This window comes from Impatiens glandulifera, chromosome 9, assembly GCF_907164915.1.
Source record: "Impatiens glandulifera chromosome 9, dImpGla2.1, whole genome shotgun sequence".
NCBI classification, from domain to species: Eukaryota; Viridiplantae; Streptophyta; class Magnoliopsida; order Ericales; family Balsaminaceae; genus Impatiens; species Impatiens glandulifera.
This window is the reverse complement of record NC_061870.1, coordinates 2,306,696-2,378,784: the sequence shown is the minus strand read 5'-3', so window position 1 is coordinate 2,378,784 and position 72,089 is coordinate 2,306,696. Positions and strand designations below refer to the sequence as shown.

Sequence of the window (72,089 nt, the reverse complement as noted above, 5' to 3'; positions counted from 1 at the left end):
TTACCGGTTGAACTGTCTCTTCATTTTCTAAGGATAGTTCAGCCGGTTCATACACTGTGGTTTCGCATAACTTATCAGCGATACCACTTGACTTTACGGTTTTAGGTTCTATCGGAGTCGGTATGTATGCAGATATGTTTCAGAACTCAGCGACCATTTCGTTGAGTGCAGAAATCAAATCTTTCTTAGTAAACTCATAAGAAGAGAAATCGAATACCTCTTCGTCGTTTGCCATAAATCATGTTACTTTTTCTTCACCATCCTCGTTGTCGGAGTGTGCCCATTCGATTCCTCCGTCGGATGCAATTAGTGCCTTCTGTATTTCCTTTCCTTCGTCGGCTTGCTGATCATCGTTTCTCCGGTAATCGTTCTGTTGGTTGTCATTTCTCTGATAGTTGTTCCCTTGGTAGTTGTTACTCTAGTACCGGTTGCCTTGGTAGTTGTTGCCTTGATAGTTGCCTTCCGGTTTTCTGTCGTCTCTTCTCGGTTTCCTACACTCTGACCTGAAATGTCCAAAACCATCACAGTTATAACATCGTTTATTGGATTTATCTACATAATTATAGCTAAAGTTGTTGTTAGATGGTGGTTGGTTCTTCTTCATGAATCTCCCAAATTTCTGAGCTAGCATCGCCATCACATCTTCACTGATCTGATTAGCGTTCTTGACTGGAGCCGGAACGGTTGATACTTGGACCGCCGGTTCTACCGATGTAACCAAAGCTCTGGTTGCGGTTGACGTGGATGCTTCATCTTCGATCCGAGACTTAATCTCGAACTCGTAAGCTTTTAGATCCTCAAACACGTCATGCAACTTCATTTGTCCGAGGTTGCTTGATTCCCTCATCACCATGGTTTTGATATCCCATGTGCTCAGCAGTGATCTTAAGGCTTTAATGATTACTTCTCAGTTGTCGTATTTCTTTCCGAGGGTCTGAAGCTCGTTGACCACACTGGTGAACCGGTTGCTAAATTCTTTCATGTTTTCCCCCGGTTTCATCCTGATGTTCTCATATTTTTGTGTAGCCACCAAGATTTTGTTCTCCTTTGTTCTTTCGTTTCCTTCATGAATCTGAATGATCGTTTCCTAGGCTTCCTTTGCATTATCACATGTTAATATCTTGTTTAAGGTATTATCATCTATAGCCTTATAGATGTGCCTCATGCAATGGTTGTCCAGGTTACTTCGTCTTCGATCTTCAGTTGTCCATGCGTCTAACTCCTTGTTGATCTTGATTGTCCCTTCCTTCAGGACTCTTCTCATTTCATCATCTAGCGTGATCAGATGTAAATACATCTGTTTCTTCCAGCTGCTAAATGCTTCACTGTTTAGCATTGGTGGCTTGTCGCTGTGGGTCATGCTTCCCATCTTTTTCGGTTGCTTGAGTGCTAAGAACCTCGCTCAGATACCACTTGTTAGGATCGGGGACGCCCTTGGAGGACTGGGGTGTTTCCGGTTTCTGGAAGGGTAGCCGCTTACAACACACAACACACAATTTGGTGATAGTCCGGTTAGAGACTAAAACATTTCTCAGCACTACACAAACTGTCACAGACTCTTGAACTGGGTTCAAGGGCGAAAATGTTTGTTTCAGTTTGAAGCAACGTATGCGACCTTGATGAAATTTATGATGAGTCGGTTTTAAGGATATGAATGGACCGATTTTATGTTTGAGAAGTAAGATTATGTTTTGGTTTAGATTAGATTTAGTGAGCGGAGAATAAACAGGAAATAAGTAAAAGACATGAGACAGAATGTTTTTTGGATGTTCGGAGCAAACCCTCCTACGTCACCCCTTCTTCTCAGGTTATGAGAAGGATCTCCACTAACTTTCAATGTTACAACTTTTACACTGCCGGTCAAGCCTAACTCGCTACTCGCCGGTTACACCAACTCACTCTTGATGTAATACAATAACACAACACAAATAAAACTTGCAGTAAATGACACAACGGTTTTGGATCGCGCGTGAGATTTCTTCATCTCTCTAAGATATTTGTAACTTGTTATTAATGAGGTCGCTTCGTATTCCTTTTATAGTAAAGATGATCCCAACGGTCACTTTCTTCTCTCACCGTGGGATTGGTTAATTCAGAGTCACGCCGGTGCAGAGAGGTTGCTTGCACGTTTCACCTTCCTAACACTTGGCAAGCATGCAGATACTCCTCAGGTAAAGATGACGTAACCGGTTTGCAGATTTGAACACGTGTCAGGCATGCACCTTCCGGCTGTCTGAGTCGAATCAGCAAATCATCATTGTTTTTATCGCATGCTTCTGATCGGATCTTATCTTCTTTTATTTCTTCAAGACACGTCTATTTCGTCACACTACGTCATCTTTATAACTTTAAGTTTCCGGTTGACTCTTTCATAGTATAATTCGGCTGGGATGTTGACTTTTCTTTGCTAGCCGTTCTGTTGAGAATGTTGAGACTGATTCCTCTTGATCTTGACTTGATCATCTGGAACTGGATTACTTTGATATGTTCTTCATCCGGTTTGTGAAGCTCCAGCCGGTTTATACAATTCGATCTGTTCCTGCACATAGAAGTTAATAGTTGTTTAGTTTTCTGGCCGGTTCCAAAAATTAACTTTACTTAATTTTTCTATCAATTTCTCCTTTTTTGATTATTTAGAATAAATATTCAAAACTCGTAATGTATGGCCGGTTTGAAAATTAACTTACTTAATTTTTCTATCAATTTCTCCCTTTTTGATTATTTAGAATAAATATTCAAAACTCGTAATGTATGGCCGGTTTGAAAATTAACTTACTTAATTTTTCTATCAAAAACTAAGTAAAATCTACAAATCGGTGCAAACAGACACTTTGAGTATCTGCGGAAGATGATACCAAAGGAACAGACTGTAACATTGCCATATTCATACAAGTCTGAGGATACTCTGCAGGTTGCAGAAGACCGCCTGAAGAGATCTTTCCATTCCGGGATAAGTCAGAGGCGCAACCTTCCAGGTGCAGGTAACTGCCAAGCCGACAGTTGCTACATTAAGTAAAAGACAAACCCAACCATTGACCTACGCACTGGAAGCCTAAACTGCCAGGTCTAAAACACTGAACCTCTGCTTATCCAATCAGATTCAAGTTGAAGAAATGTGACCGTTGGCACATTTTACCTATAAAAGAAGGAGCTGAAGAGGAGTAAATGCAGTTCTAGTAGTTACAAGTTATAAGAGACAACATTTAAGAATTCCAACAACCCAAGCTACAAGTTGTGTTTATCTCTCTAAGATTAAAGAGCTTAAGTGTGCAATTGAAGTGAGATTACAATTTCGGTGAGAATTGTACGAGTGTTTATCGAGCAGCAAATAATTCTCGATCGGATATTGTGTTTGTGTATTCCTTAGTAAATATCTTTCTCACGGTTTCGAGAGGAAGGGGTGACGTAGGAGTTTTATCTCCGAACATCCATAAAAACCTGTCTTGTTCTTTACTTTCTGCCGGCTCTACATTCTAACCGACTTATACAAACCGAATCATCGCCGTAACTGAATCCCATTACTTAAACCGATTTACTGAATCCCAAACCGACCCACTTTACTCCAAACCGACTTTACCCAAATCCGGTTTTATTCATCCCGTGTGCGTGCTGCTTCAACCTGAAACAAACCACTTCCGCACTTAAACTCGATTCAAGGGTTTGTGACAGTTTGTGTAGTATTGAAACTCCGGTGTTAATCATTAACCGGATTAAACATCAACGGTTGAGTGAAAGGTGTAAACCGGCCAGACCCCGGTTCCCCATCCGCGACCTAGATCCTAACAATTGGTATCAGAGCCAGGTAGTTTCAATACTCAAGCAAACATGACTCTAGATAAGCCTCCAATGCTAGAAGGTGATGATTTCGTCAACTGGAAAGTACGCATGCACCTGCACTTAATCACTATGGATGATGAGATGCCGTTCATCCTGTCTGAAGGACCGATAAAGATTGATAAAGATAGGGAGGATTGGACAAAGGATGATAGGAGAAGAAACAATCTAGACAACCATGCCAGAAACCACATCATCAACAGTTTGGACAGGAATACCTTTTGTAAAGTCAGAGATTGCAAAACCGCAAAGGAAATATGGGAAATAGTGATTCAACTCCATGAGGGAAATGAAAGAACCAAGGAAAACAAGTTAATGGTGGCTACCCAGAAATTTGAAAACATTAAGATGAAACCGGGAGAAACAATGAGGGAGTACAGTGACCAGTTTACAGATGTGATAAACGAGTTATCAACTCTTGGAAAGAAGTATGATAACAAGGAAACTATCATGAAAGCATTAAGATCTCTTCCAAGTGCATGGGATATAAAGACAATGGTGATGAAGGAATCAAACTGTCTAAGAAAGATGAAGCTACATGATGTATTCGAAGATCTTAAAACATATGAGTTTGAGATGAGATCTAGGATCGAAGATGAAGTATCAGCCTCAACCTCTACTAAAGCCTTAGTCACATCCATGGAACCGGGAGTCAAAACCGCTGAACAGTTCACCGAGGATGCCATGGAAATGCTTGCACAGAAGTTTGGCAGATTCATGAAGAGAAGTCAACCGACAAACAACAACAACTACAACTACGGTGATAAATCTAATGTTAGATGTTATAATTGCAATTGTTTGGGACATTTCAGGTGGGAATGCAGAAAACCAAGACGGGATGACCAGAAACCGGATGATAAGAACCAAAGAAACAACTATCCACAAACCGGTGAAGGAAGTGAAGTTCAGAAAGCACTGATAGCCGATGATGGAGGAAGCTTATGGGCTCACAGTGACAGCGATGATGAACTCACTTGTCTCATGGAAAACGAGGAACAGGTATTTGACTCTCCTTGTGAAGAATTTACTAAAGATGAGTTATTTAATGCACTAAACGACATGGTAGTAGAATATAAGAACATGTTAACCTTAATACCAACCCAACTCAACTTTAGAACCGACCCCATAGCACCAGCCCTGTTCGAACCTAACAACAATAATTTTCAACCTGATGAAATCCTAGAAATCGAGGCAGCACCTGAACTATCCTCTAAGACCGAACAGATCAAGGAGTCAGTTCAAGAGTTGACCGAAGAGGAAGATGCCCGAACCCGGTATCAAATAGCCGCATGGAAAAGATCCAGTGAAATGGTAAATCAGTTATCTAAGTATAAAAGACATCCCAAATGAAAATTTGGTCTTGGATACAAAAACAACAGATCCAACAACCGAAACCATTCAGACAAGATGAAGCTCATAAAAGATAATCTTCCCTTTGTAAGATTTGTCAAGAGCTCTTCAACCGACGATGAGGAACAAAGTGCCTCAAAACCGGAAGAAGAAATAACCTATGTAAGTCCAACCGATTCTGAAAAATGGCTTCATCATGAGAGAAGGAAAGCCAACTGGCCCAAAGGTAAGCAAGCCGATCCACGACCACATAGTATAAACCAAACGCCACCACCAAATAAGGAACTCCTAGGACAACAGAAAGATGTCAAATCGAGTACAGGAAAACTAGTCAGAACCATAACCGGGAAAGTTGTCCGACTTATTAAAGTCTAGATACCGAAGGGACTAATCACTTGTGGACCCAAGTAAATGTGGGTACCAAATAGTTGTAAATATGTATATTTTGCAGGATATAAAGAAACGACTAGGAAACTCTGAGTGGTATTTGGACAGTGGTTGCTCCAGACACATGATTGGAAACAACAACCTTCTAACCGATATCAAGATAAAAACCGGTGCTATGATTATTTTCGGTGACAACTCAAGAGGTAGAACTGTGGGCAAGGGTAAGATTGTCCATGGTAATTAAACAATTGATAATGTGCTTTTAGTTGAAAATCTACACTTTAACCTGCTAAGGATTAGTCAGATGTGTGATGCTGGATATACCGTAGAATTTATCAAACATGCATGCTTAGTTAAAAACTCTCAGGGTAACATATTACTAACCGGAAATAGGTTAGGAAACATATACAAGGTAGACTGGAAAAGTGAAGTAGAGCATCATGTATGCATGGTAGCTAAAACCGACCAAACCTGGCTATGGCATAAAAGGCTAAACCATCTAAACCTCAAAACCTTAAACTATATCCGCAGTAAAAAGCTAGTCGAAGGAATTCCTGATATAGTATTTAACAAGGATAAGGTGTGTTCAGCATGTCAAATGGGTAAACAAACTAAGTCAACCTTTAAGAGTAAAGGACACATTCAGTCTAACCGATGCTTAGATCTTCTTCACATGGATTTATTTGGACCGATTAAGGTCACCAGCCTAGGTGGTATGCTTTACACTATGGTAGTTATTGATTATTATTTTAGGTATACATGGGTAATATTTTTGGCGTCCAAACGAGAAACCGCATCAAATTTAATTACATTGCTTAAACGTTTGCAAAATGAAAAATCAACACGCATAAATAGCATTAGGAGTGATAGAGGAACCGAATTTACAAATAGTACCTTAAATGTATTTCTTGATGAATCCGACATTAGACATGAGCTGTCTAGTGCTAGAACTCCTTAGCAGAACGGCCTGGCCGAGAGAAGAAACCGAACTCTCAAGGAAGCCGCAAGGTCTATGATAGCCGATTCGGGTGTTGCTCAAAAATTTTGGGCTGAAGCTATCAATACTGCATGTTATACACAAAACCGGTCTTTGATTAACAAGTTTCACAACAAAACACCGTAAGAAGTATACTTTGATAGGATTCCTAACATTCGGTATTTTAAAATTTTCGGTTGTAAATGCTACATTCACATAAATGGCAAAAATTACCTATCTACTTTTGATGCAAAATCCGATATTGGGATAATTTTAGGTTACTCGGCGGTTAGTAAAGCATATAGAGTATATAATACTAGAACTTTAACCATGGAAGAATCTCTTCATGTTGTATTCGATGAATCGGTTGAAAGTAACACTACATCATCCTTTGATCTACACAACAGATTGGAAAACAATAATATCCATTCTGATAGTGAAGATGAGGTTCCGGTTTTCAGACGGTTTGTCCATGACCAAATGGGTGATGATGAAACTCAACCGGATTAAGCTGCCACTCAGCAGGAAGCTGACACCTCGGTCCAAACTGAGGAAGTCGGTCGGTCTGACATTGTTGATCAGTCTACCGATATGTCTAGCCTTGATCAAACAAACGGTAATTTGATAGACATTTCTGAACCGAATCTCAAAAGGAACACAAATCATCCTCCTGATCTAATTATAGGTGACCCTTCAAAACTTGTCCAAACTAGGCAACAAATACTGAAGGAATACTTCAATTCCGTTTTCATATCCCAGATTGAGCCGAAATGGGTGGATGAAGCATTGTCAGATCCGGATTGGATCTTGGGAATGCAAGAAGAGTTAAACCAGTTTGAGAGTAATAAAGTCTGGTACCTAGTCCTTACACCAAAAGATCAACCGGTCATAGGAACAAGATGGGTATTCAGAAATAAACTCAATGAAGACAGTTTGGTTACGAGGAATAAAGCCAGATTAGTGGCACAAGGATACAAACAGGAAGAAGGCATTGATTTTGAAGAATCATTTGCTCCTGTAGCTAGGATTGAAGCCATTAGGATTTTTCTAGCCTTTGCTGCTTTCAAAAACTTTAAAGTTTTTCAAATGGATGTTAAAAGTGCATTTTTAAATGGTGACCTACGTGAGGAAGTATATGTTGAGAAACCACCCGGTTTTAAAAATGCTGACCTACCCAATTATGTATACCGCCTAAATAAAGCACTATACGGTCTAAAACAAGCTCCTAGAGCTTGGTATGATACACTAACCGCATTTCTGTTAAATCATGATTTCACCATAGGTTCGGTGGATAAAACCCTATTTAAATTTGAGGAAAAGGGACATATTCTACTTGTTCAAATATATGTGGACGATATCATTTTCGGATCAACCGATCCTAAGTTGTGTGATAAATTCTCAACCTTGATGACTAACAAGTTTGAAATGAGTATAATTGGAGAATTAAGTTTCTTCCTAGGTCTTCAGGTTAAGCAACTAGAAGGAGGAACGTTCATCAGTCAGCCCAAATATACAAAAGAACTTCTAAAGAAATTTGGGATGGATACATGTTCTTCTGCCGCTACTCCAATGAGCTCATCAATTAAGCTGGACAAAGATGATGACGGTCAGGCAGTAGACCTGACGGCCTATCGTGGAATCATCGGTTCACTCATATACCTGACAGCAAGTAGACCGGATATATTATTTGCGGTCGGAGTGTGTGGACGATTCCAGGCTAATCCCAAACAGTCTCACTATACAGCCGCCAAGCGAATCTTGAAATACCTAAAGGGAACCCTGAAGTCGGTCTGTGGTATCCGAAGGACTCATCTTTTAACCTCACAAGCTACTCGGATGCAAACTATGCAGGTTGTAAAGTTCATAGAAAAAGTACCAGCGGAACATGCCAGTTCCTAGGTGACCGGCTTGTGTCATGGCACAGTAAGAAGCAAACATCGGTTGCTACGTCAACTGCAGAAGCTGAATATCTGGTAGCCGGAAGTTGTTGTTCACAACTCCTATGGATTCAACAACAACTAAAGGACTTCGGTATCACCGCCGAAGAGTCTCCTATTTTCTGTGATAACACGAGCACCATAGCAATCACATACAATCCAATTTTACACTCTAGAACCAAGCACATCGACATAAGGCATCACTTCATTCGGGAACATATCATGCTGAAGCATATCCGACTGGAATACGTGTAAACAGAACAACAAGTAGCATATATCTTCACAAAGCTGCTGCAGGAAGCTAAGTTTTCTTACTTCAGAAACATCCTCGGTTTAACCGATATTAATCAACTCATTTCTTAAACCCTTAATTTCTAAAGGGAAAATCGGTTCGGACAGACAAAACCGACAGTTCCTCCTAAAATGTCGAAAACAGAATTCACCATCGTATTTATTGAAGAACCGCTCTGTCTATCAGTCACAGTAAACTGACTGGTTACTTAGTGCTTACACTAATTAACTGCATCGGGACCAATGACTGAAAACTGACTAGTTTCAATATAATATATTCTGGATTATTTGGCTTTCGAACAGAAATGGAATAACTGTCTGTGTTTAGATGTATCTGTTCTTAAAGGATACATTTTCAAAGCAAAATAGTCATACCTCAAAAGACGTGAAGATATGATATCTTTCACCGTCTAGGCCTATGACTCACACCTTAGGCTGTAGACATACCTAATTCATGCAATATGTTTTATCCTATGGTTAATAAACTAAATTACTTGCTACCCACTGGATAATACTATCATCCTTCAACTAATATATAAGTTAGATGAATATCAACCAAATATCTACAAACATCAAATATCATCTCACTAAGACAAAAATGTCTCAGTTCCAAAACATTCTCCAAGTTGATTTTAATTTAGCTCAAGGAACAGAACACTACGAGATATTCAAAATGATCAAGTCTCTAGAAGACATCGGTCTGAAATCCTTTCTAGATGACAAACATGTCATCTTCCCTGAAACCGTATTGGAATTTTTCTATAACGCCAGGGTCTTTCGTGGTACCCCGTACTTTGATACCCTCATTCAATCTAGGGTTGGAGGAACGGTGTTTGACTTCTCGGAGAGTGATTTTGCCTGCTACTTCGACCTTCCGAAGCAAGGTTTTACCGATCTGAATGTTCCGGCCGAACTAAAGGCCGAAATCTCCTTGAACTTCTCTCGCTCAAACTGTCCGGTCAATGACCACGAAGCTCGGTCATCATTGAGGGCTAAATATCATCTCCTCAATAACATCATCGGTCGTGCCATCCTGGAAAAGGATGTCACGAACACCTATTGCGACACCGTTTTCAACATGATGACCGCTATCACAACTGATACTATGGTCAATTGGTCCAGAGTGTTGTTCGACGTCCTGATCTGGATGATCACCACTCGTCATACTGGCTTCATTCCTCAGATCAGCTTCCTACTCATGGAACTCGGGGTTCCGCTATGTCCGGGCGAGGGGCTGAACCAGACCCAAGTCGTGACCCGGGAATCCGCTGACTCCTTCTATGAGCGGTTCGAGAAGGCCTAGAAGAAGAAGAACCGACATCTTACCAACTCCTGCAATTAAGTCACTCCTTCTTACAACCGGTCATTTTGTTGTACGCACCGGTTGTATTGTTATCCTACTCAATTATGATCCCTTTCGGTTTAATCTGTGTTTCTTTCGGTTTGTTGTAATTCCTCTTCCATTAATGAAAAGTAACTTTTGAATTCCAACTACATGGGAAATTACACAAACCTAGTTACTTCCCAACTAGATTCTCCGCCTCGAGCTCCGCAACCGGTCAAAAGTAACTCCTTCCCAAGGCATTTTGGAAATATAAATATTCCCAGCATTAATGAGACAAAACGGAATATCAACATTAAATGCTCAAACTTTCCCTCCAATTTCAAATCTATTTAAGTGACCTCTCCTTCTCATTCCGAAACACCTTCAAACAACTTATAATTTTTCAAACTCTCTCTCTCTTAGCCAAATTTTAAAATGTCTAATCGCACTCTAAGGAATTATCTATGCATCGATTTCGACTCTGTCCTCAACATGGAGGATGTTGAAGTAAGGGAGATACTCTTTGAATCCCTTAACGACACCGGTCTTCGTGATTTGCTCGAAGAATCCGGACCTATGCTCATTCCAGAAGTGTTGGAATTTTTCGACAACGCAGCCATGCTCGGCGATGTCATTACTTCGCCGTGAAAAACCATATCATTTTTCTCTCCGAAAGCGGATTCGCGAAGATGTTCAATCTGCCCACTAAAGGGTTCTCCGACTTCCCATCCCGGGTGGGCAATGCAGCAGTTGACTATGCTGAAATGTTCTCTGGAACCGAAGTCCGCATCGCCCCTCACATCCAACTCCTGCATGAGATCGTCAACCGGTCGATCATATGTCAATCCCCAAACCAACACTATTCCAAGAAGACCTTTGATATGATGACCTACATCGTCAGCCATACTCACATCAACTTGGCGTCGGTCATCTTCAATAACTTGAAGACCATGGTCGAAACAAAGAAAGGTTCCGGCTATGCTCCCCACCTACAATCCAAACCTGGGACCGAGTACCCTAGTGAACCTCTCGAATGTCCTCCACGAGGAGGTGGTGGAAGACAAACTTTCTAAAATGATCGTTACATAATTTTCTTTTTCGTGTGTACTTCAAACCGATCTTTGTATCGATATCTATTACGTCCTTTTTCAGTAATCAAATGATCATTTTAATTACTAAGTTCAAAAATAGGCTCAATATTGCAAAGTTAAAATATCGGTTTAAATTCTCAACCGGTTAAAATCGCTAACCGTCTCTCTAAACAACCGGTTAAATAACCGCTTCACTAATAATCGGCTACACAATTAACCGCATTAAATGCTTCCCGCTCAATGCTTTCCCGCCCAAATATGCCGCCCAAAGTCACTTTGGAGGGAAATTTTCCGCCCGTTCTTGATGTGACGGTTCGCGTCAGTTTGCCTTCCAATCCGCGACTATAAATACCTTTCTCAATCATTTTATTTCCTTCTTCCGCGAAAACGCTTTCTCTCTCTGGCACTCAAATCTCTTCAAAGCTCTCAATCTCTCGATCTTTCGGTCTCTCCAAATCAAAATGGATCGCGAATCTGTGATTTTTACTCACATCTTCCAAGTCGACTTTGAAGAAATTCGATCAAACGGATCGACGGAGGCTAAAAGGGTTCTAGATCTTATCTCTGCCTCCGGCCTTGAACAATTTCTGAGCAGACCGTTCATACTGTATCAAGATGCGGTCATGGAATTTTTCCAAACCGCCGTACACAGCGAAGGATCTATATCCGCAACAATAGGCGGAAAACCGTTTCGACTCACAATGGAGTCGGTTGTTGAGGCTCTCTACTTATCGACAGAGGGGAGCGACTTTTTGGTTCTTACAGACGAGGATACATTCCAAGCAGTTTGCCGTGATGTCTCGGACACCAAAGAACCGATAGTAGTGTCCGGTAAGAAAACTTCCCTCAAACCGAAATATCGGCCACTCGGCGAGATTCTCTCGAAGTCAATTCAAGGAAGAGGAGACAACTACGATAGTCTCACCCGCTCTAAGATCGAAATAATAGCCGGTTTGATCAACGGCATTAAAATCAACTAGGCAAAGGTAATCTTCGCTAACTTATGTGAGATGGTGGATCCATCTTCCAAGCGGTCGTGAGGATACGCCGTTCCACTTGGAAAGCTAATGCGCCACTTCAATGCCGAAACCGGCCCGGGCGTTTTTACTCCTCCCAGCAAGATCATAAAATCCCATCACTTTTTGAAACCGGATGACAAATCGGGCAAGACAAAGGTCTCCACCAGAAAACAATCAGACAACCGATGAAGGAAACCGCAACCTAGGAAGAAGAAGGCTCTGACTGGTGAACAGTCCGGAAGCAAAGCGGCTTCGCAACCGACCGGGTCGGCTAATCTTCAGGTCGACACCCCTAATCCGGAGAACTCGGCATCAAGCTCTAGCCGGACTCTCTCCCACAATACCGAAGAGGATCGGTCAGACAAAGGGAAGAAGAAGGTGGTCGAAGAACAATCGGCCAAAAATGATGATGTTGAAACCGGTCCAGCCGGGGAACCGGAAAGACGTGAAACCGCAGATGAAAACGTTCGGCAACTTGGAGAGGACCTCGTCAATCAGATAAGGGATCAACTTTACGTTTAGGCTCACGCTGCGAGCGATGTCTATTTTCTATGGGCTTTGCATCGGTAGGAAATCCTCTATACCAACATGTTACCGGAGCATCCCTCCGACCGGAGATATGAGAAGCTGGTTGAGATGGAAACGGAGATGCTCAATCTTATAAATGCTCAACCGGTTAAAATTGCTAACTGTCTCTCTAAACAACCGGTTAAATAACCGGTTCACTAATAATCGGCTACACAATTAACCGCATTAAATGCTTCCCGCTCAATGCTTTCCCGCCAAAATCTGCCGCCCAAAGTCACTTTGGAGGGAAATTTCCCGCCCGTTCTTGATGTGACGGTTTGCGGCGGTTTGCCTTCCAATCCGCGACTATAAATACCTCTCTCAATCATTTTATTTCCTTCTTCCGCGAAAACGCTTTCTCTCTCTATCACTCAAATCTCTTCAAAGCTCTCAATCTCTCGATCTTTCGATCCCTCCAAATCAAAATGGGTCGCGAATCTGTGCTTTTTACTCACATCTTCCAAGTCGACTTTGAAGAAATTCGATCAAACGGATCGACGGAGGCTAAAAGGGTGCTAGATCTTATCTTTGCCTCCGGCCTTGAACAATTTCTGAGCAGACCGTTCATACTGTATCAAGATGCGGTCATGGAATTTTTCCAAACCGTCGTACACAGCGAAGGATCTATATCCGCAACAATAGGCGGAAAACCTTTTCGACTCACAATGGAGTCGGTTGTTGAGGCTCTCTGCTTACCGACAGAGGGGAGCGACTTTTTGGTTCTTACAGACGAGGATATATTTCAAGCGGTTTGCCGTGATGTCTCGGACACCAAAGAACCGATAGTAGTGTCCGGTAAGAAAACTTCCCTCAAATCGGAATATCGGGCACTCTGCGAGATTCTCTCGAAGTCAATTCAAGGAAGGGGAGGCAACTACGATAGTCTCACCTGCTCTAAGATCGAAATAATAGCCGGTTTGATCAACGGCATTAAAATCAACTAGGCAAAGGTAATCTTCGCTAACTTATGTGAGATGGTGGATCCATCTTCTAAGCGGTCGTGAGGATACGTCGTTCCACTTGGAAAGCTAATGGGCCACTTCAATGCCGAAACCGGCTCGGGCGTTTTTACTCCTCCCAGCAAGATCATAAAATCCCATCACTTTTTGAAACCGGAAGACAAACCGGGCAAGACAAAGGTCTCCGCCAGAAAACAATCAGACAACCGACGAAGGAAACCGCAGCCTAGGAAGAAGAAGGCTCCGACTGGTGAACAGTCCGGAAGCAAAGCGGCTTCGCAACCGACCGGGTCGGCTAATCTTCAGGCCGACACCCCTAATCCGGAGAACTCGGCATCAAGCTCTAGTCGGAATCTCTCCCACAATACCGAAGAGGATCGGTCAGACAAAGGGAAGAAGAAGGTGGTCGAAGAACAATCGGCCAGAAATGATGATGTTAAAACCGGTCCAGCCGGGGAACCGGAAAGACGTGAAACCGCGGATGAAAACGTTCGGCAACTGGGAGAGGACCTCGTCAATCAGATAATGGATCAACTTTACGTTTAGGCTCACGCTGCGAGCGATGTCTATTTTCAATGGGCTTTGAATCGGTAGGAAATCCTCTATACCAACATGTTACCGGAGCATCCCTCCGACCGGAGATATGAGAAGCTGGTTGAGATGGAAACGGAGGTGCTCAATCTTTCAAAAGCTAAGAGCGTAGTGACCGCTCTTCGAAGAGGTAAGATGGTCGAACCGCATGCCCGGTTGATAGAACTCACCGGCCACATTCATCATCTTCGTGAAAAATATGTCTCTGGGACGGAGGATTACCAGTTCAAGGCCTTAGTGCTGGAAATGCTAACGGTTAAGGAACAGGAACGAACCGATGAGTTGGCACGGTTAGAATCGGAACCCGCTCACCAAGAAGCGTCACTCTTCTCCAGATCTCATCATGAGGATGATGGCGGTCCAAATCCGAACGGGGTCAAGAATATCTCCTCTCCACCGAAACCCACGGTCAATAACATTGAAGTCAAAACGGGTACTCCGCCCACTGATCGACACGAATCTCCGCAAACCGACGATGCATCGGTGCCCGCCATAACCGAGAATAGGGTCAAGGACATAATCGAGGAATTTGTCAATGACGCCATCCTGTTGTGGCAAAAGAAAATAAAGGAAACCGCGACGAATTTCATCCCGCTAATTGAGTCTACCGATGAAAAGCTGGACGCCGCGGTTAAACGGATTACGGTCGTTGAAGAAAACTACGGCTTGAACGTTCTTCTGTTCGGTTCCACGACTGAAAGGACTACAAAGTTGGAGACCGATCTTGCTCACACCAACCAGCAGGTCGGTTTAATAGATCTACACCTAATAACAACAGATCAAAGGCTGACAACTGTTGAAGGGGGTCTGTCTCAATCCGGTGTCCAGGCCGGATCAATACTTGAAAGAATGGCAACGCTTGAAGAGAAGCATGCCAAGACCGAAGCCGAGCTAAGGGCGGTGTCCGAACAATTGGCGGAGCTGGTAGCGGAAAAGCTAGCAGCCGACAAAGCGCTTGAACAAGCGAATGAAATCACGGCTCAAAAGATTCAAGATGCCGAGGACGAGCGGGTACGACTTGAAAAGGAAATGGAACAGGCGGATGCAAACCTGGCCCAACATGTTCAAGTAGTAGAAGATGCTGCACCAGCCCAAGTGATTCAGAGAAATGAGGAGGCAGCTCGGCTACTCGACCAACAGCTAACGCTCGAAGAGATGTCCAGTGCACATAAGAAATCAAAGACGGCTGCTCCATCAACCGGACCGGTCACCAGAAAAAGAACGACATCTTCCAAGAGGGCAGCGGTTGCAAAGTTATTGGACAACATTGCTGAACCAGATACTACTCTTCCACTCAACCCGGTTTCAGAAGAAGATGAAGAACTCGAGGAAGAGGCCGTACCGCCGCTCAAGAGAACACGGGGTCTCGAAGTAATTTCACTCAGATCGGTTGCTCCACTGGTCTCACCATTCACCGGAACTTCAAGCGGTCAGGGACCATCCTCCAGAGTTAGCGCCGACCCCTGCAATCCGGGAAGGGGAATAATAGCTAAATATCTAAGGAAAAAACTTATGCCTAAGAAGAGGGAATAGAAGTCTTAATTATATATGGCTTATGTTAATTTTAATATATTCCCCACTTTTATATATATATATAAAGTATTTTTGGAAACCGGCATACATTTTAGTTCTTACATGGTTTTGAATATTTTAAATAAAATAATCAAAAAGGGAGAAATTGATAAGATAAATTTTTTTAAGACAAAATTTTTCTCAAGTTTTTCAAAATTTTTCGAAAAAATTTTCGAAGTTATTTTCCAAAAATCCGGCCAAATGAACCTTTAAAAGAAACCGTCCTACACTTTAATTCTTACATGGTTTTGAATATTTTAAATAAAATAATCAAAAAGGGAGAAATTGTTAGATAAATTAGACCGGTTAAATAAGAACTTAACAAAACAAACTTTCTGTGCATGAACGGTTAAAGAACTAGGACCGGTCAAGTAATCCAACTGGTCAAGTAATCCAACCGATCAAGAAGACAAGACCGGTTAGAAGACGAGGCAAAAGGTGTATCCAAAACCGGAAGTCATGCAGTTAACCTGAAGTTATGAAAAACCTGAATTCATCCGGTCAACCTAAACAACCAGTAGAAATCCTAAACCGAAATGCATCAAACCAGAAAACCGATGAAGAAGCTACTTAGAGAAAGAAGCCAAGAACATCAAACTAAGTACAATCTACAAATCGGTGCAAACAGACATTTTGAGTATCTGCGGAAGATGATACCAAAGGAACAGACTATAACATTGCCATATTCATACAAGTCTAAGGATACTCTGTAGGCTGCAGAAGACCGCCTGAAGAGATCTTTCCATTCCGGGATAAGTCAGAGGCGCAACCTTCCAGGTGCAAGTAACTGCCAAACCGACAGTTGCTACATTAAGTAAAAGACAAACCCAGCCGGTTTGACCTACGCACTGGAAGCTTAAACCGCCAGGTCTAAAACACTGAACCTCTGCTCAACCAATCAGATTCAAGTTGAAGAAATGTGACCGTTGGCACAGTTCACCTATAAAAGAAGGAGCTAAAGAGGAGTAAATGCAGTTCTAGTAGTTACAAGTTATAAGAGACAACATTTAAGAATTCCAACAACCCAAGCTACAAGCTGTGTTTATCTCTATAAGATTAAAGAGCTTAAGTGTGCATTTGAAGTGAGATTACAATTTCGGTGAGAATTGTACGAGTGTTTATCGAGCAGCAAATAAGTCTCAATCGGATATTGTGTTTGTGTATTCCTTAGTGAATATCCTTCTCGCGGTTTCGAGAGGAAGGGGTGATGTAGGAGTTTTATCTCCGAACATCCATAAAAACCTGTCTTGTTCTTTACTTTCTGTCGGCTCTACATTCTAACCGACTTATACAAACCGACTCATCGCCGTAACTGAATCCGATTACTTAAACCGATTTACTGAATCCCAAACCGACTTTACCCAAATCCGACTTTATCCATCCCGTGTGCGTGTTGTTTCAACCTGAAAGAAACCACTTCCGCAGTTAAACTCGATTCAAGGGTTTGTGACAGTTTGTGTAGTATTAACACGTTTTTGACATGTTTAACATGTTTTCACACTATTAACACGTTTTTCATGTTTTGTCACGTTTAACACGTTTTTGACATATTTAATATGTTTAACACGTTTTTGACAAGTTTAACACATTTTTCACGTTTTTGGCACGTTTAACACGTTTTTAACATATTTAACACGTTTTTAATAAGTTTAACACGCTTTTTACGTTTTTAGCACGTTTAACATGTTTTTGACATTTTAACACGTTTAACATGTTTTTGATATGTCTAACACGTTTTTTATACGTTTAACATGTTTTTCACATTTTTCGCATGTTTAACACGTTTTGGCACGTTTAACACGTTTTTGACATGTTGAACATGTTTAACATGTTTAACATGTTTTTCACTCACTTAATACATTTTTAGTACATTTAACACGTTTTGGTACGTTTAACACGTTTTTTTATGTTTTTCGCACGTTTAACACGTTTTTGACATTTTAACATGTTTTTGCACATTTAACATATTTATGACATGTTTATATGTTTTTTGCACGTTAACACGTTTTGACAAGTTTTAACACGTTTTTGGCATGTTTAACACGTTTTTCACGTTTGTAGTATGTTTAACACATATTTAACGTTTTGACACGTTAAACGTGTGAAAAACGTATTAAACGTGTCAAAATGTGATAAACATGTTAAACGTGTCAAAAATGTGTAAATGTGTCAAAACGTGCCAAAACGTGGAAAACGTGGAAAACGTGTTAAACGTGCAAAAACATAAAAAAAACGTGTGAAAAATTTGTTAAACGTGTCAAGAATATGAAAAACATAAAAAAAAAACCATGTTAAACGTGTTAAACGTGCCAAAAACAATGAAAACGTGTCATAATCGTGAAAAACTTGTCAAACGTGTTAAACGTGTTAAAAATGTCAAAAACATGAAAAACGTGTTCAACGTGTCAAAATGTGTTAATGTGCCAAAAACGTATTAAACGTGTCAAAACGTGTTAAACATGTTAAACATGTGAAAAACGTATTAAACGTGTCAAAACATTAAAAACGTGTCAAAACATGTTAAACGTGGCAAAAATGTGGAAAACGTGGAAAACATGTTAAACGTGCCAAAAACGTGAAAATTTGTTAAACGTGTCAAAACGTGTTAAACGTGCCAAAAACGTGAAAAACATGTGAAAAGCGTGTTAAATATGTTAAAATGTGTTAAACGTGTCAAGAATGTGAAAAATGTGAAAAACGTGAAAAACATGTTAAATGTGTCAAAATGTGTCATAATTGTGAAAAACGTGTCAAACGTGTTAGAAACATGTTAAACATGCCAAAAACATAAAAAAAACATGTTCAACGTGTCAAAAATGTGTTCAACGTGTTAAATGTTTCAAAAACGTGTTAAACGTGTGAAAACGTATTAAAAACGTGTTAAACGTGTTAAAAGTGTCAAAACGTGACAAAAACATAAAAAATGTAGAAAACCTGTTAAACATGTCATACACATGTTAAACATGTCAAAAATGTGTTAAATGGATAAAAATGTGCTAAATGAAAAAATAATTTGGGTTACCTAACTCATACACAACCCATATTAGTAAATAATATGGGTTGGGTTATGGGTTGAGTAAATTTAATTTGGGTTGAATATGGGTTGGGTAATACGGGTTGGGTTTACCCGTTTGCTCACCCTTGGCGATTACCGAGTCTTGTAAGATAGGGACCAAAAAATATGACAAAGAACTCTCGGTTCTAACTAAGACCGAGGACCGAGAAATTGACCTAGAACCGAGACTAAGGACCGGTGTTCTTGAGTTAGGACTAAGACTAATGACTAGTGTTCATGAGTTAGGATCGAGACCTAGGACCGGTTGTTTTGAGTAGGGACTGGAGATTCTAACATAGGACCGAGAATCCTAGGTCCTAAAATAGAGGAAGCTAGATTTGTGACCAAGACTCTTAGACTTGGAACCGAGCAACATGAGTTTAAGATCGGGTCTTCCGAACCTTAGGACTGAACCCTCTAGTCCATTTACTAAATGTCTCGATCCCTAATCAAGACCACCTCGTTTTAGATCGAGCCCGTTTGAGCCCAAATCGGTAAAAACTGACAAAACCTAGGATTCTGGTCCTAAGACCTGTTTGGTTTCACTTTTTAAAATCCAAAATTATTTTTATAATTTTAGAACCCCAATCAATTTTCAATTTATCCCAAAATGTCAGAAAATGATATTTTAATATTTTCCAAATATTTTGACTAAGGACCCGTTTAGAATTTAATTTTTAAATTATAATACTTTTCTAATATTTTTCAGAGTTTTTACTCGGTCTTATATCAACACAATCGCAAGTTTACCTGTAATATAAACTTACCCTTATTTAGGACCCAGACTACTAATTAAATAAAATAAATCTTATAAATAAATCTTTTAATATGCATATTTTTAAAATTAATTATATAAAAATAATTAATTTTATTCGAATTTTTATAATTATCAAAAAAAAATTAAATAAATGTTTTGTTTTAAAAAGATATCTAACATGCAAACTAAGGTTGACACGCATTGAAACTCGAGCCTCTCCGCGATTCCTCGTATTACCATGTGTCGTACGACATGTGCTAAGCTACGTAGGGTATGTCCCGGGATTACAAGAGTTTCAATTTATATTTTTATAATAATAAATAACTCTCAAATACATTTCTCAGTCATTTTAAAACTTAACATAATTAGTTAAATATATTTTCAAATATATATAATTTTTATATAATTTTTTTTTAATTTATCTTCAAATTATTTTTGTTTATTTATATTTATTTTATGAAATATTTTTTATTCTTTTTATTTCAATATTTTTATTTAATAATATATTAATATATATGTATAATTATTAATTTTATATTAAATAATATTATTTTTATTTTTATTTAATAAAAATAATTTTATTGATATATATATACATACGTGTGTATATATATATATATATATATATATATATATATATATATATATATATATATATATATATATATATATATATATATATATATATATATATATATATATATATATATATATATATCAATAAAATTATAAAAAATAATATTATTATTTAATATAAAATTAATAATTATACATATATATTAATATATTATTAAATAAAAATATTGAAATAAAAAGAATAAAAAATATTTCATAAAATAAATATAAATAAACAAAAATAATTTGAAAATAAATTAACTAACTATTTAATTTCATATATATATATATATATATATATTTAACTAACATTTATATATATATATATATATACGTATATATAATTTCACATTTATTCATAAATTTATTCAACTTCTTGTCTAGTGATGTTAAACTAACTCATCGAATTTACATACTTTAACCACTCATATATTTTTTCTACATAACAATTTGAACATTTTTTTAATAAAATTGAATTTATGTGTAAACATAAACAAAATGTTTAATTGAATTTAATCATAAATAAATAATCATAAACTTAGACAACATATTAAAATAAACACTTTCATAAATAAAATAAAATAAAATAAATAAATAATTATAACAGTTCATACAAAATTAGGAAATACTTAGTATTATGATCATTATTAGGGGACAAGGAGTATTATGATTAATTTTAAATAAAAATGTTAAAAACTTTTTTTTTTTTTTGACCTAAAAATATTATAATTTAACATAATAAAATTAAATAAGTGTATAATATCAAACAAACTTTAAAAAGAATAAAGAATAATTCAATAATTTAAAACTTGTAAAATTTGGCAAACAGAGATATACATACATAGATATTAGCTCACCATTTTGCACGATATAATAAAAATATTTATAAGTACATAGTTCAGAATCAACATATGCGTTTGATTTTGATAAGACTTAACTGCCACAACTGTATGCTTATATATTGTCATTGTCAATTAACATTTTGGAACATTTTCCTTCCAATCATCCAAATCTTAAACCATCTTTTACACATATAAATAATTTTAAACAAGTTCAAGGTGTCATGATTGTGTGTCATGCTAGTTTTTCTGTAATTAAAAAAAAACTTTAAATAAATATGACTTATTGATCTTTTTCTATTTCAAAACCAATAATAGATCAACAAAACAATATACTGAATCTATGCGTGCATGCACGAAAGAAATATAGGAGGAAACATTCAGTATCAGACTACATAAACATAAGAATGTAAAGACAAATTACCAACTTAATTCTTTTCACGTTAATATTGAATGACCTAATTTCCGTACTTGTTAACTAATTCAAATAACATTTTTACCATGAAGTGGGAGAGACTATGACATGTACATGTGTGTATAATGAAAGATACACGATTTATGAATGATTGAGGAAAATGGAGGTTATAGAGAGAATGAGACTCCTTACCTTATTTCGTTATTTCATTCCTTGCTCGATCAATTATTTCTCTCTATGTTGTAAATCAACCAAAGATGTCCATGGTAGACCCCTAGTAATTGGTACACTTTTAAAATGGTGAGAGAGAAAGAAAACTATGTAATCTTTTAAAGTTATAAATTTAGGTGTAAAAATTGAATGTCTACAGTTATGCATAATTCAAACTACTCAAAGGAACTTCAAGCATTTTCAAAATACTCTCTAATTGTTTGGAGCATGTTCTTGATTACGGATGAACCTCGGTATGCCTGAGATTTTTTTTTCTCAAATTCCGTATACAATTGAAGGAAGATAGAAATTGCGAGCATAACGGCTTCTATTAGGATCTAGGTCGCGGCTGGAGGACCGGGGTCTGGCCAGTACGCGCGTCTCACTCAAAGGGTGGTGATTAATCTAGTTAGAGATTAACATCGGGGTTTCAATACTACACAAACTGTCACAAACCCTTGAACCAGGTTCAAGCGCGGAAGAGGTTTGTTTCAGGTTGAAGCGGCACACTCTTAGGATAGGTAGAACCGGTTTTGAATAGGATAGGTTTGGAAGTTGCTGGGTCGGTTTTGTAACTCAGTAAATCGGTTTCAATGCTGTTGAATCGGTTATAGCGGTATAGATAAGTTAGAACAGATCGGTTAGAATGTAGAACTGGCAGAAAGTAAATAATAAGACAGGTTTTTATGGATGTTCGGAGATAAAGCTCCTACGTCACCCCTTCCTCTCGAAACCGCGAGAAGGATATTCACTAAGGAATACAAACACAATCCGATCGAGACTTATTTCCTGCTCGATAACACCCGTACAATTTTAACCGAAATTGTAAATACACACTTCAACTTAGTACTTTAAGCTTTCTAGAGATAGAACACACTCTTATCACTTGTAAATTAATTGTCCACTATGTCCCTAGTTTACTTTTCTTCAGCTGCTCCTTTTATATGTGAAATATGCCAACGGTCATATTTCACTTCCTTGAATTTGATTGGCTGAGCAAAGGTTCAGTTATTCAGACCTGGCGGTCAACTTTTCAGACCTGGTGGTCTGTTCTTCCAGTATGTAGGACAAACCGGCTAGGTTTGTCTTTTACTCAATATGGTAACTGTTTGTTAGACAGTTGTCTGTACTTGGAAGATTGTCTTTCTGATTTATCCTGAAGTAGAAAGATCTTGTAGGACGGTCTTCTGCAGCCTGCAGACTGTCCTCAGACTTGTATGAATATGGCAATGTTCAGTCTGTTCCTTTGGTATCATTCTCAACAGATACCCGAAGCATCTTCTTATGCTGGTCGGTTATTTGAGTTAACCGGATGGCTTCCGGTTATTCCTTGAGCTTCTAAGTGACCGACTGTCTGGTGTTTCCGGCCTTTGGTTTTGACCGATCTTGTCTTCTTTGTGCGGTCATGTTTCTGATCAGTTTAGGTGTTTGATCGGTTGAGTTTCTCAATCCGGTTTAGTACTTTGACCGGTCCGGTTCTTTGTCTGTTCCTGGATAGGAAGTTTATTTGTGTTAAGTTTCTATTAACCGGTCTAATTTTATCTAACAATTTCTCCCTTTTTGATTATTTTATTTAAAATTATCAAAATCATGTAAGTTTGCAGACGTAGGCCGGTTTTGTTTTATTTGCCCGGATTTTTGGAAACTTACTTGGGAGGATTTTTCGAAAAATTTTGGAAAATTATAATCTTTTATCTTATCAATTTCTCCCTTTTTGATTATTTTATTTAAAATTATCAAAATCATGTAAGATTGTACGTGTAGGCCGGTTTCCAAAAATAACTTTATATATAAAGATAACCGCAAAGGGGAAAATATTATATATGCAGAAACCGAAATAAACATAAGATAGAAAAGAGAGCCCCTAGTTCAATCTAGATGGTAGGAAGTCTCCCATCAGGTCATCTGTTTGTTGTTCCTCAGCCGGTTGAGCCGTTCTTGAAGAAGAACCTCCAGCTCGCGGTTGACCGACCGTGCTGATTGGAACCGCATTGAGAACTCGCTGTCTTGTAGATCGCGGCTCGAGATTCTCTTCGATTTCATCCTCGGTTTGCAGAGCCGGGTTCGGTGGAGTTTCAATAAACGTCTCGGTGATCCTCTCTAGCATCTCGGTGACTTGAACCTTCCTTGAGGGTGTTTTCCTTTTCCGTGTTGCCGGAACCGAAGAGGAGGGAGCCGCCTTGGACTTCTTGTGAGCCTTGGCGTATTCGTCGAGCCTTTGTTTTTCAACGTTTAACCGCTCTGCATCCTTGGCCTCTTGAGCTGCTATGGTCTTTGCGAGTGCTGGATTCCTAGCCGATACATTTCATACACGTTCGGCTAAATCCTCATCAGACAGTCGTGGTGCCTCCTTCTTTTTCCTTGTCTCCTCATCCAGAGCATCTTGAAGTTTCTTAGCCGCCCGGGCGTCTGCCTCCTCAACCGCTTTATCGGCAGCAATCTTGGCATTTATCAGTTCATTCGCCTGTTCGGTGACCGCCTTGAGGTGAGCTTCAAGTTTGTTGTTTCGTTCCTCAAGACTTGCGTTCTTCTTTTCAAGGCTTTCGACCCTGTCATGTGTGGAACCGGCTTCGGTGCTTGACCACCCCAGGTCCTCATCGACCTTTGTAAACCGTTGCTCGGTTTTCCCTTGAAACCGTTCCAAATCATCCACCAGCTTTGAGGACGTATCTTCCAAGTCTACGGTTCGCCTCAGATGAGCGTCGTATAGAACAATGTCGTCACGGTAGTTGGCTTCCATAGCCGTGATCCGGTTATCTGCCTTCACAAGATCATCCCTCGTTGTTTCAGCCATCTTGAATGCCTGAACCGCGACCCTCTTAGCTTTCTTCTTCCATGGCTTAACCGCGTCGTTGACCAACTCTTTAATGAGAGACTTGACTTTTTCTTCGGTGACGGGCGGTTCTGAATTCCCCGGTTGATCGGATTCAAGATTATCGGTTACAGGATGCTCTGTCCTATCGTCGGTTATATCGATAACCGGATCAGCTAGAGGAGACTTACCACCTAGATTCAGACCGTCACCGGTCTCAAGAGTTGGAGAGTGCGTTTGATTTGCTGTTCGCGCACCGCGTCAAGCCTTGCCACTTCGTCGATGAACTCCCCTTTCTTGACCGCAAGGATATCCAACACCAATAGTTGTAGTGGAGCCTTCGGTGTTCCTGGAATGTACCGTTCTGTAAGCTTTCGCATGTGTTCGGTAAGTTTTTGTAGTCGAGCACGCGGTTCCACTATTACATGTCGGTCCAAGGCTTCGCTGGGATCCGTAGCGTTTGTGAGTCTGATAACGTCTTCCTCTATCTCCAAAATCCTTTCAAATCTTTCTCCGGTGGTTAGGTCCGGTAGCACATGTTTGAAAATTTTGTCGCACCGGATCCGGAACCACTCACTGTACACTTGGGATGCCGCATGAGCTTGCAGATCGATTTCCTCCAAAATTCTGCGTACTACGTTTTCGGCTACCTTCTGGATGTTGTTTGTATTGTGGACTTCTTCTTCTTCAGCACCGTCCGCACTGGTATCTTCACGTTCAAGACTGGCCGATTGTTCCTCTTCAACCGGTCCTTTTTCTTTGCCAGACTGATATTCATCGGTGTAATGAGAAGCCGTTCGGTCTGAGCTTGAGGCCGAATCGTCCTCATCTCGCGTTTCAGAGGGTGGATCTGTGAATTCTATCGGTTGTTTATCCTTCTTGCCTCCGGATCTGCCCTTTGCCGGAGCCGGTTTCTTAGTGGCTTATTTCTTTATTCGGCCACCTGTAGAACCGGGGGCCGGCTTCTTCTTTTCTAAGAATTGTCGTGACCGTATGATCTTGCTTGAAGGAAGAATAACACCGGGACCGGTGTTGATGTTGTTGTGGAGCATGATCTTCCCGAGTGGGATGGCATATCCCCATGACCGGGTGGAACCTGGTACCACCATTTCCTTTAGTTGTGGAAAATCTCCTTCGCCTAGTTAACATTTATACCGTTTAGAAGACCGGCAAGCATCTCGATTTTTGCCTTGGTGAGGTTGTCGAAATTTCCACCTCTCGCCTGAACCGACTTGGTGAAGATGTCACAAAGCGGTATGTATTCTGGTCGTAATGTTGATTTCTTTCCGGAGACCTCTACAGGAGTCGCGGTTGCCGAGAGAATCTAGCAAGCCGCCTCGAATGTTTTTCGGTCTAGATCCATCGAAGCGTTGCATCCATCTGTGGGAAGGCGTAGTAACCGGTTAGTTAGATAAGTGATCTGAGTTTTTGCAACTTTTGACCCGGTTAAGAGACTGAAATAGATTTTCATTGAATAACGGTACAGGATAGAAACCGATATATGAATCGGTTTGAAAATATAAAAGGAAAGGAGTACAAAAGAGATAACAAGACAACTTAGGCAATAACCATCCTAGAGAACTTATCCTCCACCTCATCTACATCAAGAATGTTTGAGAATGATGATGGTGTACCCGGTCCAAATTCTGGACGGTACTTGAGAATGAGTCGACTGATGTGAGGAGCGTAGCCGAGACCTCTTTTGGTCAACACCATAGTTTTCAGGTTGTTGAAAATGACCGATGACCAATTTATGGGAGCATAACTCACTATGTAGGTCATCATGTTATACGCCTTTTTGGAGTATCGCTGGTTAGGAGATTGGCAGATTAACGAGTGATTGACAATTTCAAGTAGTAGCTGGATGTGGAACCGAAGACAGGTCTTCGGTCCGTTGTTCTCCACTGGCACCCCGGTTCCTAGGAACAGTCAAGCATAGGATTCCGCAGCGCGGCCCTCCCTGGGCGGGAAGTCCGAAAACCCTTCGGTGGGTAGATTGAACATTTGAGCAAACTCGGCTTCATCCAGCCAGAATGTGTGATCTCTCACCGTTGAAACAATGTAGTTTCCTCTGATGCAAGCACTTCTAAAGAAAGTTTTGACATCCTCAAGGAGTATAGGGCCGGATTCTTCGAGAAAGGTTCGAAGGCCGGTGTCAATGAGAGACTCAAACAGCAGTTCCTTTGTTTCTTGATCATTGATCTCTAAGCATGATTCAAAATCAATGCTTAAGAATTTTGGTAGAGTTCGGCTCGGCATGATTCAAACTTTGCCAAGAGAGAGATGGAGTTCAAGAGATTTTTGATTTGAGATGTGTTAAGTTGATTATGGAATGGCTCTTTATATAGATCCGGTTTTGGAGGGAAAATATCAACATTGAATATCAGTTTTGTCTTATTAGAGAAGAGAATATTTATGTTTCCAAGGTGTGTTGGGAAGAGGCTACTTTTGACCGATTGCAGAGCTCGAGGTATGGATTTAGTTCAAAGGTAACCAAGTTAGTTGGATAGTAATTACTCATGTGGTTGGGAGTTACCTCATTAATTAAAGTTACTTTTCATTAATGACTGATGCAATAACAAGCTGAAAAGTAACCGATTGAAACCGAAGATGACCTAGACTAGACCGAAGAGAACATAGATGAAGCCGAAATGATCATAAAGGAGTAGAGCACAGATACAACCGGTGCGTGCAGCAAAATGACCGGTTGTAGAAAGGAGTTACTTAATATCCGCTGGAGGTGACGACACCGTTGGGGTTGTTTCGGCGGTTCCTCCTCTTCCAAGCCTTCTCAAACCGCTCAAAGAAAGAGTCGGTAACTTCCTTGGTGAGCACTTGAGCTTGGTTCAGACCTTCGCCCGGACAGGTCGGAACTCCAAGCTCCAGAAGCAGACAACTCAGTTGGGGAACGGGGCCAACTATTCGAACGCCAATCATCCAGATTAGGACGTCGAACAGAACCCTTGACCAATTAACTTGTGTACCGGTGGTTATAGCAGCCATCATGTTAAAGGTTGCGGTACAGTAGGTGTTCGTCACATCTCTCCCTAAGATGCTTCGACCGATCACGTCATTGAGGAGCTGATATTCAGCTTTCAACAGTGATTTGGTACCATGGTCATCAACAGATTGGTTAGACCGTGCAAAGGTGAGGGAAATCTCGGCCTTTAAGTCGGCCGGAACATTGAGATCGGTTAGCCCTTGCTTTGGTAGGCTGAAACACCTTGCAAAATCATTTTCGGTGAAGTCAAAGACTATACCTCCCACTTTTGATTGGTTATGAGTATCAAAATGAGGAGTTCCTCTAAAAACCCTGGCATTGTAGAGGAATTCTAGGACAGATTCAGAATAGATGACGTGCTTGTCATCTAGGAAGTACTGAAGACCGGTGTCTTCAAGTGATTTGATCATCTTGAATACATCATAGTGTTCAGTGCTCAGGGCAGATTTGAAGTTCACTTGAAGGATGTTTGGAAACTGAGACATTTTTGTCTTAGTGAGAGAGGGAGTTAGAACTTGTGATTGTTTTGTTTAAGGTTTGCTCAACTTATATATTAGTGGAGGGATGATCTTATTATCCAGTGTGTCACAGGTAATGATATCTATTAACCATAGGATAAAAGGTTTTGCATGAAATAAGCATGTCTATAGCCTGGGTTGTTGGTCATAGGCCTGGACTGTGAAAGATATCATATCTTCACGTCTTTTTAGGTGTTACCATTTTACTCCGAAAAGGTAATTTTTCAGAACAGATAAGTTTAAACACATATAATTATTCCACTTTTGTTTGGAAGCCAAATAATCCGAGATAGACTATTTCCAAACCGGTCAGTTATCAGTTGTTCGTCCCGATGCGGTTATTTGGTGCATGCACTAAATAACCGGTCGGTTTACTCTGACTGATAAACCAGGCGGTTCTTCCATAGATACCTTGGGAAATTTGGAATCCGACAATTTAGGAGGAACTACTGGTTTGTCTGTCCGAACCGATTTCCCTTTTAAGCATCCTTGGGGATGATCTGACTAATATCGGTTAAACCGAGTGTAAGTCTGAATTGAGAAAACTTAGCTTCCTGCAGAGGCTTCGTGAAGATATCGGCTACTTGTTGATCTGTAGGTACGTATTCCAGCCGGATATGTTTCAACATGACATGTTCCCGAATGAAGTGGTGTCTGATGTCAATGTGCTTGGTTCTGGAGTGTAGAACCGGATTGTAGGTGATTGCTATTGCACTTGTGTTATCACAGAAATTGGAGACTCTTCGGCTGTGATACCAAAATCTTTCAGTTGTTGTTGGATCCAAAGAAGTTGTGAACAACAGCTTCCGGCTGCCAGATATTCAGCTTCTGCGGTTGATGTGGCAACTGATGTTTGTTTCTTGATGTGCCATGAAACAAGCCGATCACCTAGGAATTGGCATGTTCCGCTGGTGCTTTTTCTATCAACCTTGCAACCTGCATAGTCTGCATCTGAATAACTTGTTAGGTTAAACAATGAATCCTTTGGATACCACAGACCGACGTCAGGGATTCCCTTAAGGTATTTCAAGATCCTCTTCGCGGCTGTATAGTGAGACTGTTTTGGGTTGGCCTGAAATCTTCCACACACGCCGACCGCAAACAGAATGTCCGGTCTACTTGCTGTCAGGTATAGAAGGGAACCGATGATTCTTCGGTAAGCAGCTAGGTCTACCGCTTGACCCTCATCATCTTTGTCCAATTTGACCGATGAACAAATTGGAGTAGCCGCTGAGGAGCATGTGTCCATCCCAAATTTTTTAAGAGTTCCTTAGTATACTTGGGTTGGCTTATGAAGGTTCCTTCTTCGAGTTGCTTAACCTGAAGACCTAGAAAGAAGCTTAATTCCCCCATCATACTCATTTCAAATTTGTTAGTCATCAGAGTTGAGAATTTATCACACAACTTAGGATCGGTTGATCCGAAGATGATGTCATCTACATAGACTTCTCAAACTTAAAAAGTGTTTTGTCCACTGAACCGATGGTGAAGTCATGGTTCAACAGAAATGCAGTTAGTGTGTCATACCAGGCTCTAGGAGCTTGCTTTAGACCGTATAAAGCTTTGTTTAACCGGTATACATGGTTTGGAAATTCAGCGTTTTTGAAACCGGGTGGTTGCTCAATGTATACCTCTTCACGTAGATCACCATTTAAAAATGCACTTTTAACATCCATTTGAAAAACTTTAAAGTTTTTGAAAGCAGCAAAAGCTAGAAAAATCCTAATAGCTTCAATCCTAACTACAGGGGCAAATGATTCTTCAAAATCGATGCCTTCTTCCTGTTTGTATCATTGTGCCACTAATCTGGCTTTGTTCCTCGTGATCAAACCGTCTTCATTAAGTTTATTTCTAAATACCCATCTTGTTCCTATGACCGGTTGATCTTTTAGTCTAGAGACTAGGTACCAGACTTTATTACTCTCGAACTGGTTTAACTCTTCTTGCATTCCCAAGATCCAATCCGAATCTGGCAATGCTTCATCCACTCTTTTCGGCTCAATCTAGGATATAAAAGCGGAATTGAAGTATTCCTCCAGAATTTGACGCCTAGTTCGAACAGGTTCTGAAGGGTCACCTATAATTTGCTCAGGAGGATGCTTGGTGTTCCTTTTGAAATTCGGTTCAGGAGTGTCTACCAAGTTACCGTTTACTTGATCAAGGCTAGACATATCAGTAGGCTGAACAGGAGTGTCAGACCGACCGATTTCCTCGGTTTAGACCGAAGTGTCAGCTTCCTATCGTGTGACAGCTTGATCCGGCTGGGTTTCATCAATACCCATTTGGTCATGGACAAACCTCCTGAAAACCGGAATTTCATCTTCACCATCAGAATGGATATTGTTATTTTCCAATCTGTTGTGTAGATCAAAGCATGATGCAGTGTTGCTTTCAACTGATTCATCGAAAACAATATGAAGTGATTCCTCCACGGTTGAAGTTCTGTTATTATACACTTTATATGCTTTACTCACTGCTGAGTAACCTAACATGATTCCGGTATCGGTTTTTGCATCAAAAGCAGATAGATAGGTTTTTCCATTTATATGAATGTAGCATTTACAGCCGAAAATCTTAAGGTACTTAAGGTTGGGAACCCTGTTAAAATAAACATCATAAGGTGTTTTGTTGTGAAACTTGTTGATTAAAGACCGGTTTTGTATGTAGCATGTAGTATTAATAGCCTCAGCCCAGAATTTCTGAGCAATGCCCGAATCAACTATCATGGACCGTGCGGCTTCCTTGAGAGTTCGATTTCTTCTCTCGGCCAGGCCATTTTGTTGAGGAGTCCTAGCACTAGACAACTCGTGTCTAATACCGGATTCATCAAGAAATGCAGTTAAAGTACTGTTTGTAAATTCGGTTCCTCTATCACTTCTAATAATATTGATGCGTGTTGATTTTTCATTTTGCAAACGTTTAAGCAGTGTGATCAAATTTGATGCGGTTTCACGTTTGGATAGTAGAAATATTACCCATGTGTACCTAGAGTAATCATCAATAACTACCTGTTAGATAAATTCAGACCGGTTCAAATAAACCTAACTTAAACAAACTTCCCATGCAGGAACAAGGAACCGGACCGGATGAACAAGAGAACCAACTAAAGAAACCTAACCGGTCAAGCTACCAAACCGATCAAGAGTATTCGGAACGTGACCGCACAAAGGAAGGATCGGCCAAAGCTCAAAACCGGAACCATCAAACAGCCGATCATCCACAAGACAAGAATAACCGGAAGAAGTCCGGTTACATCACTACCAAAGACATTCGGCCAAGTCAAATGACCGACCAGTACAAGAAGACATTTTGGGTATCTGTTGAGAATGATACCAAAGGAACAGACTGAATTCTTCCATATCCATGCAAGTCTGAGGAAAGACTGTAGGCTGCAGAAAACAGTACTACCGGATCCTTCTACTTCGGGATAAGCCAGAAAGGAAATCTTCAAAGTACAGACAACTGTCCAAACAGACAGTGCCTATATCAAGTAAAAGACAAACCCGGCAGGTTTGTCTTACACACTGAATGAACAGACCGCCAGGTCTGAGACATAATGCCAGGTCTGAGATTGACCATCAGGTCTGAGGAGACGACCGCAGGCCTGAACCTCTGAGACACTGAATCACTGCACCTCTGATCAGCCAATCAGATTCAAGGCAGTGAAATATGACCGTTGGCATATTTCACCTATAAAAGGAGGCAGTTGCAGAAGAGTAAATGTGGGACAATGAGAGACTTAAGATATTAAGAGACAACTGTGATATTGAGAGCATTTAATACAAGTGATAAAGTGTGCTGTTCTAGAAAGCCTAAGTGTTGAAAGTTAAAGTGTATGCTACAATTTCGGTGTAAATTGTAAGTGTGTTATCGAGCAGGAAATAAGTCTCGATCGGCTTGTACTTGTATTCCTTAGTGAATATCCTTCTCGCGGTTTTGAGAGGAAGGGGTGACGTAGGAGTTTTATCTCCGAACATCCATAAAATCTGTTGTGTTATTTACTTTCTGCCGGCTTCATCATATAACAGACTAACTTAACCATACCGCTCCAAACCGACTTTACACTAACCATACCGAATATCCAGATTACCGAAACCGACCCACCATCTCCAAATCTCCATCATCCGAAACCGACTGTGCCTATCACACAAGCGTGCCACTTTAACCTGAAAGCAAACCTCTTCCGCGCTTGAACCTAGTTCAAGGGTTTGTGACAGGTTGTGTAGTATTGAAACCCCGGTGTTAATCTCTAACCGGATTAATCACCACCCTACGAGTGAGAACCGCTAACCGGTCCAACCCCCGGTCCACCAGCGGCGACCTAGATCCTAACAATTGGTATCAGAGTAGTTAGTTTCAATACTCAAGCAAACATGTATCAGGATAGGCCTCCAATGCTAGAGGGTGATGACTTTGCCAACTGGAAGGAACGCATGCACCTGCACCTAGTCACCTTGGATGATGAAATGGAATCCATTCTGACCGAAGGACCGATATTCATTGATAAAGATAGAAAAGAATGGACGGCTGAAGATAGGAGAAGGAACAATCTGGACAACCATGCAAGAAACCGGATCTCCAACAGCGTAGACAGAAACACATATTGCAATATCAGAGATTGCAAAACCGCGAAGGAGACATGGAACACGGTCATCCAGATCTTTGAAGGAAATGAAAGAACAAGGGAGAACAAAATAATGATGGCCACACAGAAGTTTGAAAGCATCAAAATGAAACCAGGAGAAACTATGAAGGAATACAGTGACCGGTTCACTGGTGTGTTAGATGAACTAGCAACTCTGGGCAAGAAGTATGAGAACAAAGAGGTAGTTATGAAGGCTTTGAGATCTCTTCCAAGTGCCTAGGATATAAAGACAATGGTGATGAGGGAATCAAAGAGCCTACGTAAGATGAAACTATACGACGTATTCGAAGATCTAAAGGCATACGAATTCGAGATGAGATCCAGAACCGAAGAGGAAGTCTCGGCCTCAACGTCAACCAGAGCACTAATCACATCTACAGAACCGGCTGCACCTGCTCCTACTCCTGCACCGATACCGGTTCCTGCACCCGCACCGATCAGAACCGCCGAACAGTTCACTGAGGATGCCATGGCAATGCTTGCACAGAAGTTTGGGAGGTTCATGAAAAGGAGCCAACCGACAAACAACTACTATGGTGACAAATCCAATATAAGATGCTATAACTGTAACTGTTTGGGACACTTTAAGTGGGAATGCAGGAAACCAAGGAGGGATACCCAGAAACCGGACTATCAAAATGACAGAAACAATTATCAACAAGCCGGTGAAGGAAGTGAGGTACCGAAAGCACTGATAGCCGACGATGGAGGAAGTCTATGGGCTCGCAGTGACAGCGACGATGAACTCACGTGCCTCATGGCCAATGAGGAACAGGTATTTGACTCTCCTTGTGAGGAATTTACTAAAGATGAGTTATACAATGCATTGAATGACATGGTAGAAGAATATAAGAATCTATTGACCATGTTACCTAAGCACCTCAACATCAGAACCGATCCCATAGTACCTATTCCAATAGAACCAGAGGTACCCATCATAACCGAACCGGAAGTCATACAACCTGATGATACCCACACCCTAGAAACCGAGTTAGATCCTAAGATCGAACAACCTAGTGAACCGACTAGAGAACTAACCGAGGAAGAGAATGCCCGATTTCAATATCAAATGGCCGCCTATAAGAGATCTAGCGATATAGTAAAGAATATGAATAAACACTATAGGCATCCTCGTTGTAAGCGTGGTCTTGGATACATAGGGAATAGCTCTAAAGACCGAAAACCCATAGAGAAAGCAAGGCTTACAAAAGGAAACCTCCCCTTTATAAAATTTCTTAAGAGCACCTGTACAGCTGAAGAAGAGGAAACCGCATATTATAGGGAAGAGAAGCTAAAATACGATTATGTTGGCCCAACCGATTCATGGCTTGACCTTGAGAAAAGAAAAGCCGAAATCCTCAAATATAAGAAAGATTTCCCTGAACCGCGTAGGTCAAACTATAGATCACCGAATCAAAGACCATCACCATTTAGGACATTTGAAGGAAAACCGAAATACACCAGACCAAGTGTCAAAAGGACAGTTAAAACCCTAGCAAAGAAGACCGTCCGGTTTATCAAAATTTGGGTACCTAAGGGACTAACCGCATGCGGACCCAAGTAAATGTGGGTACCAAACAGTTGTAAATATGTACATTTTGCAGGATCCAAAGAAACGGCTAGGAAACTCCGAATGGTTCTTGGACAGCGGTTGCTCCAGGCACATGACCGGAAACAGCAACTTGCTAACCGACATTAGATCAGTAACCGGTGCTCTAATTACCTTCGGTGACAACTCAAAAGGTAAAACTGTGGGCAAGGGTAAGATTGTCCATGGTAATCTAACTATTGACAATGTACTTTTAGTTGAAAACCTACGTTTTAATCTACTTAGCATTAGTCAGATGTGTGATGCTGGATACACGGTAGAATTCCTTAAACATGCATGCTTAGTTAAGAATTCTCAAGGTATTGTACTACTAACCGGAAATAGGATATGTAACATCTATAAGGTAGATTGGAAAACTAGAATAGAATATCCTATATGCATGATAGCTAAGACTGATCAAACCTGGCTATGGCACAAGAGACTAAACCATCTAAACATGAAAACCTTAAACTACATTCGTGGTAAAAAGCTAGTTGAAGGTATTCTTGATATAGTATTTAACCAGGATAAGGTCTGTTCAGCATGCCAAATGGGTAAACAAACTAGGTCATCTTTTAAGAGTAAAGGAAATATTCAATCTAGCCGATGTCTAGATCTTCTTCACATGGATTTATTTGGACCGATTCAGGTCATTAGCCTAGGAGGTATGCTCTATACCATGGTAGTTATTGATGATTATTCTAGATATACATGGGTAATATTTCTACCATCTAAACGTGAAACTGTATCAAACCTGATCACACTCCTTAAGCGTTTGCAAAATGAAAAATCAACTCGTATTAATAACATTCGAAGTGATCGAGGTACCGAATTTACCAATAGTACATTAACTGCATATCTTGATGAATCCTGCATTAGACACGAGTTGTCTAGTGCTAGGACTCCTCAACAAAATGGCCTGGCCGAGAGAAGAAACCGGACTCTCAAGGAAGCCGCACGGTCCATGATAGCCGACTCCGGCATTGCTCAGAAATTTTGGGCTGAGGCTATCAACACTGCATGCCATACACAAAACCGGTCTTTGATAAACAGATTTCACAACAAAACACCGTATGAGGTTTATTTTAACAGAGTTCCTAAACTCAAGTATCTCAGGATTTTCGGTTGTAAATGCTATATTCATATAAATGGTAAAACTCAACTCACCGCTTTTAATGCAAAGACCGATACCGGCATCATGCTAGGATACTCGGCAGTAAGTAAAGCATATAGAGTATATAATCATAGAACTGCAACCATGGAGGAAACAATTCACGTTGTTTTCGATGAATCGGTTGAAAGCAATACTGCTTCATGCTTTGATCTACACAACAGATTGGAAAATAACGATATTCATTCTGATAGTGAAGATGAGACTCCGGTCTTCAGGCGGTTTGTCCATGACCAAATGGGTAATATTGATACCCAACCGGATCAAGCTGTTCTACAACAGGAAGCTGACACTTCGGTCCAATCCGAAGGAGTCGGTCGGTCTGACAATCTCGTTCAGCCTACCGACATGTCTAGCCTTGGTCAAGTTACCGGTAATTTGGTAGACATCCCTGAACTGAATCTCAGAAGAAACGGTAAACATCCTCCTGAGCAAATTATAGGTGACCCTTCAGAACCTGTTCGAACTAGGAGTCAACTTCTGGAAGGATATTTTAACTCAGCTTTCATATCCCAGATTGAACCGAAAAGAATAGATGAAGCACTGTCAGATCCGGATTGGATCTTGGGAATGCAAGAAGAGCTAAACCAGTTCGAGAGTAGTAAAGTCTGGTACTTAGTTCCTAGACCGAAAGATCAATCGGTTATAGGAACAAGATGGGTATTCAGAAACAAACTCAATGAGGACGGTTTGGTCACGAGGAACAAAGCCAGATTAGTGGCTCAAGGTTACAAACAGGAAGAAGGCATTGATTTTGAAGAGTCATTTGCTCCTGTAGCCAGGATTGAAGCCATTAGGATTTTTCTTGCATTTGCTGCTTTCAAAAACTTCAAAGTTTTTCAAATGGATGTTAAAAGTGCATTTCTGAACGGTGACCTACGTGAAGAGGTGTATGTTGAACAGCCACCCGGTTTCAAAAATGTTGCATTTCCAAACCATGTATACCGGCTGAACAAAGCTTTATACGGTCTAAAGCAAGCACCTAGAGCCTGGTATGATACACTAACCGCATTTCTATTAGAGCATGATTTCACCATCGGTTCGGTGGATAAGACATTGTTCAAATTTGAAAAGAAGGAACATATCCTACTTGTTCAAATCTATGTAGATGATATCATTTTTGGCTCAACCGATCCTAAATTATGTGATAAGTTTTCAAAAATGATGACTGACAAGTTTGAAATGAGTATGATGGGAGAATTAAGTTTCTTCCTAGGTCTTCAGGTTAAACAACTCAAGGAAGGAACATTCATCAGTCAACCTAAATATACCAAGGAGCTGCTAAAGAAATTCGGTATGGACACCTGCTCCTCGGCGGCCACTCCAATGAGCTCATCCATTAAACTGGACAAAGATGATGAAGGCCAATCGGTAGACCAGATTGCATACCGGGGCATGATCGGTTCCCTACTGTACCTGACAGCAAGTAGACCGGACATCCTGTTTGCAGTTGGTGTTTGTGGGAGATTCCAAGCAAATCCAAAGCAATCCCATTACACAGCCGCAAAGAGGATATTGAAGTATCTAAAGGGCACACCTGATGTCGGTCTATGGTATCCAAAGGACTCGTCCTTCAATCTAACAAGTTATTTAGATGCAGACTATGCAGGGTGTAAGATTGACAGAAAGAGCACCAGCGGAACATGTCAGTTCCTTGGTGACCGGCTCGTTTCATGGCATAGCAAGAAGCAGACATCTGTGGCCACATCCACTGCAGAAGCTGAATACTTGGCGGCCGGAAGTTGCTGTTCTCAACTCCTTTGGATCCAACAGCAGCTGAAGAACTTCGGTATCATAACCGAAGAGTCCCCGATTTTCTGTGACAACACGAGTGCCATAGCGATTACCTACAATCCGGTTCTCCACTCCAGAACCAAGCACATCGACATAAGGCATCACTTCATTCAGGAGCATGTCACGCTGAAGCATATCCGGCTGGAATACGTACCGACCGATCAACAAGTAGCCGATATCTTCACAAAGCCGCTACAGGAAGCTAAGTTTTCTCAATTCAGGCTTACTCTCGGCTTAACCGACATTAGCCAAATCCTTCCAAAGGATGCTTAAAGGGAAATAGGTTCGGACAGACAAAACTGGTAATTCTTCCTAAACTGTTGAACTTCGAATCTTCAGGGTGTCTGTGGAAGAACTGCCCAGTCTATCAGATAGAGCAAACCGACCGACTACTTGGTGGAAACACTAAATAACCGCATCGGGATGAACAACTGATACCTGACCGGTTTGGAAGTAGGTCATTCTAGATTATTTGAATTTCACACAGAAGTGGAACAACTATCAATGCTTGTAGATATCTGTTCTGAAACATTGCCTTTTCAAAGTAACATGGTCGCGCCTAAAAAGACGTGAAGATCTTTTGATATCTTTCACAGTCCAGGCCTATGACCAACACCTAGACTGCAAACATGCCTATTTCATGCAATATCCATTATCCTGCAGTTAATACATGTCATCCCATTTAATGCCTGGACAATAGGATAGCCCCTAAACTAGTATTTAAGTGAAGCAAAAGTTCACCACAACACTCAAACATTCACAAGACAACACATCATCTCACTAAGGCAACCTAACCATGTCTCAATTCCCAAACATTCTTCAAGTCGATTTTGAATCCTGCTCTAGTACCGAACACTATGAGGTGTATCGGATGATCAAGAAAATGGAAGATACTGGCCTCCAGTATTTTCTGGATGACAAGCAAACTATCTACCCTGAATCCGTCTTGGAATTTTACTATAATGTCAGGGTATTCCGGGGCACACCCCACTTTGATACCCACATCCAATCAAAGGTTGGGGGTATAATCTTCGATTTCACCGAGCAGGACTTTGCTCGCTGCTTCGGTCTGCCTAAACAAGGGATCACAGATCTCAACCCTCCGGCCGATATTAAGGCTGAGGTCTCCCTCTCCTTTGCCCGGTCGGATGAGCCTGTTGATGATCATGGCTCTAAGTCTCTCTTGAGGGCTGAGTATCAGCTCCTCAACGATGTAATAGGAAGGGGCATCTTTGGAAGAGATGTCACAAACACCTATTGCGCGGCAAATTTCAACATGATGGCGGCCATCATCACCAGCACGCCGGTCAACTGGTCCCGGGTGTTATTCGACACCCTAATCTGGATGGTCAGCATCCGATCGGTCGGTCTCATTCCTCAGATAAGCAGCCTTCTGGTGGAACTTGGTGTTCTAACCTGTCCTGGCGAGGGTTTGAACCAGGCCCAGGTGTTAACCAGAGAGACAACCGATTCATTTTATGATCGGTTTGAGAGAGCCTGGAGGAGGAGAAACTTCAATCCCCCCCGTGAAGCCAATCGCCGCGCATCTTAAGTCACTCCTTCTTGCACCCGGTCGTTTTGCTTCATGCACCGGGTGTATTCCTGTCCAACTCAAGTTTGATCATATCGGCTTCATCCATGTCCCTTTCGGCTTTATTTGTGCCTTTCTTGACTTCATGTTTTCTTCATCGTTCCTGTACGCCATTTTCGGCATTGTCTCTACCATTTTCGGTTTCTATCTAATTAATATCGGTTATGTGTTAAATGCATTTAATGAGATAATCCTAATTAATGAGATAACTCCCAACCACCCGCACATTTAATATCCAACCGAACTGGTTACTTCCCAACTAACATTTACCTAGGGCCTTGCAATTTGCCACTTCCCCATGCGCCTTGAAAAGGTAAAGATTCCTTTCCTTAATAAAACAAAACTGACCATCAATGCTCAGATTTTCCCTCCAAAACCGATCCTATATAAGAAGCCATCCTCTCCTCATTTTATCACATCCGAAAGTACAAAAATCACTTTTCTTCTTCTTGAATCCGATTTTTCTCTCTCTATACCGAAACCATGCCGAGCAGAACTCTGGGAAATTTTCTTTGCATCGATTTCGACTCTTGCACGGACATAAGGGATTGCACTACTAAGCAGAAATTCATGTATGACTCCCTTGCTGAAACCGGTCTTCAACCGTTCCTTGAAGAGGCCGGTCTCATTCTTATAGATGATGTTAAGGCCTTCTTTCGAAGCGCCTGCATCAGGGAGAAGTACATCGTCTCTACTGTCAGAGACCACACGTTCTGGATCGACGAGGTTGAATTTGCCTCACTATTCGGTCTACCCACTAAAGGTTTCTCTGACTTTCCGACTATTCAGGACCGTGCGGGATCTGAAACCGCACAATACATGTCGGCCACCCCCTCTCCAGTGGAACACTTTGGGCCAAAAACCCAACTTGATAGTCACGGTCAGCTACTGCTCGAAATCGTGACCCGGTCAATTCTGTGTCAGTCACCTAATCAACGGTATTCCAAGAATACCTACAACCTCATGACCAACATTCTTTGTAAATCGGCCATCAACTGGTCATCGGTCATATGAGAAAACTTAAAGAATATGGTGCTGACCAAGAAAGGTCTCGGGTATGCACCGCATATCAGCAAGCTGATTCTTGGGTACCGACCAGAGTTCGGACCGGGCACACCGGCTTCCTCTTCAAACATCCTCAACAGTGATTCGGCAAGAGAACGACTCTGGAGAATGTCTTTTGAATAGGCTATACTTCACATTGTTTCTGTATGCCTATTTTTGTACCGAATTTTATAATCGGTTTTCTTCATCTGCTATTTCTTGAATTCCATTATCATTTCAGTTTAAATGACCGTGTCTTCTTAATTCTTTGAACATTTATCTAAGTAACCGGTTCACATCTTCAACCTATAACCGCGTTCTTATCTGGTCTTATAAAATCTGCTTAAAACTGTTAACACTCTGATCAATCAAAATGTCTGGTTAGATTTAGAAACCGCTAAATCATTCGGCTTCAAAGAAAAGAATGCGTCACCCATGACATAAGCAAAGGATTTTGGAGGGAAATCTCCCGCCCAAAATTGCCGCCCCAGTTTTCGCTTTACCGCCCACAGTTTGGCGTCTTTTCATTTTGGAGGGAAAATTCCCGCCCATTAATGATGGGACGGTTGGGCTTCCAAACCGCGTCTATAAAAGGGACATTCGGTCATTTTCTTTCATTCTCACGCGAATTCACTTTCTCTTTCTAAGCTTTCTAAACTCTTTGAAGCGGTTTTCTCTCATTCTCAAACTCCTTAACATGGGTCGTGATTCGGCATTGTTCAAACTCTACTCTCAGGTGGATTTCGAGGAAATCCGGCTGAATGGCACGACCGAGGCAAAGGAAGTTATTGACCGGCTAGTTAAAATCGGTCTGGGTTATTTCCTCGACGGTCCCCATATTATATACAAAGATGCGGTCGAAGAATTCTTCAACACCGCAACCATCGCCTACGACAAGATCATCGCGACGGTTTGCGGTTCCCAAATCGAGCTCACCGAAACATTAGTGGCCGAAAGCCTGCGTCTTCCAACTTCCGGCCAGGACGCAACGGCAGAAATAGACCAGAACACCTTTGACTCGGCCTGCTACATTCTATCGGCAACCACTGCGCCGGTCAAAACATCCGGGAGCAAGCAAATGCTAAAGCCGGAGTATATCCCGATATGTGACATTTTCACAAGGGCGATCCTAGCAAGGGGAGGAAACCTCAACAATCTCACAAGGGACAAAATCAAGATGCTAATCGGTCTGTTGGAGGGTAAAGAGGTCAACTAGGCAAGATCAGTGTTCAGCAACCTCATGGACATGGTGAAACCGGACTCAACCCGGTCGTGGGGATACGCCGTGCCCCTCGGTAAGATCTTCCTTCACTTGAATCTCAACATCGGTCCCGGTGTTGCGGTAGCAAAACGGTGCCTCATCAGATCGAGGCAATTCCTTAAAAGAACGCAGCCGGCCTCCAGTTCCACAGGTGGCCGAGAGAAGACAGCCGCAAAGAAAGATGCCCCGGCCAAAGCAAAGACCGGAGGAAAAGGCAAAGAAAAGATAACCTTCCAAGATCCACCACAACAAACAGAAGATGAGGAGTGGGCCTCTGGGGAAACCGACACGGAGAGGACCGATGATAGAACGGTCAATGACGACGATCATTCGGTTCGGAGTCCAAACGATGCCGAACCAAACACCAATCCTGAGACCACCGAGGGTGAAGAAGGGGTTGATATAGAAGTCAATGATGAAGGCTACAACACGGAGAAGGAGGAGGCCGAAGAGGCAGAAGCCGATAGGTTAGCCCAGAAAATCTTTCAGGGCATTGACAAGCGAGGCGAGGACGTTGTAGAGCTATACTTGGAGTGGCATGAGCACCGGTTCAGTACAACATATAAAGAAATCCTACCGGGCTTCACGCAAAAGGAATGCATCGACAGATTGGAGGAAGTAGAGGACCTGATGTTGCGCCTCACAAAATCCAACACAATTCAAGAGGTACAAAGCCGAACCTGTCTCCTGATACCGAGGATCCAACTTCGGAAACTAAGAAAGCGCATCCGGAAAATTAAGGAAGAGTACATCGAGACGGGATCGGTGGACACCGTAGCGCCGCAGGTGTTAACAAGGCTTGCAAAAGGCAAAATGGAAATACTTCAAGAAATCGAGCGGCTGGAAGCGATATGCAACCGAAAGCAAGTACCGGTCTATACTGCTCCGGTAATCGAAAAATTTCCAGTTAACTGTCCAACACCTCCAAGGGAGGTTGAGGTACCGATATTAGAGGTACCGATCTTGGAGGTTGAGGTACCGATCTTGGAGGTTGAGGTACCGATCTTGGAGGATGCGGCACAATTAGAACTTCCAAGGGAGGATGCGGCACCAATAAATTCCAGTGAGAGAGCCGATCCAGATCCCACCGAGCACTCGCCTCCCCCACCACCGGAAGTCACCGTTTCAGACCCTCCTAAAGAATGGGCTGCTAAAGAATGGGTTGAGGACCGACTTCAAAAGTTTGACGCATCCATATCGGAACGGATCGATGACCGCGTACAAGAACACGACGTGTCCAAGCTTCAACCATTCAAGGATAGATGCAACAGCATAATTGATTCGGCCCTGAAGTTCACCGACGTGACAAAGCTGCTTCTGGATCAACATCAAGCACGTCTCTCAGAACTCGGCACCGGACTGTGGGAAGAGGCCGGTGAGCGCGACAAATGGGCTCAGCGAACCGCAACTCTGGAGGTTGTGACCTCCGACTTAAAGAAAGACTTCGAACGGGTCGACACGACAATTAACCGGGTCTCAGAACTCGAAAAGACAAACGAGAATCTCGTGGCCGAAGTAAAGGCACTTACCGAACAGATGGCCGAAATTCTAAAGGCTAAGGAGAACGCGGACGCCGCGGCTATAGAGGTTGATGCTCAAGTGGCTAAAAGGGTCCAGGATGCGCTGGATGCCGAAGTTAGCAAAGATAAAGAGGCACCGCGCCCAACTCAGCCGACCGAAGCGGAAGTAGAAGCCGCACGAATTAAAAAGGCTGGGGCCATATTCCCAGGGTTTGCTGAGAAAGTAGCCTCTCAAGCTGCGGAGGATGCCGCACGGTTCGAAAGGGAAGCACGGAGGCTGAAAGGCTATGCAAAGGAAAACGAGAAGAAGAAGGCAGCCGCCTCCGTTTCAGCACCGAAAAAGAGAAAGAGGGAGGCCCCTAAGAAAGTTCGGATAACCGAGATGCTCCAAAAGGTCTTTAAACCGGTCATTACGGGTACATCGCAGCAGGCCGACCAAGTCGAGGATGAAGTCGAAGAACAACTGCGGTCCCGATCTAATAGGCGACGATCTTCCGAACAGACCGGGCAACAGCAACCGAAGAAAAAGAAGAGCGCCTATGACTTCACGGACTCTGAATAGGGACTATCCTTCTTTTTCTTATTGGCCTTAGTATTTCTATATATTTTGTCTTTTCCGGTCATCTATATATAAATATATAAAGTTATTTTTGAATCCGGCCTTATTTTGCATTTCTACTTAGTTTTGATAATTTTAAATAAAATAATCAAAAAGGGAGAAATTGTTAGATAAAAGATAAAAACTCTTCCAAAACTTTTCTCTCAAAATTTTTCGAAAATTCTCTAAGTCTTTTTCAAAAACCGGACAAACAAAACAACCGGCCTACGGTTGCAAACTTACATGATTTTGATAATTTTAAATAAAATAATCAAAAAGGGAGAAATTGTTAGATAAATTCAGACCGGTTCAAATAAACCTAACTTAAACAAACTTCCCATGCAGGAACAAGGAACCGGACCGGATGAACAAGAGAACCAACTAAAGAAACCTAACCGGTCAAGCTACCAAACCGATCAAGAGTATTCGGAACGTGACCGCACAAAGGAAGGATCGGCCAAAGCTCAAAACCGGAACCATCAAACAGCCGATCATCCACAAGACAAGAATAACCGGAAGAAGTCCGGTTACATCACTACCAAAGACATTCGGCCAAGTCAAATGACCGACCAGTACAAGAAGACATTTTGGGTATCTGTTGAGAATGATACCAAAGGAACAGACTGAATTCTTCCATATCCATGCAAGTCTGAGGAAAGACTGTAGGCTGCAGAAAACAGTACTACCGGATCCTTCTACTTCGGGATAAGCCAGAAAGGAAATCTTCAAAGTACAGACAACTGTCCAAACAGACAGTGCCTATATCAAGTAAAAGACAAACCCGGCAGGTTTGTCTTACACACCGAATGAACAGACCGCCAGGTCTGAGACATAATGCCAGGTCTGAGATTGACCATCAGGTCTGAGGAGACGACCGCAGGCCTGAACCTCTGAGACACTGAATCACTGCACCTCTGATCAGCCAATCAGATTCAAGGCAGTGAAATATGACCGTTGGCATATTTCACCTATAAAAGGAGGCAGTTGCAGAAGAGTAAATGTGGGACAACGAGAGACTTAAGACATTAAGAGACAATTGTGATATTGAGAGCATTTACTACAAGTGATAAAGTGTGCTGTTCTAGAAAGCCTAAGTGTTGAAAGTTAAAGTGTGTGCTACAATTTCGGTGTAAATTGTAAGTGTGTTATCGAGCAGGAAATAAGTCTCGATCGGCTTGTACTTGTATTCCTTAGTGAATATCCTTCTCGCGGTTTCGAGAGGAAGGGGTGACGTAGGAGTTTTATCTCCGAACATCCATAAAATCTGTTGTGTTATTTACTTTCTGCCGGCTTCATCATATAACCGACTAACTTAACCATACCGCTCCAAACCGACTTTACACTAACCATACCGAATATCCAGATTACCGAAACCGACCCACCATCTCCAAATCTCCATCATCCGAAACCGACCGTGCCTATCACACAAGCGTGCCGCTTCAACCTGAAAGCAAACCTCTTCCGCGCTTGAACCTAGTTCAAGGGTTTGTGACAGGTTGTGTAGTATTGAAACCCCGGTGTTAATCTCTAACCGGATTAATCACCACCCTACGAGTGAGAACCGCTAACCGGTCCAACCCCCGGTCCACCAGCGGCGACCTAGATCCTAACACTACCATAGTGTAAAGCATATCTCTTAGGTTGATGGCTGAGCAGAGGTTCAGTGATTCAGACCTGGCGGTCAACTTTTCAGACCTAGTGGTATGTTCTTCCAGTATGTAGAACAAACCGGCTAGGTTTGTCTTTTACTCAATATGGTAACTGTTGGTTAGACTGCATAGGAAGTTTATTTGTGTTAAGTTTCTATTAACCGGTCTAATTTTATCTAACAGCTTCATTGTGGGGTCATTTCCATCAACTTATATTGGGATGTTTTTGGGTGCTAAAGCCCACTCAAAAGCTTTTTTAAATTTGACTATTGTCAAAATGGAAGAAAGAATGTTATTAATCTGGAAGGGCAAGATGATTTTGAAAGAGGGATATTTGGTTATCAACAAAAGTGCTTTAGCAATTATGCTCACTTATATGATGTATCTATCTCTTATACTTAAAAGTGTGGATTTTAAGATAAAATAATTATATGTAAGGTTTTTTTTTGTTCCATCATTTGGTTAGCTAGAATAAACTGAAGAAGTTTAAGGATTGAAAGGCCATAGGTATAAGTGATTTGACTTCGTTTAACAAAACTATTTTATTGAAATGGTGTAACAAATATTTCTCATAGATTGCCTCTTTGTTGGCTATTATGATTAGATGTAAGTATGTGTATTATTGGTATGACTTGTTCACGAGACATATTAACCGAGTAGTAAGATGTGATATTTAGAGTGACAATGTGGAAGTATTTTTATGGACAAGGTTGATTTTTAGTTTGTGATATTAATTCGATCAATTTTTGAAATGATGTATGGTGTAGTACTTATCTATATTATGGTGAAACGTTTAACTTTAAATGAGTCATACAATTTTTAGTGAACGTCGTCGTCCGACGCGTTTAATATATATTTATATTATTATGATAATCAATTAGATTTAATTGGGTAAATAAGATGATGTGGTCGGAGAACTAATTGATCTTTACAAACACCTCGTAGTTAAAGTTTGTTATTTTTTTTTTCATTTCTTTTTTTTAAATATGTGAACATTCTAATTGTTTTTCTCTCAAATATTTTTATAATATTTTGTGATTTAATTTAAATCGGTTCTTATTTATATTATTTTGAATTAATTATTTAAAATAAAAATCTTAAAAAAATAAAATAATTGAATTTGATTTGCCATTTAAAAAAATTAAATAAATGAATGGATTATAATGATTCTATTAATAAATATATTTATATACATCAGGAAAATTCTTTAAATTGTTTGAAAAGAATAATGATAGAAAAAAAGAATTTGAGAAAGAGAACAATAAATCACATTAATTGATTTGAAAAAGAAAAAGTAACAGAAGGAGAAAAGAAAGAAAAATTATTTTTTAAGGTAAAGAATTAATAAGTCACCCAAATTTCATTTTCCAATTATTATCTATAAAAAATTCTTCCAAATTTTCGAAAATGAGTTATATATAATATTATTATTTTTTACTAAATTCTGTAATGGGTAAATTCTCAAATAATTTCTCTTTTTGAAACATTTAATAGAAAATTATTTAATGTTTTGAGTAATTTTATAAAAGAACAAATTTGATCTTTGGAACTAGAGGATTTGTTCGGTTTGCCTGACAGACGCACTTGCCAGGTCCTTAAAATTTCCATCGAAGCTTTTAGGCCTTCTTCTTCTTCTGCCGCATTCCTCCATTGATTAATACTAACAACACTCAAACCTAAATTCTAATCCTGTCCGGTCAAAGTTTAATCATCCCCACTATTTATTTATGTATCCCGCTCCTCGCTTGATCATCCCTTCCTTCTCTAATCGTCAATTCATCGTCTTTCAGGCGACGAAATTCACTGTTTTTGAAGCCTAGTTCTGCTCCACTTCCTTTGAATCGGAGACTCGATTGGGTATCACCGATTGCTTGCCCAGACTGTTCATCGGCAAGGAGGATCCCTAATTCTTCTTGCAAGTTGTTGATGAGCTGAACTTTAAAACCCCTTTTCATTATCGCCTTACCTGATATCGTTGGACAAGTATAAAGTCTTTGTCAAAGTTGGTTAATTGAGAATGCCGTTGAACGCTGAGAATTTCTGATAATTCAATATGTGGTATTCCTTCTGGAGATCCAGAGAACGATTCTCTCTTGATGAACTCAGGTTCTCTCTCTCTCTCTCTCTCTCATTTGCTTTCCTCGACTCTTGAAACTTTCGAGTTTCATATTTCTGTTAACTGTTGGACTTAATTTGGCTGAATTGGAGGATTTCTCCTTATACTTGGAATTGAAACTTGTTGCTTAAGTAACGGATTTGCTGGAATCAAAAGGCTGAAGATAATATATATTTCTATTCAGCTGGACTTTGGCTTGTCAATGGAAATCTCTATATTTATGCGTTGGGAGAATAAGCTTCATTGAGAAGTTTGTAGTGAAGGGAGGTGCTACGTCATGCTTAGGCTACTAAACTTGAATGAGAATTTATCAGTGGCTCCTCAATAAAATACTAGGTTAAACTCCATAGGTGTCAGAGGATTTCATCTGCCGTTTCTAATCAGTACCTATGTTTTAGTTCAAGATTATTATTTTAGTATTTTGTTTTTCTCTAGTTTGTGATATTGAGTTCAGGCTCCAGCGTTACTGTTCAGTCTGGTTTCAAGCTTATGCTGCAGAAGCATATTGATGATAACTTGAAACTGTATATGGTTTTGGAATGTAGTGTACTGAAAATAATAACCATGGTATTACCCACCCAGGGTAGCTGATGTCTTAAGAGTCTTGAACTAAATAGATGATCATCAGATTCCAATTGAAAACACTTTGATTGAAGTGGGTGGTCATGAAAGTTGGATAAAATGCTAGCCTCCTTCGGAAAAACTATAGTAAAAAGGCTAGTGCAAATAGAAATAATTAATAAGCATGGTTTGTGGAATGTTTGGTATTGAAAATAATAATATGACTTTTAGATAGTTATACTTCCGATTGTTGGGTGTGTTATGCAGATATCTAACTGATCAACTGACAAAGGTTCAAGATGTTAACGACGCCAACAAGGTAATGGAGCTTGTTTATTGTTTCAAATAATCAGAAAAAAGAAGTGTTCTTAAGCTATCATTTAGGCTCCTCCCTTCCCCCGATCTCAGAAAGAAGAGGGAAACAACTATCCTATTTATCAAGAAAAATCTACATTTTGTTATGTTTTTCGTACAACTACAGTCATCTAGAAAATAATCTAGATTATGATCTAGAAAATAATTTCAATATTGATTTTGTAGCAAAGAAACAAAAAATTTCACTATAATCTGATATTATCTAAAAAATATATGGATCATCATGCAGAAAATAATATTATACCAAACAAAAAATACTTTCAATTCACTTTGGCGATTTCCTATTGGGATGATCTATATTAAATTGAGATTGAGACAAATTATAGTTTTCAAATTGTCTCAACATCACATCTGATTCCGAATTATATTTCCCTGGTGCACAGGATTTTGTTATTGAGGCTCTTAGGTCTATAGCAGAATTGATAACTTATGGAGACCAGCATAACTTGGCCTTTTTTGAGTGAGTTTGTCAGTCCCTCCTGAACATCTATACATGTTTTTATTAAAGATTGTTCTTAGTCCGTTCTCTCCTCAGGTACTTTATGGAGAATCAGGTCATGGGGGAGTTTGTACGTATATTGAAAATCAGCAAAACAATAACTATTTCGATTCAGTTGTTGCAGACTATGAGCATTATGATCCAAAACCTTAAAAATGAACATGCTATATGTAAGATTATATAATAAAAATAAAATACAAGCATCCTACGCTCTAAGCTTTATTCTCAATTTTTTCCCAGTAACATTTTCCTTTTCCTGACATCTAATGCAGATTACATGTTCAGCAATGAGCATATTAGTTTTTTGATTACTTATTCTTTTGACTTTCACAATGAAGAACTGCTGTCTTACTACATTTCCTTTTTAAGGTTTGTTTAATATCCTTTGTTACGTTCAGATCTCTTTCGCTTGCTTCAATTTATCTACCTTTTTTGTTTACAAGTCCTTTTTTTGGCATCTCTATTGGTTCAACATTATCCACTGCGTTTTTGTATCATCTGAAGGGCAATTAGTGGAAAGCTGAACAAGAACACTATATCCCTGCTTATCAAAACTCAGGATGTAAGCTTAATCCTCTCATTGACCGTTGTGTTCCTTCATTGATGCTTAATATTGTTTTTTATTGATCACTAATGATGGTTAATCCAATGTAAATTCTCTTATGATTTTGGTTTATGAAAACTAGAAATTTGGAAACTGTTTTTCACAATAGAATTAAGATAAGATGTGGAATGTGGAATTATTAGTTTAGTAGAGAATAACTTTGACAGTTTTAAGTTAATGATTGATGTTTGACTGGTTTATGATTAGTTGTATATCATTGTTTGAAGAATGTTGGAGTAGTATGTTGAACATCTCTACATTTTCTTGATTAATAATCTGGAAGTGTTGGTTCTTCTTAATGATTTCATTGTGCTTCCTGAAACATGAAATTTCTATACAAAGTGATCTGAGTCGAAATAAAACGAGTTCTACTACCTTGAGGCTTCTTAATCTCGGCTTGGTTCAACACCTCTGTAAAAAAAGCATAAACTATCTAGTATTTTCTATGAATAGTATGTGTTCCCTTTATGTATACTATGTTGGCTATATTGAACATGAGATTTTGATAAATTAGGGAAACTGAAAATTGCTACCAAATCTTACATAAAATGAGCCTAAATGTGATAACATCCGGATCATATCCGGAAAATCTACAATATTATGCTTTCCAAAAATCACAACGATCTAGAAAATAATCTTTATACTAAATGAATCAAAAAATCACAATCTCGGTGCTATTTAATTTTGTTATTAGCATGATCTGTTGACTAGTTTCAAGATGCTTCCTTTGCTTTTCCTCAGGAGGAAATTGTATCTTTCCCTTTGTATGTTGAGGGCATACGGTTTGCCTTCCATGAAGAGAGTATGGTTCGAACTGCAGTTCGTGCATTGACACTTAACGTCTATCATGGTGGGTGTGGTTTCATATTTTCATCATATTTTCATCATGTATTAGCTTGCTCTTTCCTCATAAGATGATAAATGGTCTTTTTCATGTTGATCATACTCGAGAATAAAATATCTATACCAAATGAAATAGAAAATAGTATAATTTGGATCATGATAAAGAAGATAATTTCTATACCAAATGAAGCAACAAAAGTTACATTATAATCTGGATTATGATTTAAAAAATAATTTGACAATGATAAAAAAAAATTCTAATACCAAATGAAAAAGTCACTCTCAATTTGAACTTTGCGATTACGAATATGATCGTGATTGTGGCAATACTTTTTTTTGTAAATGGTCCGGGTATGAAGATTCAAACTCATGACCATGAGGACATGAGTTACTGTCCTCTACTACTGAGTCATGAGTGTCCACATATTGTGACAATACTAGTTTCCAAATATGCTATATGAAATAAAATTCGTTTCATTATTTTTCTTTTTCAGTTGGAGATGAATCTGTCAATAAGTATGTGGCTAGTCCTCCTCATGATGATTATTTCCTTAGCTTGGTGAAATATTTACAGGAGCAGTGCCAAACTTTAATTAGACTGGTTTTGGATGCTGTAAAGTAAGAATTTACACTCCATTTTCATTATATGATTGAATAATTCATACTTAAGTTCTGATCAGTTATATCATATGAGCCAGGAATAATAGCTTAGAGTCAACATCAGCTATTCTTTCTGCAGCAGATGAAATTGAAGACAATCTATACTATATTAGTGACGTTATTTCTGCTGGGATTCCTGATGTTGGGAGGTTAATAACAGACGCCATCTTGAAACATCTGATTTTCCCAATGCTCCTGCCTTCAATTGGGAAGGAAGCAGTTAGAGTATTCATCATTGCTTACTCTACTTGTGTTTTTTCCATTTGGTTCTTTGCACCTGATCTCTTATACCACAATGTTTTGCAGGAAGAAAAAGTTGTTTCTGTCACTTCACTGTATTTACTTTGTTGCATTTTACGCATAGTCAAAATCAAAGATTTAGCCAATATTGTGGCTGCGGCTCTATTATGTCATCAAGAAACCTGCACACCAGGCTCCATGCTCAAACTTAATGGACATATTTCTGCCGATAATGCTGAATCTGGTGAAGGCCAAAAGATTGATAATGCTGATCATAATCAGGAGCTTCTTCAAGCAATATGCGAGGTTTCTGTATCAGATGTATCTAGTTTGTCACAATCTCCATTGAAAGATGAAAGTTTACAGAAGGATTTTAATAGTTCACAGTGGACTTTGAGGTATGGTTCAAATTTCAAAGAGTTATTGCTCTATGAACTCCTTCCTAGCACCTTTCCTATTGACTATATGAACTTTAGGTGCAATTTTCTTTCATTTATCTGGCCATTAAATTTTTTATATGCTCGGTTTTGGAAAAATCTTGCTCTTTATAACGGCCTTTGAATTAGTTATGGGTGAATAAGGAATAACTTATTAAATGAGATTGTCCCATTTGGAAACACTTTTTCAATCATATTTCTCATTTTGATGTGCATTCACATGAGATCACATTTGGAAACAAAACATAGTCAGAGACAGATTAAAACATTTATGGCAATTTCTCATCAGAATCCGGGTTCAGCACATAAACAAAAAGATGTGTTTCAATATAGGCCCGCATATTGTTTGCTGATGGATATTTTTTGTGGTGGATAAGACTTGGGACCCTACAATTGTTAATCTAAAACTTTGGAGCGAGGGGATAGACAATGGAGTTCAGAACAACTATATTCAATGACATTTTGAGTGGAAATATAGTACAAATCAATGTGTAGTTCTAGTAATAATTACTAATAAAATGCAGGACAGAAGCATATGCAGGAAAATTATTTGTTATACTTGTAAGTTAAGTGGGTTTGATATGTCACACTTCTATGGTGTTGGGAGTCAATGCATAATGAGTTGATTAACCTTCTTCCACACCAATTAGAAGTATTAGATAAATTAGTAGATTTTTGTTGTTGTTGAAAGGTTAGAGTTTGCATTAATTGAATTGTTGTAAAGACGACTGCCAATAATACAAACTGTGCGTATACTAAGTCTTGAACACACAACTTAAACGTTGTTCATTAAACAACTCAACCACCAGGATACATTGAATTGATTAATTAGTAGATTATTATTAGCGGTTAGGATAATTATGTTATTCTTTTTAAGTTATCGTATTAGTATTTGATTAGGATTATGATTTAGTTCTATAAATTTTGTAACAGTCACTTGATGACATTATGACATTAATACTTGATTAGTTTGAAAGAAGTTTATCCAAGTCCCGCCTCACATTCTCTATGTCTTCTAATTGAATTCTACAAACCCAATTTAGGGTTCATAACACATTAGTTAGGCATGCAAACATTATTTGATTGTTGCAAGATACCTTTGTTTGCAAGCGTAAAATTTTAGTCACTACCCCCTTCCCCCCTACTCAAGGAAGTTCAAGTGTTAAGTGTCTTGAATTTAAGAGGTTGAGATCTTGATTATAGTGAAAGCACCTTGATTGATGTTGGGGGAGGGTCATGGCGTTGAGCCGCCTTCAGGAAAATATCCCGGTCAAAGAAAAAGGATTTACCATTGCCTTACCTTCTGATCACTAGAACATGTGTTGAGATCATATCTTCATTTCTTCTTTATGAAATCTTTGTCTTGTAGTTGAATATATTGTATGACTGACATCCTAGTCTTGTGTAGGGAAGCCTTGCTTTCTTATGTTACTTCTGGTGACGATGATCGAGTATTTGGTTCCTTGAGCTTGCTGGCCACACTATTGCAAACAAAAGGTGATATTAGATTTTTAGTTGGACTTATACTACTAGTCCTACTACTAGATGGACTTACAATAAAACTTGTTCTTTTTTCTACTTTTCCTTGTAGAACTAGATGAACTAATGTTAGATTCCCTTGGTATTCTTCCGCAAAGAAAACAACATAAGAAATTGCTGCTGGTATGTTATGAGATTCTGATTATGTCATTTATCTTACATGCTATAGTTTTCCATTTTTCCATGAAAAATTCTCTATTTTATTTTAATATTTTATTTATTTATTTTTATCTGGATCTAGTTTTTCTTCTCCATGCAAATTAAATACGTAAACTCGCTCAATCGTAATGCTCTCTTTGTTCGGTTGCTGCAGCAAGCATTAGTGGGAGAGGGTTCAGGTGAAGAGCAACTATTTTCTCGAGAAAGTAATTCAATGAAGGATGGCATAACTAATGATCTTGATGGCTACTTGCATAGGCTACATGTATGTATATATTTTTCACTGTTTCCATTATTTTTATCTTTATTGTACTAACCAGTAGCCATGCTCCTAAATCATACTAATGATTGACTATGAATAATCTCTTAATGAGGATATGCATATTTTTTGCATTGTCATATTAGCATCTATTTGGAGATATCAAAGTTTTGCATTTCAATCACCTAACAAAAGAATCATTTTAATTTGGCTCTGTTTTTCATTTCCAATTTTTATGGGGCCAGGATCAATATGGCGTGTCATGTTCTCTTTCCGAAGTTGAAGTGTGTCCTCTTGCACACAGGTTTCAGGTAGTTTTTCTCTGGGCCTGTTTGTTATCACATTTTATGATCGCAATACATTTGTCATGTTCAAAGATTACAATATCTATAAAATAATATGGATAGTGATCCAAAATAGAAGTCTTGAATCATAATGATTAGGATCATGATCCATAAAATAAATTGGAGTATAATCTAAGAAACAATCTTATAACAATAAAAAAAAATACTCTCAATTTTAACCCACTAGGGTACCTCAGTGGAAAAAGTTTTGTCTAAGAGAACAAAGGTTACGGGTTCGATCCCCACTGAGAATGCCTTAAGTAGAAGTGGGTCATTATAGTAGGGAATACATATGCTAACACTAGTGAATCCCGAATGAAATAGGCTATTGATTGATAAAATCCGTCAATCAAAGGTGAGAGCTTTTAGAGTCTTGAGGGAGCTCTCTATTAAGACTAAGAAACCAGAACCCTCCGTGAAACTCTAAAGAAGACCATTAGTTAGAGTACTTTTTTGTAACTGGTAAGGCCAGTTGGCAAAGTGGCGTTAAGGATCCCTAGCGGTACGAAAAGAGAGGTCGTGATGATATCATCTACGTCTGTACCGCTCCTCGGGGAGTAGATCCCGCATCCAACCAAGTCTCTTACCAGGGAACAGGAAATTTCCCACTACCGCTGGCAGGCCAGCTGGGCCGTGGGCGCGGTGGGAATGGGCTTCCCAAAAAGCCAGCCTGGCCGGGGTCAGCATAAAATGAAGGGGCGATCCCTTTGTTGTGTTGGCTTTGCCAAATTTTTGTTACAGGCGGAGAAAGGCGGACGTATATATATATATATATATATATGTATGTGGAGTATAACAAGTGGAAGTTAAATGGTGTGATGTCATTTGTGAATATCTCATGTTAAATTAAATCCGTTGACAACATCTTCATTTGCATATTTTGTCTAATGAAGGTTGGCAACATTTGTTTCTATATTCTTATGGAAACTTTTCTTAGCATGTTATGAAGAAACGAACAATTAGAGGATGGTAATTGTAGTTAATTACTATCGTAACTTCACATAAGAATCTATTACTGAATGCATATCGATTTTAAGCCCAAATAAACTAATGTAAGATTAATATACCTCCTTAGTTCAGGATCTTAGGGTTTATTTCTCTTTTAGCATAATATTTGGCTTTCGTTTTCTCTGGAGTATTATTATCATTCGTTTGATTTTCAATACATTTTCTTTCATTTCCCTTTTCCATCACAAGTTAGGGACTTGTCCCATAGGTAACGTGAAAAGTATCTTTCCGGTGGAACCTTTCTCTGGAATACACCTTTTTTGGGTGCAATGAGTGTTAGTTCATTATTAATGTGTAACCTAGGGTCATTTTGGGCTCTTTCTTGATCGGAATTCCATATTCAAAAAATAAATATACCTCTTTAACACGAGCCAGTTATTCTTCCCAGAATTCATTGTCAGGATCAACTGTCTTTTCAGGTGCTTGATGCCCTGGTCAGTGTCTTCGTCCGGTCGAATATATCTGCAGAGACCTTGTGGGATGGTGGTTGGCTCTTGCGTCAGTTACTTCCATGTGGTGAAGCAGAGTTCAACAAAGTCCATTTGAAATTGCTTCAGGTAAGTTATGACTAAGATATGCAAGCAATTACAATGATTTATTTGATCTCTTCAAACATCAAAGTATTGCAACTTTAGTTAAGCCTGTTTGGAAACTAATATTTTGTCACAATCTCTGCTCAGTCAGGATCCCATTGGATAATTGTAAAACTTAAAATTTAAAGTGATATATATATTTGTTTTTGGGGAAAACGGTTAAAACCATTTCATTAAAATCTCAAAAGTGGGAGGGTCAGAAATCAAAGCTAGACAAACCCTAGCTATGATTAAGGATGACAATCAAAGTGATATATATTTTTACATTTAGTACAAGAATGTTTTTTGGATCATGATCTAAATTATTTTATTAATTATGATCAAAATTATTGTTTTTATTTCCTTTCGTACAAAAATTAATTTTTGGATCTTGTGCAAATTATTTTATGGATTATTGTGATTTTTTGCAAACAGAACTAATATAGTTTTTTTTTGCACGATAAACCGTGTCAACAAATAGACCTATCATAAATTCCTTTGCTAGCCATGCAAAAATAAGAACACAGTTGAGAGCAGGAACATGGATATGGCTCTCCATTAAAAGTGCAGTTTTTTCTTTTTGCAGAAATGATTCCCCATAACATATATACTATCTCTGTATGAATAGGATTCTTACAACAATTGTACTCATCGCTTTCTTGCGGAAACTAGAGGAGTTTGGGCTGATCTGCTTATATCGATAGTTATGGAGGAGTGGAAAAAGTGCAAGCGAGGTATGATTGCATATTGATTTGCTAAATCATTGTTGCTGTGAGTTGACAATTCAAACTTTACCTGTAGCTATTGAGGCTTCATCCCCGCGGGGAGATCCTAGACGTTTGTTATTCCCAAAGAAAAAACCTGTTTCTGAAGGTATTGTGGTGTTCTATAGTCAGAATATTTTGCTTTTCATAGATTGAATAAACACAGTTTTGATGAATTCTTCTGAAAAATTGCTTTGTATTAATTATATATTTTTAAAACCTGCAGAAGTTATTCCCATTGAGACATCAATAGCTGCTGGTGAAAGAATGTTTGAGATGGTGAAGGTTGTCTCGAACTGTATTTTTATCAATAACCTTTTGAACTTTTTGTTGAAGTTAGATTTTCACAGTTATCTATGGTGCTGTTTTGTTTTTCTTTTTATCATTGAGCGTATTTAGAAACTGATTTTTGTCACATATATGCTGCCCAAATCATGTTAGAAATCACCAATGTTATAGTTGAAAGTGTTTTTCTCCTTTTCCCTTTTGGTATAATTTTTTTTTTCTTTTCGTTTTGTATAAAATTATTTTGAATAATGATCCAAATTATTTTCTTTATCAGGAACCAGGCTATAGTGACTTGTCGCTTCATTTGGATATATATTAATCATGATCCACATTATTGTTTGATTGACTTAATTTTGTATAAAGATTATTAGCTGGATCATGTTTATAATATATTTTTTTTTATGGAAAAAAAAATGTGGCCACAAGGGATTAAGCACATAGCCTGCAAACACCATTAACCAAGCGTAGAACTTGAACCCAGGATCTCTCAAGGAGGCTGGGGATATCCACCTCTTTTTGCCGCTAGGCTAGAAGAGGGGATAAATATTTGTATTTTTTAGGTATCCCTTTCGGGTTATCTTATTGTTCATGTTTCAAATATATTTTCTACATCATTAATGAGTTTTTGGTAAACATAACAAATGTAGATTTCCTGGATCATGATCTAGATCATAAAATGTGATTGCAAATAGGCCCAATAGTTTTTATCTGGCATCCTTTAGCTACCACAGAGGTAATAGTAAAAGGGTTCTGATAATTATTATATTAGCTTTATTCAAGTGAGTAAACATTTCTGACTAAACAATATCATATAGCCAGTGTTGTGGCATGTGTTTGATTTTATTGCGGTAAGTATATTTGTCTATTCATATTGGTATTTTTCCTTCTGTGTTTTAGGTTTTCATCCTTCTCCATCAGCTTCAAGTTTTTGCCCTTGGTAGGCCACTGCCTGATCAACCGACTATCCTCCCGCCTTTTGAAACTCCAGAAGAATCTCGAGCAAAGATTTCTGAGCTCGATGCTTCTGGACCAAAACCTGGGATGGAAATTAAAATTGGTAAGTAATTTCATCTCTTTGTGTTTACAACTTCAACTTCAATTTTTATTTTAAATGTACAATTTCTGGGATATGTAATAATACCTTGTGATGTTGCTACTTTCCTTATGTTGTATTCAGTTGATGGAGTGCCTTGTCGAATTTCGTTCGAGAGGGGGAAGGAGCGACATTTTTGCTTTCTAGCATTATCTATTGGAACTTATGGGTGGCTTATTCTTACAGAAGAATTGCCTGTAAAACCTGGCTGTGGGATTATTCGCGTTTGTGCACCTTTGGCTGGATGCGATGTTAGTAAATATTCAATTGCATTGTGTTTGATATTTTGTGAAGAAAGTCTCAATTTATTATTATTTTTCTTTTCAGCCGAAAGTGGATGAAAAACATGCAAGGTGGTTACACATTCGGATCCGACCCTCCACATTTCTCCACACGAATGCTGTTGACAAATCTTCAGGTCATGGGAAAATGAAGACAAGCCCGTTGATAGATGGGAGATGGACTCTCGCTTTCAGAAACGAGGCCTCCTGCAAGTCTGCTTTGTCGATGGTTTTGGAGGAGATGTGTTCTCAAAGCAAGGAGGTGGAAAGACGATTACAACCTTTACTTGAACTTGAAACGGATTATGGAGATTCTGAGGTTTTGCCTTAAAGTATACAATCAAATTCAGTTTGAGTATATATATAATATATATATATGTGGATATTTAATGGGCAATCATTAGAACCAAAATGTAAATTAGAGCTTCTGGTTAGTGAATGAAGAAATTGTATTTCTTTTTGGGCTACAGTTGTTGCTTCCTATGTTTTCCTTATCTGATCTATAAGTTTTTTTTAACTCATTTTTTGTACTCTAACCAGTTTTCTTTATTGTTTGATGTAATTTTGTGTACTTTGTAACATTCATGAATGCCATGCCAGGTTGAGCTGAAGCAAATAACATTTATTTTTTAAAGCTTTGATTTGTTTACACTAAACATATTGACTGTTTGGAAACACTTTGGTCATTAGATCTTGTAAAACAGTTGTTAATTTGTGTGTCAATCAATACGATTAGAACAGATAAGTAATTTTAAAATGAACCCAATAACAGCTAACAAATTTGTATGTTTTTTTTCCTTAGCAGCTTATTCATCATGCTAGAGAGACTATCCTTAACTTCTGCATAAATTGAATTTTTATGCTTCACCTATGAAATCATGTCATAACTTTTTGAAGCCGAAAAATTCATTTTATTAATGAAATCTCCAACCCATCCCAATAAATGTCAAATCAAACAGTAATTTATCTCCATTTTATTAAGGCTATTTTTAACTCATCCAAATAAATGTCACATCAAACAGTAATTTATTTTCATTTCATTAATGTCATTTTCAACCCATCTCAATAAATGTCACATCAAATAGAAATTTATTTCTAACCAAAAAACTAATTCTCCAATTCAAAATAATATTCTCAAAATATTTCTTTTTATATATACTCACTTTTTAACCTTTTCAATAATACACATCTATTTATTTAACATTACAAATTAAACCCCATAACTTTACACTTACTTATTAACTCTTAAATTCTCATTTAATTATAGAAAAATTTGATAAAATTAATTATAAATTAATAATTTATACACATAAAAAAACAAATTAAATATTATTAAATAAACACAAATTATACTATACAAAAAAAATTACATCAAAACAAACATTATTAAAAAAGTCCTGCGTACAAATATGATAGATGATTTATCAATTCTTGGAATCGTGTTCTCCTCCCACAAATGATCAATTAATGTATTACTAAGTTCAATGTCAGCTTCTTTATTTCTTATATTTTCGTACCGAGAAATGAAATCTTAAAATCGAGTATTTTCATCATCATTTCGATCTCGGACGAAAGCGTAACCATTTCAATTTCAATAGATGCACTAAGATCGCGTTTATCCTCAATAATCATGTTATGCAAAATTATACATGTAATCATTATAGCAACACTTCTTTTCTCTAATACCGTACCGGTCCTACTACAATGGCAAAACGTGATTGAAGAACTCTGAATGCACGTTCGACGTCTTTTCTATATGTTTCCTGTTTCATTACAAAATGTTTTTTCATCGGACCATGTGTGGCTCATGAATTGTTTGCACAATTGTAGACCATTTTGGATATATACTATCCGTTAAATAATAATCAATGTTATATTCTTTTTCTTTGATTACATAATGAACTGTAGAAGAAATACCTTTAGTTTTTATTTTTTTATTTTTTTTATTAATTTTGTTTATTATTATAAATTTATGATATGCAAAAAATATTAATATAAAATATAAGATAAAAACAAAAAAATAAAATTAAAATAAATTATATAAATAAATTAAAATATAAAATAAAATATATGTAAATTATATAAAAAAATTAAAATATAAATAGATTATATAAATTAAAATATAAATAAATTAAAATAATAAATTATATAAATAAGTTTAATATATAAAATATACAAATATAGAGGCATAATTAAAATGTTTTTTTTGAGTATTATGAATAGTATCAATGCAAATTTGGGTTTAAAATAAAAAAGGATTTGATGGAATACTAAAAAAAAAAAAACTTAAGTATGCCCTTGGGTTGGAGGAGAAAATGAGATTTGGGTTTAGTTTGGTGTTGGATTGGAGAAAGCCTAAACTATTTAGATAACTAAACAGTAAAAATCTTAAAAATATCACTAACACATTATTTCATTTTGATTAATCTGTTTTTTTTTTCTTATCTATTCCATTCATTTATGACATCTTCAATGTAATTGGTGGCTTCATTTCATTTTCTTGGTACTAGGGTATAAACGAGTCGAGTCGAGTCGAGTTGAGCCAAGTACCACACTACTCGAACTTGACTCGAATTATATTGTAAATACTCGAACTCGATTGAGTACCAATGTTCAATTACAATTCGAGCTACTTGAACTTGAACTCGAAAATTATATTTTTTTAATTAAAATTATATTTTACAACTAAATAATATCTCAAACACAATATAATTTATATTTCACGAACTACACATATATAATTACAATATTATTTAAGAATAAGAAATATAAATATCATCACATAATTTAAAGATAATCATTCAATCATAAACATCCCATTTAGAAATTACAAACGAAATTTCATCACAAATATTAAAAGTTTGGCAATATAATGCACTAGTCATATAGTGATCTTCAAATTTTACAAAATTCGAAATATAAGATAGTGAAGGACTGAAGATAATGAAAAAACTGCTCGTTAATAGTAGAATTCAAAAAATAGATGCTTCAAAAAATTTTGATGAAGAAAGAATATGGAGAATGGAGGAAGGAGAAGAGATAGAGAGGTTTGACCGTTTGAAAAAATAAAAAAGAAGAAATACAAATATTTGATAGTTAGGGAAAAGGAGGAGAAGAGAGAATATAAATTTGACTATTGAACATGGAAGAGTAGAAAACGAGAATGAAAGGAGAAAAAAAGATGAGTTTGATTGTTTGAGAATGTAATGAGAAGAGATAGAGGATCTAAAGAATGAAAGTCTTGAAAAGCATAAGATAACTAGTTTTTTATATATATATTTTTATATATATAAATAAATATAATATATATATATATATATTTATATATATAGAAATAAATGTAATATATATATATATATATATTATATATATTATATATATATATATATATTATATATATATATATATATTTATTTATATATATATTATATATATATATATATATTTATTTATTTATATATATATATTTATATATATTTATTTATATATATATATATATATATTTATATATTTATTTATATATATATTTATATATTTATATATATATATTTATATATTTATATATATATTTATATATTTATATATATATATATTTATATATATATATATATTTATTTATTTATATATATATATTTATATATATTATATATATATTTATTTATATATTATATATATATATATTTATATATATATATATATATATTTATATATATATATTTATATATATATATGTTAGGATCTAGGTCGCCGCTGGTGGACCGGGGGTTGGACCGGTTAGCGGTTCTCACTCGTAGGGTGGTGATTAATCCTGTTAGAGATTAACACCGGGGTTTCAATACTACACAACCTGTCACAAACCCTTGAACTAGGTTCAAGCGCGGAAGAGGTTTGCTTTCAGGTTGAAGCGGTACACGTGTATGATAGGCGGAATCGGTTTCTGATGATGGAGATTTGAAGAATGGTGGGTCGGTTTCGGTTATCTGGATATTCGGTATGGTCAGTATGGAGTCGGTTTGGAGCGGTATGGATAAATTAGTCGGTTATGTAAGGAAGCCAACAGAAAATAAATAACACAACAGAGTTTTATGGATGTTCGGAGATAAAACTCCTACGTCACCCCTTCCTCTCGAAACCGCGAGAAGGATATTCACTAAGGAATACAAATACAATCCGATCGAGACTTATTTTCTGCTCGATAACACTCTTACAATTCACACCGAAATTGTAGAACACACTTAGAATTTAGCACTTAGGCTTTCTTAGAATACCACACTGTTATCACTTGTAGTAAATGCTTTCAACGCTTCACTTGTCTCACTTAATGTCCCGCTTAGTAACTCTTGGTGACTGCGTTTGTCTCAATGTTTGTCCCGCTTTTTGTTACTACATTTACTCTTCTGCAACTGCCTCCTTTTATAGGTGAAATATGCCAACGGTCATATTTCAAAGCCTTGAATCTGATTGGCTGATCAGAGATGCAGTGATTCAGTGTCTCAGACCTGCCGGTCATCTCCTCAGACCTGACGGTCAATCTCAGACCTGGCATCCTATTTCAGACCTGCCGGTCTGTACGGCAAACCTGCTGGGTTTGTCTTTTACTCAATGTAGGCACTATCTGCTTGGACAGTTGTCTGTACTTTGAAGATTTCCTTTCTGATTTATCCCGAAGTAGAAGGATCCGGTAGTACTGTCTTCTGCAGCCTACAGGCTTTCCTCAGACTTGCATGGATATGGAAGTATTCAGTCTGCTCCTTTGGTATCATTCTCAACAGATACCCAAAGTGTCTTCTTGTACTAGTCGGCCTCTTGACTTGGCCTAGGTTGGCCACTTGACTTGGCCGAATGTCTTTTGGTAGTGAAGTAACCGGACTTCTTCCGGTTATTCTTGTCTTGTGGATGATCGGCTGTTTGATAGTTCCGGTTTTGAGCTTTGGCTGATCCTTCCTTTGTGCGGTCACATTCCGAATATTCTTGATCGGTTTGATAGCTTGACCGGTTAGATTTTCTTCAGTCGGTTCTCTTGTTCATCCGGTCCGGTTCCTTGTTCCTGATGATTCCGGTTTTAAGCTTTGGCCGATCCTTTCTCTGTGCGGTCACGTACCGAATACTCTTGATCGGTTTGGTAGCTTGACCGGTTAGGTTTTCTTCAGTCGGTTCTCTTGTTCATCCGGTCCGGTTCCTTGTTCCTGATGATTCCGATTTTGAGCTTTGGCCGATCCTTTCTCTGTGCGGTCACGTACCGAATACTCTTGATCGGTTTGGTAGCTTGACCGGTTAGGTTTCTTTAGCCGGTTCCGGATGACTTTAGGTTTTTCATAGCTTCTTCTGGCCGGTTTGATATTCAATCGGTTAGATTTCTTGACCGTTCTTTCGGTTTACAACTCAATCGGTCCTGAACTTGAACCTGTCCGGATTTCTAACTTCTTGACCGAACCGGTTGACCGAACTCCGGTTGACTGAGCCGGTATACATTGTCGAACCGATCTTGCCTATAGGTAAATTTCGGATTTTGCTCAGCTTCCCTGAAATAGCAAAACTTTAAATATTATTTGCTGTCGATGAGATTTGATCCCTGGTCACATGTGTGACAGGCATGGGTGTTTACCACTACGCTACAACACCTTCTTGTTATATTTAAACCAATTAATATACTTGATATGACTTAACGGTTTATTTTCTAACAATTTCTCCCTTTTTGATTATTTTATTTAAAATTATCAAAATCATGTAAGTTTGCAACCGTAGGCCGGTTGTTTTTGTTTGTCCGGTTTTTTTGAAAAAGACTTAGAGAATTTTTCGAAAAATTTTGGGAGAAAATTTTGAGAAAGGTTTTGGAAGAGTCTTTATCTTTTATCTAACAATTTCTCCCTTTTTGATTATTTTATTTAAAATTATCAAAATCATGTAAGTTTGCAACCGTAGGCCGGTTTAAAAATCTTATGTTTGTTTGGCCGGTTTAATCTAATAATTCTAAAATATTTCTAAGGGAAGAAAACTTAGACTCGAGAAGTGGCTTTGTGAGGATGTTAGCCACTTCATGCTTGTTCCCTTCATGTGATGTGTCTGTCAGCAGCCGGCTGTCCGAATGCAATGTTGTCTTTTCCAAGCCTTTGTCTTGATTTACCTACATTCATAGACAATAGAAAATCTGGTTCCCATTTTTCTTTGGGTCCGCGGTTGATTAGTCCCTTGGGTATCCAAACTTTAATAAATCGGATAGCTTTCTTTGCTAGGGTTTTAACTATCCTTTTGGCGCTCGGTCTCGTGTATTTCGGTTTTCCTTCAAATGTCCTAAATGGTGGTCTTTGATTCGGTGATCTGTGGTTTGACCTACGCGGTTCAGGGAAGTTTTTCTTATATCTGAGGATTTCGGCTTTTCTTTTCTCAGGGTCAAGCCATGAGTCGGTTGGACCAACATAATCGTATTTTAGCTTCTCTTCCCTATAGTATGCGGTCTCCTCTTCTTCCTTGGTCAGTTCCCTAGTAGGTTCACTAGATTGTTCGGTCTTGGGATCTAACTCGGTTTCTAGAGTAGGAGTATCATCAGGTTGTATGGCTTCCGGTTCGGTTATGATAAGTACCTCTGGTTCTGTCGGAGTGGGTATTATGGGATCGGTTCTAATGTTGAGGTGCTTAGGTAGCATGGCCAGTAGGTTCTTATATTCTTCGACCATGTCATTCAATGCTTCATATAACTCATCTTTAGTAAATTCATCATAGGGGGAATCAAATACCTGTTCCTCATTTGCCATGAGGCACGTGAGCTCATCATCGCAGTCACTGCGAGCCCACAAACTTCCACCATCGTCGGCTATTAGTGCTTTCGGTACCTCACTTCCTTCACCGGTTTGTTGATAGTTATTTCGGTTATTTTGATTGTCCGGTTTCCGGTCATCTCTCCTCGGTTTTCTGCATTCCCACTTGTTTTCCTTGGTTCTTTCATTTCCCTCGAAGATCTGGATAACTGTGTTCCATGTCTCCTTCGCGGTTTTGCAATCTCTGATCTTGCAATATGTGTTTCTGTCTACGCTGTTGGAGATCCGGTTTCTTGCATGGTTGTCCAGATTGTTCCTTCTCCTATCTTCAGCCGTCCATTCTTTTCTATCTTTATCAATGAATATCGGTCCTTCGGTTAGAATGGACTCCATTTCATCATCCAAGGTGATTAGATGTAGATACATCCGTGCCTTCCAGTTGGCAAAGTCTTCACCTTCTAGCATTGGAGGCCTATCCTGATACATGCTTGCTTGAGTATTGAAACTAACTGCTCTGATACCAATTGTTAGGATCTAGGTCGCCGCTGGTGGACCGGGGGTTGGACCGGTTAGCGGTTCTCACTCGTAGGGTGGTGATTAATCCTGTTAGAGATTAACACCGGGGTTTCAATACTACACAACCTGTCACAAACCCTTGAACTAGGTTCAAGCGCGGAAGAGGTTTGCTTTCAGGTTGAAGCGGTACACGTGTATGATAGGCGGAATCGGTTTCTGATGATGGAGATTTGAAGAATGGTGGGTCGGTTTCGGTTATCTGGATATTCGGTATGGTCAGTATGGAGTCGGTTTGGAGCGGTATGGATAAATTAGTCGGTTATGTAAGGAAGCCAACAGAAAATAAATAACACAACAGAGTTTTATGGATGTTCGGAGATAAAACTCCTACGTCACCCCTTCCTCTCGAAACCGCGAGAAGGATATTCACTAAGGAATACAAATACAATCCGATCGAGACTTATTTTCTGCTCGATAACACTCTTACAATTCACACCGAAATTGTAGAACACACTTAGAATTTAGCACTTAGGCTTTCTTAGAATACCACACTGTTATCACTTGTAGTAAATGCTTTCAACGCTTCACTTGTCTCACTTAATGTCCCGCTTAGTAACTCTTGGTGACTGCATTTACTCTTCTGCAACTGCCTCCTTTTATAGGTGAAATATGCCAACGGTCATATTTCGAAGCCTTGAATCTGATTGGCTGATCAGAGATGCAGTGATTCAGTGTCTCAGACCTGCCGGTCTTCTCCTCAGACCTGACGGTCAATCTCAGACCTGGCATCCTGTTTCAGACCTGCCGGTCTGTTAAAGCAAACCTGCTGGGTTTGTCTTTTACTCAATGTAGGCACTGTCTGCTTGGACAGTTGTCTGTACTTTGAAGATTTCCTTTCTGGCTTATCCCGAAGTAGAAGGATCCGGTAGTACTGTTTTCTGCAGCCTACAGTCTTTCCTCAGACTTGCATGGATATGGAAGTATTCAGTCTGTTCCTTTGGTATCATTCTCAACAGATACCCAAAGTGTCTTCTTGTACTCGTCGGCCTCTTGACTCGGCCTGGGTTGGCCACTTGACTTGGCCGAATATCTTTTGATAGTGAAGTGACCGGGCTTATTCCGGTTATGTTTGTCTTGAGGGTTGATCGGCTATTTGATGGATCTGGCTTTTAGGCTTTGGCCGATCCTTCCTCTGTGCGGTCGCGTACCGAATATTCTTGATCGGTTTGCTAGCTTGACCGGTTCGGTTTCTTCAGTTGGTTTTCTTATTGTTCATCCGGTCCGGTTCCTTGTTCCTGCATAGGAAGTTTGTTTAAGTTAGGTTTATTTGAACCGGTATGAATTTATCTAACAATTTCTCCCTTTTTGATTATTTTATTTAAAATTATCAAAATTATGTAAGTTTGCAACCATAGGCCGGTTGTTTTGTTTGGCCGATATTTGAAAAAGACTTAGAGAATTTTCAAAAATTTTGAGGGAGGGGTTTGGTAAGAATCTCTATCTTTTATCTAACAATTTCTCCCTTTTTGATTATTTTATTTAAAATTATCAAAACCAAGTAGTAATGCAAAAGAAGGCCGGTGTTCAAAAATAACTTTATATATTCATAGATAATCGGAAAGTACTAAGCAAAAATACTAAGGTAAGTAAGAAAAAGAAGGATAGTCCCTATTCTGAGTCCGTGAATTCGTAGGCACTCTTCTTTCTCTTCGGTGGTGGTGGCGGTTGCGGCTGGGAAGATCGTGGCCTTTTTGATCGGGACCGCAACTGTTCTACGACTTCCTCCTCGATTAGGTCGGCTTGCTGCGAGGGGCCCGTTTCTGCCGGTTCAGAGATCGTGTTGAGCGTCTCGAGAATTCGAACTTTCTTACTAGCCGGCCTCTTTCTTTTCTTTGATGCCGAAACTGAGGCTGCCGGTGCTGAAACGGAAGTTGCTGGTGCTGAAGCGGAAGCGGCTACCTTCTTCTTTTTCTCATTTTCCTTTGCAAAGCCGGCCAGCCTTCGTGCTTCCTGTTCCAGTCGTGCGGCATCGTCCGCAGCCAGTCTGGCCACTTTCTCAGCATATCCTGGGAATAAGGCCTCGCCCCTTCTTGCTCTTTCGGCCTCTATTTCTTCGTCGGTCATCTGAGATACTCGCTGCGGTTCTTTGTCCTTGCTGGCTTCGGCGTCCAGCCTTTCTTGGACCCTCTTTGCAACTAGAGCATCGGCCTCTATGGCCGCGGCATCTGCGTTTTCCTTGGCCTTCAGAATTTCGGCCATCTGCTCAGTTAGTGCCTTTACTTCGGCCACGAGATCATCGTTTTTCTTTTCCAGTACCGAGACTCGTTCAATTGTCGGATCAACTCGTTCGAAATCCTTCTGTAATTTCGAAGTGAGACTCTCCAGAGCTAAAATATGATGAGCACAATTTTCTCGCTCACCGGCCTCTTCCCATAGTCCGGTGCTAAGTTGCTCCAGGCGCGTTTGATGGTAATCCACAACGTTCTTTGTCACATCGGCGAACTGCATGGCCGAATCGAAAACGGTCTCGCATCTATCCTTGAGCGGTTAAAGCTTGGAGACGTTGTGGTCAAGTATGCGGTCATCAATCTTCTCTGATATTGAAGTGTCAAATTGCCGGAGTCGGTCCTCAATCCGCTTCGAAACAACTACTTCAAATTTTTGAAATAGGTCATCAATCCATTCCTTAGGAGGAACTGAGACGGTGGCTGCCGGTGGAGGAGTGGGAGCGGACTGCTCGGTCTGATTAAGGTCGGCTCTCTCAGCATCGGAGTCTAGTATTTCAACAACCTCAGTAGGTGTTTCTAATGTGACCGCATCCACCAAGTTTAGTGCCGCATTTTCCAGGATCGGTACCTCGACATCCTCTAAAGTTTGTACCTCAGCAGTTCCTGGAGTCGGTACCTCGATTGTTCTTGGAGTCGATATCTCAACAGTTCTTGGAGTCGATACCTCATCATCTTCTGGCATCGGAGTCTCGATGTCCCTCGGTGTCGCGGTGTCTTCTCTCGAAGTTGATGCCCAGTCCATTTGAAAGTCTTCGATGACCGGAGCGGTATACACCGGAACTTGTTTCTGAACGCAAATTGCTTCTAACCGCGCTATCTCTTGGTGTACTTCCCATTTGCCTTTTTGAAGTTTTTCTATTACTCGCGGTGCGACGGTAGACACCGATCCTCCTTCGGCATATTCTTCCTTAATCTTCCTGATACGCCTTCTTAACTGTCGAAGATGACTTCTCGGTATCAGTAGGCAAGTTCGGCACTGTACCTCATGAATGGTACCGGATTTTGTGAGGCTTAAGATATTGTCTTCTACGTCCTCCAATCTGGCGAAGCAATCCTCTTGGTTCAAGTCCGTCATCATGTTATTATAGTTCGTGTTGAAGCGGTGCTCATGCCACTCCAAGTATAAGTTTATAACGTCTTCATTCCGCCTGATGATGCCCTGAAAGATATTCTGGGCTAATCTTTCGGCCTCGGCATCATCGGCTTCTTCCCTGCTGAGACCTTCATTATCGGCTCCCTCATGATTCCCTTCCCCACTCTCGGTGGTCTCAGGATTGAAGCTTTGTTCGGCATCTGTTGGACTCCGAGCCGAGAGATCGTCCTCATGGACCGTTTCATATTCGGTTCCCTCTGTTTCGGCTTCCTCATCAGCCCACTCCTCATCCTCTGGTTGTTGAGGTAGGTCTTCGAAAACTACCTTTTCTTTTCTCTTCCCTCCGGTGTTTTCTTTCGCCGGGGTCTTTTTCTTTGCGGCTTTCTTCTTTCGGCCACCTGTGGAGCTGGAAGCCGACGGCTTTCTTGGAAGAAAATGCCTTGATCGAATGATGCTGCGTTTTAGTATTCCAACACCGGGACCGACATTGATCTTTAGATGTAAGAAGATCTTGCCGAGTTGAACTGCATATCCCCAAGATCTGTCCGAGCCCGGTCTCACCATGTCCATAAGGTTGCTGAACACCGCCCTTGCCCAGTTAATCTCTGTTCCATCCATCAGACGAAAAATCATTCTGATCTTGTATTTGGTCAGATTACTGAAATTTCCTCCCCTTGCCAGGATCGCCCTGGCAAAGACGTCACATGCCGGAATGAGCTCCGGTCTCAGCGTCTGTTTCTTTCCGGATGTGGTAAGCGGTTCGTTGGTTGCCGATAGAAGTTGGCAGGCTGTTCTATATGTATCCTCGTCCATCTCTTCCATAGCATCCATGCCGGTAGTTGGGAGACGCAAACTCTCGGCCACTACTGCTTCGGTAATCTCTACTTGAGAACCGCATACCGTTGCGAGGATCCTGTCGTAGGAGATGGTTGCGGTTTTGAAGAACTCTTCTACTGTTTCCTTGTATATTATGTGAGGACCGTCAAGTAGATATTCCAAACCGGTGTTAATTAGCCGGTCAATTACTTCTTTTGCCTCGGTCGTTCCATGTTGCCGAATCTCCTCAAAGTCCACTTGAGAGTATAATTTGAACAATGCCGCATCACGACCCATGTTGTGAAGAGTTTGAAAGTGAAAGAAATCGGCTTCAAAGAGTTTAGAAGTTTAGAGAGAGAAAGTGAGTTTGTGTGAGAATGAAAAATATGACGAAGGCCCCCTTTTTATAGGCGCGGTTTGGAAGAGAAACCGTCCCATCATGAATGGGCGGGAAATTTCCCTCCAAAATGAAAGGACATGGTTTCGTGCGAAACGGTGTGCGGTGTCTTTGAGCGGGAGTTTTTCCCTCCAAAACTCTGCCTATGTCATCGGTGACGTATTTGTTTCTACGAGACCGAATGGTAGATGATGTTCAAGCTTATTCAGATAATTTGAATGATCGGTGTTTAACATTTCTAAGCATATTTTATAATACCGGACAAGTAAGTGGTTATAGGTGTTACTTAGATAATTGTTCAAGGAAAAGGACTCGGTTATTTAAACTGAAGTGATAATAAGATTAAAGAAATATTGGAAGAAGAAAACCGATTATAAGATTCGGTACATGAATGAGCATATAGAGACAACGAAAGATATAGCCTTATTCAACAGGCATTCTCCAGATTCGTTCTCTTGCCGAAGCAACGTTGAGAGTGTTCGAAGAGGAAGCCGGTGTGCCTGGTCCGAACTCCGGTCGGTACCCAAGGATCAGCTTGCTGATATGCGGTGCATACCCGAGACCCTTCTTGGTCAGCACCATGTTCTTTTAGGTTTTCCCAGATGACCGATGACCAGTTAATGGCCGATTTGCGAAGGATGTTGATCATGATATTGTAGGTATTCCTGGAATACCGTTGATTGGGAGATTGACATAGGATTGACCTGGTCACGATTTCGAGCAAGAGCTGACCGTGACTAGCAAGTTGGGTTTTTGGCCCAAACTGTGCCACCGGAAGATGAGTGGCCGACAGGTAAAGTGCGGTTTCAGTTCCCACAGGGTCCTGAACGGCCGGGAAGTCAGAAAAACCCTCAGCGGGTAGATCGAAGAGTGAAGAAAATTCATCCTCGTCGATCCAAAAGGTGTGGTCTCGGACAGTCGAGACGATATACTTGCCCCTGATGCAGGCGCTTCGAAAGAAGGCCTTGACATCATCGATAAGGATAGGTCCGGCCTCCTCAAGAAATGGTTGAAGGCCGGATTGAACAAGAGAGTCATACATGATTCTTGTCTTGGTATCACAATTTCTTATTTCCGTGCATGAGTCGAAGTCGATGCACAGAAAATTTCCCAGAGTTCTGCTAGGCATGATTTTGGTATGGAGAGAGAGAAGCGGGATTTAGAGTGATTTTGTACTTTCAGGTGTGATGAAATGAGAAAGGAATGGCTCCTTATATAGGGTCGGTTTTTGGAGGGAAAATCTGTGCATTGATGGTCAGTTTTGTTTTATTAAGGAAAAGAATCTTTTCCTTGTCAAATCACATGGGGAAGCGGCGGTTTGCAAGGCCCGAGGTAAATGGTAGTTGAGAAGTGACCAGATTAGTTGGGAATTAAATATGCGGGTGGTTGGGAGTTATCTCATTAAATTGGATTATCTCATTAAATGCATTTAACACATAATGATATAGATTAGATGGAGACCGAAAACGGTAGAGACTACACCGAAAATGACATACATAAATAATGACGAAAAACACAAATAAAACCGAAGTGGACATGGATGAGGCCGATATGGTCAGAGTTGAATAGATTAATGATGCATCCGGTACATGCAACAAAACGACCGGATGCCAGACGAGGTGACTTAGCGAGGAGGGTTGAAGTTCCTCCTCCTCCATTCTCTTTCAAACCGGCTGTAGAAAGAGTCGGTCATATCCCTAGTTAGCACCTGAGCCTGGTTCAGGCCTTCGCCAGGGCAAGTTGGAACACCGAGTTCCACCAGGAGGGTGCTCATTTGGGGAATGAGACTGACTGACTGGACGTTAATCATCCAAACCAAGGTGTCGAACAGCACCCGGGACCAGTTTACCGGTGTGCCAGCAATGATGGCGGCCATCATATTGAAACTCGCCACGCAGTAGGTGTTAGTGACATCTCTTCCAAAGATGCCCCTACCTATGACATCATTGAGGAGCTGGTATTCAGCCCTCAGGAGAGATTTAGAGCCACGGTCGTTGACAGGCTCATCCGACCGGGCAAAGGCCAGGGATACCTCAGCCTTAATGTCTGCAGGAGGATTGAGATCTGTGATCCCCTGCTTGGACAGACTGAAACACCGACCAAAATCCTGCTCGGTGAAGTCGAAAATTACCCCCCCAACTTTGGATTGAATGTGGGTCTCAAAATGGGGTGTGCCCCGGAATACCCTGGCGTTATAGTAGAATTCCATAACTGATTCAGGGTAGATGATCTGCTTATCATCCAGAAAATACTGGAGACCAGTATCTTCTAACTTCTTAATCATCCGATACACTTCATAGTGTTCGGTACCGGTACAGGATTCAAAATCTACTTGGAGGATGTTTGGGAATTGAGACATGGTTAGTTTGCCTTAGTGAGAGAGTATTCTTGTGACTTGTGAGTTTTGTGGTGAGTGTTGCCCTCTCTTAAATACTGGTTTAGGGGCTATCCTATTGTCCAGACATTAAATGAAATGACATGTATTAACTGCAGGATAAAAGGTTTTTCACCAAAATGGGTATATTTGCAGTCTAGGTGTCGGTCATAGGCCTGAACCGTGAAAGATATCAAAAGATCTTCACGTCTTTTTAGGCGCGACCA

The 72,089-nt window shown here is 39.5% G+C and overlaps 1 protein-coding gene across 1 annotated transcript; it reads left to right on the top strand.

The window, feature by feature from the left end:
• Window positions 1-46,579: 46,579 nt before the first annotated feature.
• LOC124914021 (protein TRANSPARENT TESTA 9-like) lies at window positions 46,580-58,144 on the top strand. Its single transcript, XM_047454477.1, has 21 exons — window positions 46,580-47,087; window positions 47,926-47,977; window positions 48,417-48,493; window positions 48,569-48,702; window positions 48,805-48,901; window positions 49,037-49,094; window positions 49,878-49,986; window positions 50,474-50,597; window positions 50,678-50,864; window positions 50,946-51,277; window positions 52,725-52,813; window positions 52,908-52,978; window positions 53,169-53,279; window positions 53,519-53,584; window positions 55,045-55,182; window positions 55,826-55,931; window positions 55,999-56,070; window positions 56,188-56,246; window positions 57,147-57,306; window positions 57,427-57,593; window positions 57,670-58,144. Exons 1-21 carry the CDS (start codon window positions 47,035-47,037, stop codon window positions 57,952-57,954), a joined length of 2,547 nt encoding a protein of 848 aa, XP_047310433.1. The 5' UTR covers window positions 46,580-47,034; the 3' UTR covers window positions 57,955-58,144.
• The last annotated feature ends 13,945 nt before the right edge of the window (window positions 58,145-72,089 follow it).

Coding starts and splice junctions, on each gene's coding strand:
- LOC124914021 (XM_047454477.1), top strand. CDS start 47,035: ATGTGGTATTCCTTCTGGAGATCCAGAGAACGATTCTCTCTTGATGAA. Junction 47,088..47,925: donor TTCTCTCTTGATGAACTCAG/GTTCTCTCTCTC, acceptor TGTGTTATGCAG/ATATCTAACTGATCAACTGA. Junction 48,494..48,568: donor CATAACTTGGCCTTTTTTGA/GTGAGTTTGTCA, acceptor TTCTCTCCTCAG/GTACTTTATGGAGAATCAGG.